Genomic DNA, 72089 nt, shown 5'->3' with positions numbered 1-72089 from the left:
TTATAACGTATATGCAAAAAACCAAACAATATTTTACAACATATTGAATCAAATGTTAAATTTGCAAGTTTATTACAACAACAAACACATACAAAACGTTTAGGTTTTTCTTTATAAAGTCCTCTATATGTTCATATATCTCTATATTTCTCTATCGTCTTATTATGTTTAGATGTCGCTAATGTGTCTGTTCCTGTCTTTCTGAAAAACAAATTGTTTCTTTGGACATAAAGTTCAAGTTGAAGTTGATAGAGAGAAATTCAATATTATATTTTGCATATGGTTATAAAGGACAAAAAAATAACGTAATGCAAATAAATAAATACAAAAAATAAATAATGAAATGCCTAAATAAATGTAAAACAAATTCAATTTGGGTTTGAAAAGTGCTATTCCTGTTGATACGTAATTGATTATTTCTGTATTTATTCATTTATCGATCAATTTATTTCTGTATTTCTACATTTGTGTTGTCAGTTCAAGCGTCAATCTAAAGCAGGACTGAGTGAACCGACCTAATTACCACAAATAACAGCAGAAATGTAGCTACAAATACATAAATAAATAACTGTTTCAATAAATAATCATGACATTAATGCAGAAAAAAACTAACATATGAGAACAGAAATAGCATTTTTCAGCACCTTTAATATATAATTTGTCCTTGATCTAAAATAAAACTGTGTGTTTGCTTGTTTGTGGGTCGATGAACTTATCTAGTCTCATCTTTCTTCTACCTGAAGTTAATTTATGGGAACAGACGTTTTATTTATTCCCTCAAAAACTTTTTCCCAAAGTCCAGCTGAAGTTCTAGTAGAAACTGTCGAGGTCGATTTCAGGACGTCTGCTCCTCTCCTCGGCACGTTAATGGAGACGTTAGTGAGACAAACCTGCTGCCTGCGGCCGTCGCCTCTCATCAGCCTGACTGACAGAGACACGGTGGAGAAATAATGAACTCTGCTGCAGGGTTTGATTATTTATGACACATTCATCTGCTGCTGGAGACAAAACACCGGACCATCAATTAACTAAGTCCTGCAGCCGAGGAGAGCGGCGTCTGCAGGACAACAGCAACACCTCAGGAAAAAAAGAAAAGAAAAAACACATCATGTATATTCATATTCATGTTTCACCCCTATAGAGTGTGTATGTTTACATATGTATAATAGCCCACTGTGTTCATGTTCACCGGTGAGTTTATTAGTGTTACAGGTTCATAAACAGCTCAAAATGTCAAATGTGCAAAAGCTGAATTTACATATAAACAAAATAATGACTATATAGTTGTTGTGGTGAGAATAAGTTTCTCTAAGGAGGAAAACACAGTGACTCCAGACACAATTAAAGGTGATGTGGCGTCAACTACAGGAAAATAAACTTAAACCATAGATGTTCCTTCAAAATAAAGGTAGATGTTTGTATTAAAGCTCCATACAGTATAAAGGTAGATGTTTGTGTTAAAGCTCCATACAGTATAAAGGTAGATGTTTGTGTTAAAGCTCCATACAGTATAAAGGTAGATGTTTGTGTTAAAGCTCCATACAGTATAAAGGTAGATGTTTGTGTTAAAGCTCCATACAGTATAAAGGTAGATGTTTGTGTTAAAGCTCCATACAGTATAAAGGTAGATGTTTGTGTTAAAGCTCCATACAGTATAAAGGTAGATGTTTGTGTTAAAGCTCCATACAGTATAAAGGTAGATGTTTGTGTTAAAGCTCCATACAGTATAAAGGTAGATGTTTGTGTTAAAGCTCCATACAGTATAAAGGTAGATGTTTGTGTTAAAGCTCCATACAGTATAAAGGTAGATGTTTGTGTTAAAGCTCCATACAGTATAAAGGTAGATGTTTGTGTTAAAGCTCCATACAGTATAAAGGTAGATGTTTTTGTTAAAGCTCCATACAGTATAAAGGTAGATGTTTGTATTAAAGCAGAACTATGCAGGATTTGGGCTGTAATTATTGTGGCTCAGAGTCACTGTGATGGTTGAGTGACCTATTATGAGGTGAATGGGGTCTAGGCCAATGCGCTCACTCCCCCCCCCCCCCCCCCCCCCCCCCCCCCCCCCCCCACTGGCTGAAAACCGCACTTGCAAGATCTGTCCTCCGTCTCGGTGTCACAAATCTCATCAATGGATAGAACTATCGCGAGAAACTGCCTTACGGCAGTACGAGATGAGAACGCAGATGACGTCATGCATGTCATGAATCGTGATTGGTTTGAGTTCGGAAAGTCGGAGGAAACCATGGAAACATGTTTGTACTGATGAAGTTCGGCTTGTGGCTAACACGGAGCTAATGCTAACAGACACACACACACCATGGATCGTTTATAAGATAATGTAATACATCATGACACACACACACACGCCTTCGCGTTTTGGAACCTTTATTCACGTGTGTGTGTATGTCTGTGTCTTTGTGTCTTTGTCTGTGTGTGGCCGTATTAGCGTTAGCTCCGTGTTAGCATTAGCTCCCTGTTAGCGTTAGCTCCGTGTTAGCATTAGCTCCCTGTTAGCGTTAGCTCCGTGTTAGCATTAGCTCCCTGCTTAGCAAACACCGCTCTCTACCTTCAGCAGTAAACACAAGCACGTGTAGGGAGGGGGTGGAGGAGGTGGTGGCGGCAAGTTTTTTTTTTTTACGACAGTGACATGTGCCTCCCAGAACTGTGGGGGAGCCCCGGAGAGGGAAAAAAAGAGAAACCAACGAAGGAGCGAGCTATTTCCGGCCAAGTTGCATAGTTCTGCTTTAAAGCTCCATACAGTATAAAGGTAGATGTTTGTGTTAAAGCTCCATACAGTATAAAGGTAGATGTTTGTGTTAAAGCTCCATACAGTATAAAGGTAGATGTTTGTGTTAAAGCTCCATACAGTATAAAGGTAGATGTTTGTGTTAAAGCTCCTTCAAAATAAAGGTAGATGTTTGTATTAAAGCTCCATACGGTATAAAGGTAGATGTCCATAGTGTGATTAGGTTCTATATTAATACTGTGAAAGTATCAAAGCCTCAGTCCACAGAGAAATGCACACAGCCTGTATTCAGAAACTGAGCCTTAAAACCAGCCGTCAGGACTTCCTGTCACTTTGTGATGTCACAACTAAGCCCCGCCCCCTCACCACCTGGACAACACCATCCAACAACTTTGCAGGATTTGGTTTCTCTGAGTGTTTTATTCTGAAATCTGCTCTATTTTTTTTATTGGATCACTTTAGGAAACAGTCAGCCAATCAGAAGAGAGGATCAGAGTCTCCTCCTCCTCTCTTCTGATTGGCTGACACCGACCTGTTGCTACTAGAGCTCCAGAGAGAAGATGGAAAACTACACTGAGATGGTTTTTTTTAGATCTTTTTCCAAATAAAACCAGAGGAATAAGAAAAGAGGGTTGAGTATTTTATTCTGAATTCTGCTTCATTTTTATTGGACTATACTCAGAAAACAGTCAGCCAATCAGAAGAGAGAGGAAAATTCTAATCGTATCTGAGCCCACTTAAAGGTATTTTTTTTAGGTGTTTTGTGTTTAAAAACTTTAAAAACTTTATAAACTCTCGACACCTCGACACCTCTGTGTGGACTCAGACTGAGAGGAGTCGGAGCTGTAGGAAAACACATCAAGGTTTTTCTATCGATCGCTTCTACTGATCGGTTCCTCTGTGAAAGGACTCGGACGATCTCTGTGTTTCTTCTTCACAGTGAGACGTCGAACGGAGAGAGAAACTGGGTCAGAACAGGAGGAGCTGCGGTCTCTGGAGGACGGAGAGGAGAGAGAAAGAGAAAGAGAAAAAAGAGGAAGACACTCGATAACTCGTCTGATGAAATGTCAACAAACAGGACCGACGACTTTTAATGAGAAGGAGAAAAGAGCCAAACGACCTTTAACTTTGACTTTTAACTCCACAGAGATCTGAGCTCCTCCTCCTCTTCCTCCTGCTCCTCCTGCTGCTCCTCCTCCTCCTCCTCTCTCCTCCTGCTCTTCCTCCTGCTCCTCCTCCTCCTCCTCCTCCTCCTCTGATCAAACCTGCAGATTATCGGTCACATGATCAGAATCGACATTGATCTTCATCATCAACGTGACAGAAACTTGAGATGAAGATTAACGAGACTTCACTGAAACATGACGCTCACTTCCTGTCACCTCCCTCCTTCATACCATCCTTCTCCTCTTTCTAGTTCTCCTCCTCCTCCTCCTCCTCCTCTTCTTCCTTTTCCTCCTACAGTATTCCTCTTCTCCTTCCACCCTCTCCTCCTCTTCTTCCTCCTCCTCCTCTTCTTCCTCCTCATCTTCCTTTTCCTTCCTCCTCCTCCTCCCTCTCCCTCCTTGTCTTCTTCCCCTTCTCTTATTCCTCCTTTTCCTCCTCTTCTTCCTCCTCTCCTTTCTCTTCCCCTCCTCCTCCTCCCCTTTCTCTCCTCTCCCTCCTCCTCCTCCTCCTCCTCCTCCTCCTCTTCCTCTTCCTCTTCCTCCTCCTCCTCCTCCTCCTCTCTCCTCCTCCTCCTCTCCCTCCTCCTCTTCCTCTTCCTCTTCCTCCTCCTCCTCCTCTCTCCTCCTCCTCCTCTCCCTCCTCCTCCTCTTCCTCCTCTTCTTTCTCCTCCTCCCTCTCCCTCCTCTTCTCCTTCCTTCCCTCCTCCCCCTCCTCATCTCTCCTCCCCCTCCTCTCCCTCCTCCTCTTCCTCTTCCTCCTCCTCCTCCTCTCTCCTCCTCTTCCTCCTCTTCTTTCTCCTCCTCCCTCCTCCTCCTCCTCTTCCTCCTCCTCCTCCTCTTCCTCTTCCTCTTCCTCCTCCTCTTCCTCCTCCTCCTCCTCTCTCCTCCTCCTCCTCTCCCTCCTCCTCCTCTTCCTCCTCTTCTTTCTCCTCCTCCCTCTCCCTCCTCTTCTCCTTCCTTCCCTCCTCCCCCTCCTCATCTCTCCTCTCCCTCCTCCTCCTCCTCCTCCTCCACTCTAATCATCTCTGTGTCCTGTATAATTTCCCTCTGGGTTTCTTCTTCCTCTCCGCTTGGTCCAAATCCTCTGTTTTGACGTCTGCGATGAGGCGGCAAATTTCTGTTCTCTGCTCATCTGAAGACGTCAGAAACGTTGAACATCCTCAGATGTGTGTACAGGAAGGTTGAGGCTCTAGGTTGGTGTGAACATATACCATCTTCCTCTATAGGAACCGTCCAGATGATGATGATGATGATGATGATGTAGCTTTTTAGTTGGTGTTTTTCCTCTTGAGCAGGTTTGTCCTGTCCAACTATTTCCACAAAGAGCCACAAGGCAAGTTTTTAAGAAGTTGCTGAGAGATTAATAACGTTATTGTAAATTAAATGAGCAACTGCACTAACTATAAGGGAACAAGATATTACAAAGGGATAGTTCAACATTTTGGCAGATTGGCCCATTGCCATAATCCCTATAGTCATAGCAGTAGGTTCGTTACCTTTAATTGTCGGTGCAAGCTGTTTTTAGAACGGCGGAGCAGAGCCGTGAGCTGCTCAGAGCTACGCAACGGAGGCTCATGGGATTCATCAAACATCAAACTCATCAAATACACAATCCAACAACTCCACAACGCTCTGGTGGACAAGTTGTGAGCTGCACATTCACCACGCTATGAGATAATAACACAACGTTACCACACAGAGTTGTTTTAGAGGGAAATTCATGCAAAACCACTGATGCGCGTTGCCTTCAGGGACAGTTTTTCATCATCAGTCTCTGTATTTCCCTCTAAAACAACTCTGTGTGGTAACGTTGTGTTATTATCTCATAGCGTGGTGAATGTGCAGCTCACAACTTGTCCACCAGAGCGTTGTGGAGTTGTTGGATTGTGTATTTGATGAGTTTGATGAGGGAAACCAAGAAATCCCATGAGCCTCCGTAGCGTAGCTCTGAGCAGCTCACGGCTCTGCTCCGCTGTTCTAAAAAATAGTTTGCACCGACAATTAAAGGTAACGAACCTACTGCTATGACTATAGGGATTATGGCAATGGGCCGATTTACCCAAAATGTTGAACTATCCCTTTAAGATCAGTAACTCATTACAAAAAACATTTATTTATGTTATAAATCAAGTCTTTGGTCTAAACATGAAACAACCTCCATGAACATCTAGACTCAGACCTGTCACCATGACGACGACAATGACGTTTCCCTGAACTTTACAGATGAAGTCGAGCTGCAGATGTTGTCAAAGGTGTGAGATGTAGAAACTGAAGTCCAGGGTTGTTGGGGTTTATTTTTTTCTATTTTTTTGTGTCCACAGACGCTGCACCGAGTGTGGCGGGTGGAGCTGTTGGTGTTTCCATCCAGCAGCCGACACCTTGGTTACCCTTTTGGGGGGTCAGGAGGAGCTGCTGCTGATCTCAGCCGACACAGAGGACGAGGGCGGATCAGCTGTCAGTCACCGGGCTGACACACACACACACAGAGGAGTCAAGAGAGTCGACTCGACTCATCCTGCAGCCTCAGACCATGGGAGGTGGAGCAGAGCGACACCGAGGGCAGCTGGTTCTGGATTATCATGTAGAATTTAAACAGAAACACGATCCCAAAGTTACCAGCGGATTAAAGGGATAGTTCACCCAAAATTGAAATTTCACTCATTATCTTCACCCTCATGTCGACTAATGGCTGGGAGTCTCGGCGTAGCAGTGCATGTCCATTATAACAGTAACAAAAAGACACACCAAAAAACATCCAAATACCTCCATGCTGCTCGTATGTAATGTCCGTCTTGTATTGAAGCCCCAAAATGCGAAATTGTCCCGAAAAAAATTAAATAAGTCTATATTTCAAGCTTTGTCCTCTTCCCAGTTCGTCCAAATTTGACGAACCGGGAAGAAGAGCTTCCGCTACAAAACAAGCTTGAAATATAGACTTATTTAATTTTTTTCAGAACAATTTCACATTTCGGGGCTTCAATACAAGACGGACATTACATACGAGCAGCATGGAGGTATTTGAATGTTTTTTGGTGTGTCTTTTTGTTACGAAGACAGTTCGTATCCATTTGCAACCGTTATATGGACATGCACTGCTACAAAATTTCAATTTTGGGTGAACTATCCCTTTAAGAGGCTCCGATATTAAAAGAGGGTAAATTTATGTAAAAGATTAAAACCAAAAATCTGCAAGAGACAATCTCTAAAAACATGTGTTCACTTTGTATGGTTGTTGGACAGATGTGGCTGGCAAACGTTGTTTTGTATCTTATCAAACTCTACTGTTCAGTTTGTTATGGAGTCTGTGTTCTTCAAACCTGGCAAAGTGGGAACATGTAGAGAACAAAAAGTACACATCACATTTTCATATTTGTTCTTGCAAAATTTTTCACTTTTTTCCAGCCACGATGTGGAAGGAGCCTCCACTCTCCCTGTAACAAGCTACAAGTCATTTATCTAACACCACAATAAGTCCGAAGCTGTTTAATGACGGTAAAAATTAAACATAAGGTAAATATCCTGCAGAGTTTCTCTTTTCTGTGCTCCTCTGATCAGAGTGCAGCATTCAACAGAGCCGTGTAATAAGTCATGTTATGTTACATTATGCTGCTATGTAAATGTAGCCTATGTCATGCTATTCTGTCAATTATTTCTCGCCTGTTTCTCCATCAGTGTTTACAGGAGCAGCTGTAACAGGGAGAAACTGAGAACTCTGACACAGTGTTCCCTTTAAAAAATATTATTATTTAAATGGCTCTTCGTGTTTATTGTGTTATTACGTGAACTGCTCCTTTAATGGAGGCTCGGTCTGAGTGTGTGTGTGTGTATGTGTGTGTCTATAGGGAGCTATAGGATCCAAGCTTGTTTAAATTCATCAGCACATCATGTACGGACATGTCGTTCTGACGGAGCGAGCGCACTCTGCAATTCAACTCAACCGTCAGTGAAGTAAACGGACGTGGACGCGGCGGCGGCACGCGGCCTTCAGCCTGTCAGTCAAACACAGCTCTGAGTGACAGCCGCACTGCATCATGGGTAAATGCAGGGACCGAGTCAGCTGTGATCAGACCTGACGACTGATGGCAGAGACACAAAGTGGAGCGGAGAGGAAGACAAGCAACATGGAGGCAGAGGAGGCGGGGCCAGACTGAAGCGTCCAATCAGGAGCCGGATCAGGAGATAAGATACGAGTAATTAATTTAAAGAGCTTCTTCTTCTGTCTTTTATTTTGAAGGGTTGATACATGAAAAGGTTAAAAAAAAGTGTAGTTTTCCATCTCCTCTCTCTTTCAACTTCTCTCTGGAGCTCTAGTAACAACAGGTCGGTGTCAGCCAATCAGAAGAGAGGAGGAAGTTCTGAGCCTCTCTTCTGATTGGCTGACTGTTTCCTAAAATGATCCAAAAAAAAAGAGCAGGTTTCAGAATAAAACACTCAGAGAAACTAAATCCTGCAAAGTTGTTGTTGGATGGTGTTGTCCAGGTGGTGAGGGGGCGGGGCTTAGTTGTGACATCACAAAGTGACAGGAAGTCCTGACGGCTGGTTTTAAGGCTCAGTTTCTGAATACAGGCTGTGTGCATTTCTCTGTGGACTGAGGCTTTGATACTTTCACAGTATTAATATAGAACCTATAGCTGCTTTATAATCACACTACACATGGACATCTACCTTTATACTGTATAGAGCTTTAATACAAACATCTACCTTTATACCATATGGAGCTTTAACACAAACATCTACCTTTATACTGTATGGAGCTTTAACACAAACATCTACCTTTATACTGTATGGAGCTTTAACACAAACATCTACCTTTATACTGTATGGAGCTTTAACACAAACATCTACCTTTATACTGTATGGAGCTTTAATACAAACATCTACCTTTATACTGTATGGAGCTTTAACACAAACATCTACCTTTATACTGTATGGAGCTTTAATACAAACATCTACCTTTATACTGTATGGAGCTTTAACACAAACATCTACCTTTACACTGTATGGAGCTTTAATACAAACATCTACCTTTATACTGTATGGAGCTTTAACATCTACCTTTATACTGTATGGAGCTTTAACACAAACATCTACCTTTATTTTGAAGGAGCTTTAACACAAACATCTACCTTTATACTGTATGGAGCTTTAATACAAACATCTACCTTTATACTGTATGGAGCTTTAATACAAACATCTACCTTTATTTACCCCGTATTGAGCTTTAAACGACAGGTAATGAGTTGGATCATCACCTGTGATCAACCCTGTCATGATTTTCTCCTCTGTACTTCAGGATCATCAATCAATCAGCGGTCGGAGTCGAGGAACGAGCCTCTCGTTCTCTTCCTGTTCAGCTACACGGCCTCATTTGCATTTAGATGACATGATATTCATATGAGGTTTGAACAGTTTGGAGCCGGCGTTGCTCACACGTTCACACTCACACACTCACACAGCTGCTGATGGACATGTTGCCTGCTGCTGCTGCTGCTGCTGCTGGGTAGGCTATTGAACCTGTGACATGTCCATTACAGGAGGACACCCTCTCCAGATCACCGGACCGTCCAGTTCCCAGTAATTTACACCTGATGAGCTCGTCATCATCACCAAACAACAGCAGCAGCAGCAGCAGGTGGGGGTAAAAATGGGCTCCTTCCTCCTTTTATTGTGAAAAACTAAATTACAGAGAAGATGTTTTGTGATTTCACCGCATCAAAACCTGACAACCAGAGACAGAAGGAACCAGAGGAGAACAGCTGTGAGTGAGTGGATGTGTAATTACAAAGCATTTCATAATATAAGAGTCACAGTGGCTTTTATTGACAATTACATCAAGTTTATTAAGTTCTCTATTAGGGATGGGGAGGGGCGAGGGGAGAAGTTTTGGTGCCGCTCTTTTATTCATAGTTGTTGTGAGTGAGTGAGCCACAAATCAACACACACACATGAATGGTGTCAGGATGCTTCACTGTTGCCATGACAACAGGACTGATAGTAGCATGTAGCGCTCACATTTTCTTCCCTGGGTGGCCCAAACAATGGGATCGATGGGAATGATCAATGGATGGATTTACTTTAGGAGATGATCCTGGTACTTGCTGGACTTTGTTCTTCACAACAACTGAACCTCTCTCCTTAAAGGGGATAGCCTATAAGGCTCTTTAAAGTGATCGCCAACATTTTTTTTTCCGTGTCTTGCCTCACTCCTGAGTCCATGACCAGCAGATAGACACCATCCTTTCCACTGTGCGTGCAGTAACAAGGGAGATAGAGCCGTATCGCCTGTAGCTAATTAGCTTAGCTCAAACACTGGAAGTGTATGGGTAGTGTTAGCCTGCCTCCTACCCGAGCCGAATTCAGCAGTCAGAAGCCGATTTCATTTTAGCTCTAAACTCTGTAAATATATCACTTTATCAACATTTCAAACATGTTTAGGCGAGAAAGTAGCCGTTTAGATCAGCAGTGTGTCGTTAATTTGTCTAAATACCAGCTGTTTACAATTTTGTTCGGACGAATTGAGCACTACTCAAGCTAGCTGTTGTGACCAACGCACTTCCGGTTACTTTCACAAAATAAAACACCCGTTGCCCTTTACATACAGAAAACCATGACGATAGAATTTGTGCTTTTACTTTGAAATAGGAAGCTAACCTACCCTCGATGTAGCTAGCTTGAACCAAAATAAACCGTCTTTGCTTGAACCCTCCGTTTTGACCGATCTCGTCCCGTTAGCTGCATTTGACCGCTCAAGATGCCTTACCGGAGAGTTTTGTCAGCTCTGAGACGAAGATCGGCCCGCTGGTTTCCGTTTAGAGTTGCTGAAGAGTTTCTCTGATGACTTTAGGTGGAGGCAGGCTAACACTACCCATACACTTCCAGTGTTTGAGCTAAGCTAATTACAGGCGATACGGCTCTATCTCCCTTGTTACTGCACGCACAGTCGAAAGGATGGTGTCTATCTGCTGGTCATGGACTCGGGAGTGAGGCAAGACACAATTTTTTTTTTTTTTGGCGTATCCCTTTAACATATATTTGGGTGTTTGTCTTGTCTTTTGACCCCCAAAATGTGAGAATTGACAAAAGAAATCTAATTTTCAGGCTCCCGAGGTTGAAATCCATGTAGTTTTACAAGCTGTTCCCTCAGTTGTCTTCCAGTGATGTAACTATGATTCGAATTTGCATAACCCCACCCTTACCTGGTACCTGTAGAAGGGGGCGGGGCAAGTAGTGGTTCATTTCCATTTAAAGGGACAGGCACTGAAACCAGCCGTTCTGAACAGGGCTGTTTAGAGAGGATGAAAAGAGCTGTGATGTTTGATCCTTGTGGTATTTTGACCGAAGCATGTGACAGACATGTCTATTTTAATGTGTGGAAAAGGGGTAGAATATGTGTCCTTTAAAGTCAGTGTAAAATGAAACTATATTTGTTTTCTGAGTCATGCACATCGCAGACTCTTATCTTATCTTAGCTTATCTTATCTCAAGGAAATTGGACTTGGTTATTTGTCTCGGAAGACGTTTCACCTCTCATCATCTCATCAATTTCCTTGAGATAACTATGACCTGGACAAATGAGAATATTCACAGATCTTATCTCATCAACCATCCTGCCAAAATTTAACACTAGAAAAATTTGTTTAGTGAAATTAGGTTTTAACATCATGACAAAATCCAGCAGTTCTCTGAGCTCTGGAAGCTGCTGCTGCACTAGAGTCCCGCCATCTGCTGAGCTTCGTCAAATTTCAACTGTCGATCAAATACCACCAAATGACGTTAGTAATGGAAGCTGCTAACTGGACCCGAGCCTCAGAGTCTGGCGAAGATTGCTTATCGCTCTTACATAGCGGTACTAGAGTCGTGCTGTTAGAGGCGGATTCATAGCTTGCTGAGAGTTTATCTATACGTCACTCTCTCTCCCTCTTTAGTCTTGCCTGAGTTTTACCCTCAAACTCCACAGTTCAGTGCTTTATCAATCTTTTCACATGTTTTCAGCAACAATATTCTAACTATCTTATTTAATATGTTTACAATCAAATCTTGTATTTTAAAGAGATAGTTCAACATTTTGGCAAATTGGCCCATTATATAATCCATATAGTCATAGCAGAAGGTTCGTTTTGTCGGTGCAAGCTATTTTTAGAACGGCGGAGCAGAGCCGTGAGCTGCTCAGAGCTACGCTGCGGAGGCTCGTGGGATTTCTTGGTTTCCTTCATCAAACTCATCAAATACACAATCCAACAACTCCACAACGCTCTGGTGGACAAGTTGTGACCTGCACATTCACAGACAGAGTTGTTTTAGAGGTAAATGCAGAGACTGCTTGATGAAAAACTGTCCCTGAAGGCAACGTGCATCAGCGGTTTTGCATGAATTTACCTCTAAAACAACTCTGTCTGGTAACGTTGTGTTATTATCTCATAGCGTGGTGAATGTGCAGGTCACAACTTGTCCACCAGAGCGTTGTGGAGTTGTTGGATTGTGTATTTGATGAGTTTGATGAGGGAAACCAAGAAATCCCATAATGAGCCTCCGTAGCGTAGCTCTGAGCAGCTCACGGCTCTGCTCCGCTGTTCTGCCACCATAAAAACTGAGGAAGCAGACGGTGTGAATATTAATATTTGTGTCCGTGTTCATCTAAAAACAAAACAGACAAAACCTGTCACACGTTACTTTATTTCACGGGAACTCTGATGTTTCTTCTACACTTTAAAAAAAAAGGCAGAAAAAGAACAAAAAGTGAAACTGTAACTCTGAGTTCATTCATTTATTTCATGCACCTGTCTCTGCAGCAACAATAATAATCATAATGATAATAATTGGGATTATGCAACATCATCTGTTTCTCCCTATGTGAGCGAGTTGTGTTTTTAGTCTTTTTTATTGTGATAGAAACGAGCTTTGGGTTCATTTGATTTTCAAATTGCTGTGTAGGTGTTTTGTCTTGTCAGTTTTATAATTGTTTATAATTGTCAATTATACTTAAAGCAGATATCAGCTTCGCGGCCGTTTCGGCTAATGCTGCGTTTAAGGCAGGCTTTTGAAACCGTAAGTTACAGCTTCAAGTCACAACTACGACTTGGTAGCGTTCCAGGTAACCCGTAGCTCGTGTTTTTACCATCCTGTTGTCTGTGAAAGTTCCCTATAACGGCCACTCGTAACTTCCGACCCGTGAACTCGTACCAGATCGAACTGGTATGACTTCACAGGAAGGAAAAACACAAAGTACGAGTTTCTTTGAACGCACCATGAGTTAGCAGCCCCCGCCCTTGTCAGGCATCAATTGGTCCTCGTGCTACGTCACCACATTCACGCGCATCCCTTGGCTGCACACACAGCCCTTCATGCCGTTCTCTCTCCTCATTGGATAACACTTGTATCCCAGAAGAAATGTTTTCTCCTCGGGTTACAGCAGAGCAGAGTGACGGAGAGACTCGTGTTCCGGTCGAAACACTCTATGTAAGTGATTGCTGACGGAAAATATGACTAATTAGGACTTATATTAACAAAAACATTTCACTGATATCTCCTTTAACGATTAGTATTATGATTTGTTCTTATGCTGTGTGTGTGTGTCTGTGAATGCAAACAGTCCAAAATGAACTTCCTTCGAGTTTATTTCTGCTTCAGATTCTGAGTTTGAATTGGAACAATAATGATAACAACAGGATCGAACACGTGACGTGTTCAGGGACCGTGGGAAACCTCAGCGCTGTCACAGTCCACAGGTTATTTAGACATAAACCTCTGGAGGAAAGTGGGTCTTTTACTCTTTAACCCAGGGTGACATCATGTTTGGATGTATTTAAACTGCAGATGTGAGATCTAAGGAAGACGTTGAGACGTTTGGAGCCGCCATGTCGATGGTGGCGGACGACTTTTAAAAAGAAAAAGAGAAAACGAGTGAGTGAAGTGAAAAGGCAGAAGTGAGAATGAAAGAATTGAAGCGTGAAATCAAAGACGGATCCGAGAGTGAAAACGTTTGATTGTGTAACAACACAATCTCTGCAGGAGGTTTTTTTTTTTACCTCCGGTCGTCAGTCGTCCATCCCATCCTCAGGAACCTGAGCTCTTAAGGTCAAAGGTCAAAGGTCAGAGGGGCAGCACAACACAAAACTTTCCCTTTTCATATTCATTTTGTTGTTTGATTTCCTGGTTTTACCTTCACAGTTTGATTTAATCATCTTTTGGTTTGGTTTAAGTTTCATATTTTCTTATTAAAGGTCCAGTGTGTAATATGTGTCAAGGTTTATTGGCAAAATCTGAATATACTACCAATGAATATATTTGTATAACTGTATAATCACTATATAATAAAATGTGTTTGGTTTTCGTAGCCTTATAATTATTCTTTTATATCTACATATATCAAGGGTCTTGTTAGATTTTCTGTATATTGACATTTTGTCACATTGAATCTGAAGTCTTTTCAGGTGATGTAATGATGATTATTTTAATGACCACACAGCCGGCTGGTGGAATTAGTTTTCACCACATTCAGCAGCTAGTGCTAATGGTAGCGTCACTTTCTCCTTTTCTACGGAGGCCGACGTGAGGACAGGAATTGAATGTGTAAAGGCCAAACTCTGCAGGTGAAGTTTGTTATGTGTTTTCACTGGAAAATCTTTAAAAACTTTATTTTTTTTAAATATGTCATGTCAATTTTAGATTGTTGATTGCAAAAGAAGCAGCTACTGTTAATTATTATGTTTTTACGCATTTTAATGTTGACATAAACCTTCACTTTGACTTAAAGATAAGCTGATTATCTAATAACTATGTTTATATATATTTATATATTTTTTTATTTTGATGGAGCTCTCTTACAAAACAATTACCTCTGATTCTGATTGAGATTAGACTTTAGTTGGTTAAAGATAAAGGTCAAAGGTCACTGTTTCCTCACAAAACATGTTTACTTTTTGGGCCATAGCTCACAAACGTGACAAAATTCAACTCCAGTGTCTATAAGGATGAAATTATAGGATTTTTATATCTCAAAAAGGTCAAAGGTCGACTTCACTGTGACATCATAACATTTGTAAAAATACCCCACCTGCAGACTGAGACAAATATATCTACTTTTGTTTAATTTACACATTAAATAAACTGTTAAATACATGATATCACATGGTATTTACTGACTGAACTCTCACCTGTGTAAAAAAAAAAGAAAAGGTGAAGGGTGAACGGTCGCTGTGACCGGACTAAAAACAGCTCTGTGTTACATCACTGTAGTTTTATTCTTAGAGGTCGTGTTGCCGTAACAACAGCTGTGGTTTAATCTGGTTTTCCACCGGTGCAGCTTTAAGTTCTCTGGCCAGGAAGTGTTGAGTTTCCTGATCCTCTTAAAGTTTCCTCTCCGGTCGCCGGCGTCACCTGGGCCAGGTGAGCTCTGTCTGTCTGTCTGTCTCACTCTGACTCAGCTTTCACTTTGAGTTTCTTTAAAATTCACATTATTATTCAAAACACTGGATATTTCCATGACTTTGAATGTGTCCTGAGGGAATCTTTAAAATAACATACAGTGATATGAAGTCATAAAACTGCACTAAAAGAGAAGAAATGTTGTTTATTGTTGCTTTAAACTCGACTTGAACTCACAATGTCATGATTTATTTTCAAAATGTAAGTTAAATATTTCCCAGATGAAGCATTTCAGTGTATTATATTGTGTTTATTTTACCGTACAGCACTTTGGAAACCTTTATGTTCATTTTAAATTGTGTGTTTATGAATAAAATGGATTTGATTGGATGATAAAAGTTCATCATCATTGAGGCTGTTGGACAAAGGTGAAGTAGATTTATTTGTTTATGACACATCATATGACAGTCATTCAGTGTGTGTAGAAAAAAAAAAAGAAAAGAAAAAGAAAGTATAAAAACAAGAAATATATTTCTTATATAAACTTTATTGATCCCAACGGGGGGAAATGACATCATGTTCCTACTGATCCAGGAAATGAAGACGATGAAGACGAGATAACGACAGAAATAAAGAAAAAATAAAGTTAAACATAAACAAATCTGTTGCCTGCACGGTTCAGTTCACTGACCCAGAGTCAGATCTCCTCCTGGCACCGCTCGCGCTGCCTTCACTGCCCGTGGGAATATTCTGCTGCTGGGGGGCGAAACCTGTTAAAACTTGTGTGTAGGTGTGTGTTGGTGTGTGTCACTGTGTGTGTGTGCACGTCATCACTTGTCCAAAGATGTGAGTAATAAACTCACCACGGTGAAAAAACAAAAACACAGGAGGATTTCTGCCTGGACACGTCGAGGCGAGTTTAGTCATTTTCTAAAGAACATTATATTTAAAAAGTGAAGCTGAAAGTAAGTAACCCCCTCTTTATATCTGAATAGGAGTAATTATACAGGTATGATTTAATGGATTTAATAGGAAGAAAACAGAGAATGCAATGAAGATATAAAAAAAAAATTGCACAGATTAAACTATGACCATAAATCAATCAACATCAAGTTCGAAAATGAACAAAAGCAAAACAAGAAACAGCAGAAAAGTGAGATTAGAAAGTCAAAATGAACACTAACCCTGATTATCAAAATATCATGCAGTGTCATCAGTTTTGATTGGATTATTCGGTATTTTAATGTAAAAGACTGTGAGTCAGGTTTGACCTCTTTACAGTTTTATCTAGTTCTGACTTAAATATCCCATATACATCACAACTATTATAATCCTGGCTCAGGTTCAGTAGATATGATAAGACAGAATGATTTAAATTATCTGTCATCAGAGATTTTCTCTCTCATAAACACAAAAGGTGGAAAAATCTGTGGAAAACGCTATGTTTCTATAAAGTTTTAAAAGTAAAAGCACTTATTTGGCCTTAAACTGCTCCTAGTGACTGTTTCTGTAATAAATCATATTATTAATGTAGGCTACAGTCATCAAGGCTTCAGGTCGACTGGTCCAGATGTTTGGACTGCAGCCCAAGGATCCAAACATAAATCTGAGAGGCTGTGATGTGATTAATGGACCGAAGAAAGAAGAAAAATAGTTTCCTGTTTTTTGGACTTTAGTGAAATATTGTGAGTTTTTTTTCTCTCCAACTGATTTAAATGAGACAAAGTCAGAAGTTTAGAAGGGAAGTTGCAATGTTGCAGAACAATGATGAGACACCTGAACTACACACACACTGCTGGATCGGCTTCATCATCATGAGCTGCAAAAACTCACAACAATTTAGCGTGTGTTTGCTTCAGCTGCAGTGATTTGAGTTGACCCCTCAGGGCCACCGTACTTCTTCTGATTAAGATTTTCACATGCTCATGAGTAGGCTAAAGCAGCAGTTCAAGTGTTTTCTCAGGTTTCAGAGCTGTTTGCAGTTCCCTTCTAAACTTCTGGCATTATTTTATTTTCCCTGTTGCATCAATCACATCACAATCTCTCAGATTTATGTATTGATCCTCAGCCCAACAGCAGCTGGACGACGAAGGCGACGACTGCAGTGACATTCTGCTGACGCACAGATGACTTTATTGATAATGTGAATTATTCTTTCAGTCACAAGAGCCAGTTTTGAGCCAAACAGATGCTTTTACTTGAAATACTTTTAGAAAATGTAGCCAGTAATAGTGACAATAACGTCTTTGCAGGTGTTTTCTTGTTGCTTGCACTCTTCTATGCTTCATTGCTGTGGTGTGTGAGGGACTTCTTTAATCATTTTATATTAAGATAAGATAAGATAATCCTCCATTATTCGTCCCACAGTGGGGAAAGCTACAGCAAAGGTTATAGCACAGATAATAAATAACAAATGCCAATAGCAGTAAAAACAAAGCAGTATTTAGATAGAATCTATCTATCAAAGAAAGCAGTATTTGTAGTGGTTAGACGATGCTGAGAAGCTAAAACATCTTTATCAGTTGAATATATTTGCATTTTCTTCATTTCTTGAAAAGGCTTGGGCAATGAGACGAAGAGCGATATATAGTTGAGTACTGAAAGTGATCTTAAATTGTTTATTTATGTCAGGTAACACCAACAGGAAGGACTGTATAGTCTTTTTTTTCCCTTGTATTTGTCATTAAATGTGTCTTGTAATCCCATATGGGATGGGCCACAGTGGTGGCATGACACGAAAAAAAAAATCATTCATTCATTGTAGTAGAGTATGATTAATGAATAATAATAATAAGAAGAAAGAAATATACATTCCAATCCAATCATGTTTTGAGCTGAGAACAGCTCTTGTTGTGGATATGTTATATTATATTATATTATATTATATTATATTACATTACATTACATTACATTATATTATATGTGCGCTACTGGATACTTTAATTTACTTTGGGATCAATAAAGTAGCTATATGTTTTTAGTTTGGGTGCGTTGGACTCTCTGGGCGACCGTAGAGACAAAGTGAGTAAAAGCGTAGTGGTCTAAAAATATAAATGGATACGTGTGCTAAAAACACGGAAACCACGCACAACAACAACAACAACAACAACAACAGCAACTATTATTACAGTAAAAGCAGTAGTTGCTTGTCGTTGAGCTGTGTGTGTGTCAATGTGTTTCTGTGAGTCTCTAGTTTCCCGACCGTGCGGGCGGGTCCGTGAACGCAGCGCGGCGCTCCGCTGCCATGTTGTTGTTTTATTTAGTTTCCAGCTGCTGAGACCGAAGAGTCCGAGTCGGTCTGTCGGTGTCTGCGGACACACCGTCTCTCTCTCACTCTCTTCCTCTCCCTCTCTCTGTGGATTTACTACCAGACTCTACAACTTTTCGCCAAAGTTTCCCTCGGGTACGTGTTATACTTTTTCTCCCACCTCTCATTTAAAACTTGTCCCTCCCTCCTCTCCTCTCTCCTCTCTCTCCGTGTTACTTTTTCCCATTCATGCTAACAGGACGCTAACTTAGCTTAACTTCACTTTAAACCCCTTATTTCCCCCCTTTTTTTACTTTCATTCAGTCATAAACTATGATATAACACGGACAAATGGTTGTAGTCGAGTTAAGTTAGCTTCGGTTTAAAGTGTGTTAAACTGTGTGTGTGTATGGGAGCTAACTCCAGAGCTACTATGCTAAGCTAACGCTGCTAACTGACTGAGACTTTTCAGCCAAAACTTAAAAAATAACAAACTAAACAGTAAGTGAACTAGTGTGCAGGCTTTCAGTCGTGTTACTGGTGATAACTGTGAACATAAATAGCAGAAGTACAGTCACGTGTCTCGCTTGTGGTTCAGTGTCAAACCTGTAGCAATGAAGTCATTATTATGGTTTATTGATTATACTTTATGTGTCATGGTGACAGATCTAGGACTAGATACAAGAGTGTTTATTCATAAATGCCAGCACAAGAGATATATTACTTAGTATAACAATAGAAAGACGAGTAAAGAGCAACAATAATATAATAATAGTAAGACTAAAAGCTAAACACAGATGGATTAACAGTTGTAAATGGTATTAGAGAGTGTATTGTATGAGCAATATGCATGTAGTAAGAATAAACGGGTGGAAACATAAGGCATATAACTGTTTATTTATTCCACATGTGGGACATTTGGTTGTTACAGCAGCTTTTGTCGCATATAAGGTAAAAAAGTAGAAAAATATGCAAAAATATTAAACAAAAAGAGCACATTTGTTGGTATACACGCCTCTTTTCTTAGTATGATGTATGATTAGTCATAAGGACTTTTCCACATATAGAGTGAGCTTGGCTTAAGCTTGCATGAGCTCCACCCACCTGTAACTCACCGGACAGGTAGCCCATAATAATCACAGTGAGAGCCTCCTGGCTGTGTTGCAACACACAAGTGAAATGTGTGAAACTTTTTCTTTCCGCCGCAGAAAAGAGGAAGAGGTTTCAGCCTTGCTCCTGTCTTAGCGTGAGTCGAGTCTGAAGGTGGGATTTCACGGCTCTTAAATCCTCTTTTCTTTTTGTTTTGTTGCTGTTGCACTTGACTCGGACAACGGTGGTGCGTTCAAGGCCCAAGGGAAGGGGGTCGTTCACATGTTGTTGTGTCTTCCCCCCTGCCTGGTGGGATTAATCCTGTTATCCATTTACATCCAACAACATGCTGCTTAGGTTGAGGAATTTTAAACCCTTAGTTTGCACCCTGTAGAGATCTGATTAGAAACAGCCAGACGAAGCCTCCCGGGCTTTATTACAACACACATACAGTCAGTTTTACATCTGTTATGACTGCAAATATTGATTATTATTTATTGTTGATTGGTCAAATGACTTTTATCTGTCAATAGATGGTTTTGTAAGTCTGGAAAAGGTCAGACAATTGTGGTAAATGACAGTTTTCAGGAGTTTAAGTTCACATTTTTGGATTTGTTTCGCCCAGATATACTACATTTACAGCTACAGTTATTTTCATCATCAATTTATATCATGAATATAATAAAAAAAATCAGAAAAACAAGTGAGGTACTCCTTATAAAACAGTTAAAAAGCCTTTATAGTAATAGCATAGTCTTGTAAGACCATAAAAACCAACAATTTACACCAGCCAGAGAATCTCCTGTTTATTTTCTTGATTCATAGTTTAGCCTATAGTGTAAAATTAAAGATACTTGTCATAAGTCCACAAAGTATAAACCAAAATTTTTTAACAATGTCTTGTTCCACCATAAGTCCAAATCTCTTAAATATTCAATTTATAATAATATGAAGCACAAAAAACAAAGAAATCCAAATATTTGAGAGGCTGAAAGCAGCAAATTTACTCAGTTATCATGATCTTTGCTGATCGTTTTTCATTCAATCAGTCGACTGATCTTTGCTGCTCTACTTTCTGCCAACAATTACGTTCATTGCTGACAAAACTGGTGGTTTTACCCATTGATAGAACTGGTGATTGGGCTGCAAGTAATGTGTATTTACAGGCTAATTATTGATTGGACAGTTATTTTCTCGAGTAATTGCTTGATTGATTTGTTAGTCAGTGTTGAAAAGTGTCGTCATATTTCATTCAACCAGCAGCTGTGAAACTCTCCATTTTTAGTTATCATTAATCAAAATTTCACAATAAGAGACTATTTTTCTGCCAATTAGCTAATTGGTGGTCACCAATAATCACACAATGGTAGAATTAATCCTGGATTAATTCAGTTTATATGTAAAATAATTATGTGACATTGAGTATTTCCCAATTTTATAGTTTAATATCATTATAAATTGAACATTAATGAGTTTTAAACTTGTTATTTGGAGGAAATTGTCAATTTAGATATGCTGACTCACATATAAAAAATGAAAATAATAGTATAGGCTGTGTTTTTCTTTTTCTTTTTTTAAAATTCTTGTAATAAATGGAAGTAGAAAAAACCAAATGCGTCCCTCGGCCTGTGGTGAAGCGAAAGTGTGAAACGCCGGAAGAGTTGTAAGTTTTTTTTTTACGAGCTGGAACTTGACCTTTGTTTTTTACTTTTTATGGAGCCTGCAGATAAATGAGCAGAAATGAGCAGCCGAGGGCAAATATCTGAACCAAACCGACCAGTTACAGCAGAAAAAAGAACATGATACTACTACTATTACTACAGTGGAAACAGGACTCAAACAGCAGATTGTGTTTGTCATTGATTCCTCCACAGGAAGATAAACAGCAGAGGAAGTGGTTGAGATAAGATCGGGTTTGTATCGAGTTATTAGTGTGTTGAAGTGTTGAGGCTCGTTAATGAGATCACTTTCACCATGACAGGTTTTTTTGTAGCGATAAAAGTGTAATGACAGATTTTCTTACACTGGTTGTGTTGATATTTTCATATGTTGTTTTTTTCTGTAGCTGCTGCTGGCATCAAATCTGTGAACTTTATGGTAATGAGACTGGATTTGCCATCTGACTTTATACGGCCGAATATAAAACCTGGATGTTTTTACAACCTTCAGCTGCAGTTTCAATCGGTTTGACCTGTTTGTAAACGCTATAAAATTGAAGAAAGTTGAGATTAACAATTCACAAACGAGCATATGCATCCAATCAAAGTGAATATTGACTGTGTTTAATTGATTTAGACGTGTTCATGATTGATTGGTTGATCCACAACTGGAAACATATAAGTACAATTGATCAGAGCTGCAACAATTAATCGATTAATCGCACAATAATTGATTATTAAAACGAAACGTCAGTATTTTGATAATCGGATAATCGGTTTGGGTGGTTTTTTTTTAAGAAAAAAAGGTCCAAATTCTCTGATCTCAGCTTCTTAAATGTGAATATTTCTCGTTTCTTTGTTCCTTCATGACAATGAAATGAATATCTCTTGGGTTTGTGGACAATACAAGACATTTGAGGACGTCATTGTGTGGTTTGGGAAACACTGATTGGCATTTTTCAAAAAAAAATTTACCATTTGATTGACCAAACAACAAATCGATTAAGCGTTTAAATAATCAACAGATTAATCGATAATGAAAATAATCGTGAGTTGCAGCCCTAAAATTGATAAAATAATCGATAAAGTGAAGGATATAGAATAATATTCAGCAGCTTTTGTTTTGAGAATCAGTTTATCATATACTATATATTGGAAATATCCAATATATGGTCGTTCAAACACCGAAACCAATTCCACGTGCATGTGAAAATCTACTCTGTTGAGATAATTTACTGCTTTTCAGAGGAATATTTGGACATTTAACTCTGAAACAAATGTGTTTTGTCTGTCTGCAACAATTGGTAGCGGTTTTCTTAAGGCTGTGGAACGATACTGAGCCGAGTGTGATGATGACAGCGCGTCGTCGACTCTCGACCTAAAGCTGCTTTCAGCCTGAAACTGGGAGAAGTGTCGGGTCGGTGCAGTGTCATGTGCAGAGCAGCAGCTGGTCTTTTTTGTGGGTAGTTTCACACTGTAGTTCCTCAGGAGGAGTGACAGCAGGCGGCTGGGTGGCGGTGGTATCGTCGTCTTAGTCAGATGTAAATGAAGAAGTAACAGGAAACCTCCGGGTAGTGACTCCTCAGAGGAGAAACTGTCACTTTCTTTCTGTTGCCAGTGTGACTGGTCGTACCAGAAACCACACGCCTGCAGGCCGGCGGTCATTGTCATTTATCAGCTGCTCATGGTCATTGATAAGACGGTCACTGTCATAAATCAGAGGGTCATTGTCACAAACGGCCGGTCACTGTCATAATTTAGACGGTCATTGTGATGTTCATTGTCATTAAGCTGTTGGTTATTGTCATTATTCAGCCAGTCATGTCTATAAACAGCTGGTCACTGTTGTAAATCAGCTTGTCATTGTCATTAATTAGCTGTTCATTGTCATCAATCTGTTGGTTATTGTCATAAACAGCTGGTCACTGTCATAATTTAGGCGGTCATTGTGATAAATCATTGCCATTAATTAGCCAATAAAGCCGCGTTTCCACTACATGGTACCGGCTCGACTCGACTCGACTCGGCTCTGGTACCAGGTACTATTCTAGAGAGCGTTTCCATTACAGGATAGTACCGGCTTTAGAGTGGCCGGTCGTCATAGCGACCGGCGGCGCTTAACAAAATAAAACAAAACTATAAACAGGATTTTCCCCGTGGTTATGCCACATTTTTACCTTAATTAAAAAGCTCTGGAGTAATTTGATAGCTTACTACATGACTTGTGACTTGTTACGAGTGAGAGCGGAGGCTCTCTGCCTTCACCTGGCGTCTCACGGCTGAAAACCAACCTTGCAACATCCGTTACCTGGCCGCAGCCCTCCGGTGTCCCAGCTCTCCTCTCTGCTGCACCGCCACACAAACCAGCTCCGTAACTGTAAGCCTTTGTTTTTGACAGTTAAGACTACACATCGTAACATCCTATTTGTTATATAAAGTTAGCCACCGCTCCGTATTGATTTTTCGCCGGCTTCGTTGTCAACAAACCCACATGGCCAGACGAGGAGGGGAGAGGAGGGAAAAGCGGAAAAGCGACCAGACTTGCATAGTTTGTTCATTTTAAAACATTTATTTATTGAAATGTGGTGATATCTGATGACCCGCGGCCACCGGTGACGACTCTCTGACCAATCAGCAGTCCGCAATGTTTACACGTCACATTTTAGTACTGCTTCAGCCGTTTTGGAACCGCGGCTGAGCAGGTACTAAAAAAATAGTACCGGGTACCAGATTCCAGGTACTTTTACGTAGTGTAAACGCAAAAAGGCCGAGTCGAGTCGAGCCGGTACCATGTAGTGGAAACGCGGCTTAATTGTCATTAATCAGCCGTTCACTGTCATAAATTAACCAGTCATGTCTATAAACAGCCGGTCACTGTTGTAAATCAGCTTGTCATTGTCATTATTCAGCCGATTATTGTCATTAATTAGCCGGTCACTGTCATTAATCAGCTGGTTATTGTCATAATTTTAGACGGTCATTGTGATAAATCAGATGTTCATTGCCATTAATTAGCTGATAATTGTCTTTAATTAGCCGTTCATTATCATTAATCTGTTGGTTATTGTCACAAATCAGCTGTTCATTGTCATTAATTAGCCAGTCATGTCTATTTAACAGCCGGTCAACTGTTGTGAATCAGCTGTTCATTGTCATTAATCAGCCGATTATTGTCATTTATTACCTTTTCATTGTCATTAATCTGCCGGTTACTGTTATCAGGTCATTGTCATAAACAGCTGGTCACTGTCATAATTTAGCTGGTTGTTGTCATTAATTAGCTTTTCATTGCCATTAATCGGCTATTAATTGTTATTTATCGTCATTGTCATTAATCAGCCAGTTGCTGTCATTAATCAGCCGTTCACCACCATTAACTAGCTGTTAATTGATGTTAAAGGTGTTCAGTAATGGCCATTAGTCCCGTTTGTCGCGCCTCCTTCTATGAGTTTCCACGAGTTGCCGCACAAGTTTACCCGAGTAAGAAAAACAAATTTGAATGGTCGTTATCGAGCGGGCGGGATATTCAAAGTTTGGGGCGAGACTCAGCTTGGTGTGTGTGTGTGTGTCTCAGATGTTTGAATGACGGATGACAGATCCAATATCAGTGGCTGATGAATCGTGAGCAACATGACGTATAATCCGTGCGCCTGAATTATCTAATGCAAAAAAAATATACCACACTTTCATCCCAGATTTACTGGAAAATAGAATTTTGCACAAAGTTTGGGCTCCATCGTCTGATAGATGAGTTATTACACTAATGTTATGACCCAGAGTGGGCTCACATTCATTTTTCTTTTCTGTACACCTTTAATCAGCTGGTCATTTTCAGAAATCAGATGTTCATTCATTGTCATTAATCAGCTGCGTCAGCCGTTGTATCGGGGTCAGAGTTTCCTGCTGCAGCTCAGAGTCTCTGTGGTAAAACTAGTTCTGCCAGAGGCGACGAGGGCGAGGCCACGGTGAAGTAACTAAAAGCTTTCACCTGTAATAAACTCCCTCCTCCTCCTCCTCCTCCTCCTCCTCCTCCTCCTCCTCCTCCTCCTCGTTCTGTAAGCACAGGATGTCTGCTGTGTCTTCCTGTCTAATCCAGCATCCAGCCCATAATCCGGCGAGTGTCTGTTGTATAAATGGCTGCAGATTACGAGCATGAGAAGAGCAGGTTGTTTCCTCACAGGTTACAAACAAGCGGATTACAGAGGGGAGCGCTGCATTCGATGCACCGGGGCCGGAGGACTGCTGTTGTTAGGGGTGAAGGAGCTTAACGACGGGGTGGAGGATGCACACACACACACGGCTGCAGCTCATGATTAAAGTTCAGCATTGATTCATATGTCAACAGTTTTCCACATCTGATAGATTCATTTATCGTCCAAACACCTAAAATATTTAACATGAGACGAAGTAAAGTTGCAAATTCCTACATTTCAGAACTATGGTACCTTCAAATGTTTGATGATTTTGCTTTAAAAATGATGATTTCTGCTATTGAAATAGTTGTAATTTAGTTTTTCTGTTGACTGATTAATCATTGCATTGCTCTTTTGCATATTTTCTACATTTTATGGCACCAAACTAATGTTTATTTTGCATTATTAGCTGATGTGGCAATAATTTCATGTCTAAAAGAAGTCAAATAATTGTATTTTTGTTGTCTATAAACAACAAAATGTTCAGTTTACTACTGAAACTGCAAAAATGAAGCTGCAATAAATTAATATTTGGTATTTTTGCATGAGAAAATCAATTATAAAATTGGTTAGGAAGTTGAAAACTGTTCCCCCAGTAGTCAGTAGTTCTTGCCTAATTAATGCAGTTCCTCTACACTCCTTTGTTTTGTTTTGTTTTTAAAGTTAAAGATCATCAAAATTAAAAGCAGTGACCAAGTTGAAAGTGCCCAGGAAGTAAAGTTGGTTTGAAACAGGTAACACAGCAGATGTAAGGAAACAGATGAAAATGAATGTCAGTGTTAGGCAGCAGGAAACCACAGCAACATCAACTTAACTCCGCCCCTTTTTCCTTCACCACACTCTGATAACAGGACTGATCGTCGTTCAGACACAAACATCATCTGGTTTTAGTTCTTCTCTATCAACATCTGCTGCCTACATTACCCACAACCCCCTCTGCTCGGTGCTGCTGCCACAGCTTCTTCCACTGAGCTGGAAACAGACCAATTGTGTCTAAACCAGCTGTGTTGATTGAAGTCAATGTTGGAGATGGAGCTAATTATTAAAGGGATGGTTCAACATTTTGGCAAATCGGCCCATTGCCATAATCCCTATAGTCATAGCAGTAGGTTCGTCACCTTTAATTGTCGGTGCAAGCTATTTTTAGAACGGCGGAGCAGAGCTGTGAGCTGCTCAGAGCTACGCTACGGAGGCTTATTATGGGATTTCTTGGTTTCTCCCTCATCAAACTCATCAAATACACAATCCAACAACTCCACAACGCTCTGGTGGACAAGTTGTGACCTGCACATTCACCACGCTATGAGATAATAACACAACGTTACCAGACAGAGTTGTTTTAGAGGGAAATTCATGCAAAACCAGCTGATGCGCGTTGCCTTCAGGGACAGTTTTTCATCAAGCAGTCTCTGTATTTCCCTCTAAAACAACTCTGTGTGGTAACGTTGTGTTATTATCTCATAGCGTGGTGAATGTGCAGGTCACAACTTGTCCACCAGAGCGTTGTGGAGTTGTTGGATTGTGTATTTGATGAGTTTGACTTCTTGAAGTTTTATATTGAGTTGGTAAAACTTAAGTGTGTTGCAAATGTTACATAACAGATTTGGTTGGAATGCCCTTTAGTGGACGCGGGACGTAATAATAAGCTGCTATAGGTATATATAATGAGCTAAAAAAACAACAAAACATTAAAAATGTGAATATAATTAGAATATTTAACATAAGAAGCGTTAGAAATTGTAAACTGCTTTGGGGGTTAGATTGACAGCCCATAGTTTTCTGTCTCCTAGCAACAGGAAGCCTTCAGTCCACATGTTAACACACCTGTGTTTAGGGTTTGGTTGCATTTTTATCAAATCTATATGAACTCTGGAAAATTCCACATCAGTAATTGAGTCTCGTTGAGGTACATTTTCAGCATTTGCAGCGAACTGGAGAGATCCTTCAGTTTTTAGTGACAGTTTCTAGATGTAATCAAGCCTAATTATTATTAACGTTGGCAACCTGTAGCTCAATACATGTGAATAATGGTTTGATATTGGTTGTTGTGAGTGACAGTGAAGCCTCAGCTGAATTTCTTTGACGACCTGTTGGAGCTCCAGATCCAAAACTCAAAACTTAACGAGCTTCACACGTCGATCTGATGAGTGAAGAGTTGGAGAAATAACGATTAACTGATGTGTGAGAGCGACTTCGGTCAATCCACGGAGAGACACGGGACGGGTTCGTTAGCGATGCAGCTTAACCAATCACCAACATGCGTGATGCGTCCACGCTGCTGTGTTTTCATTTTAAAACTCCTCTGAAACCACAGCGTTACAGAAACTCTGCTGATACTGTTTTATTATTTTGAAAACTCCAGTGGTGTGTTGTCGTCTGTAAATGACTCATGGTGGCTCTCGATTGGCTCATCGGCCTCGACTATACCAGTGGTGAAAACAAAGCGATGATGAATTCAAAGTGTTTCTTCAGTTCAGTATTTCAACTCTGCAGCTCTTTGTTTTTTTCTCCTTTATGGGATTTACAAGCAACTAATTAATTACAGAGAGATAGTCTACTTCCTGTTTACCCTGGCTCGGCGTAGCTTGGGGGTCTCAGGTGTGTTACGCTTCTTTGGAGACAACTAGGAACTCCTACTTGGAAAAGTGCATTTAAACGCCACCTAATGTCGGAGCTCCCACTCGGGGAAACTCAGAGAGGAAAATTTCCCCTGACTTCTTCGGGAAACAGTTGTCTGACCTGTACAGAACCACATCGTCGATGATAAAACATCGATTTAAATGCGCTTTTATTGCTAAAATAAGTTAAAACATTATACGATATACAATCATGATTTTAAAATGCTTCTTTTTTTATTGTTTTTGTGCCCTTTGCCATGTTTTTAATGCCTTTTCCTGAAGCACTTTGTTTGTCCCGGTCAGCCATGTTTTTTTTTTGTTATTCCGACCTGGTGCGTCTGGAATGTTTTGAAGACGGAAATCGGACGGAAGTTCAGAGTTCCGAGTTGTCTCGAACGCAACATCGACAATCGTCTCTGATTCAGAGCTAAAACGTTGGTCTGCAGATTATGCAGATAATAATTTTTTGGGTATAAAATGAATTTGCAGCAGTGTGCAGAAAGTCATCAGTTATCATCATTTTGATTATTTATTAAAAAAAGAAAGAAAAAAGTTGCTTTGAGGAATCGTTTCTTTTTTAGATCAGAAAAATCCTGACTCGGGGATTGCCCTAGTTTTGTCCAATCAGGAAGTGGAACTAACTTACTGCCGGTTTGTGAAGGGGAAAAAAAAAAAAGAAGCTCTTTAGAGTTTCTAGTGACTCTGCAGTTTGATGCCTGTGAGTCGTATTCTGAGTCTACAGACATGAAGTTAAGTAAAGTGTTGGATGGTGGTGATGAGCCTTGTGACTGATAGGCCGGTAGATAACGAGCCTACGCCCTTATAAGGACAGCGGCGGCGTGGACAGGAGGATCCACTTTCAGCATCGACAGACACTTCTCATTTTCATCTGTGGCCACGGTCGCTCGTTCACCATCGGTGGTGCTTATTTAAACGCATCTCTTTTTTTAAAGAAAGTCACAGTTTCACTCTCTGTTTCTCATCACGGCCGAGCGCTTCACACTTCTGCCTCCTTTCTCTGCTGCTGCTTTCACATCACCATCCATCTGTAGAGCACAGCACACGTCCATCACTGTCTATCAGATATCAGCCCAGTTTCTATTTGTTTTTTATCTTAAATGTATAGATTTTCAATTTTAGAAACACAGAAAGTTGGAGCGATTGGTTGACTGATTGATTATCCTATCGTGGATTCATTTCATTGATATTTTGAGCTCTATTTGTTCTGATAATTTCCTAATTGAGGATCAGTTTGTTGTTGTGTTCAATGACAAAGTTTCCCCTTGTCTGTCCAGATTAGATCCATCCAGAGGCGTTCGTCATCATCACAGTCTACTGAGTCTCATTTATTGACCTGATTAGATAAATCCCCTCTTGAAGCTATTTCATCAAAGCTTATCAAGCAGCCACCTCCTTTTTTATTTATTTTCCACTCCTCTCCTCTTCAGGCTTGTTACCCAATTTTAAACATGCAATCTGCAGCATGAGATAAATATCTATGTCGTATCTCTCACTAATGAAAACAAATGTAAATGCTTCACGTCATATCGGCGTTGCAAATTTATCTTCGAGTTCCTGCAACAATCATTTGTGAAATGTGAAATGCTGCAACCGTTTGCTAAGCGTGTGTAAGCACCATCACTTGCATCACTTTTTAAACCTGTGGGGCGAATGTTATTTCCCACAGTGAGTCATGAATAATAAAAAGACCAGATTTCTTCAACTTAAAAAGCCCACCTCCCCCCAAATAATACAGATGTGCAGCAGTGAAGGTTGGGCTGTCTGTAATCTCAGGGTTTTATGTGTATCAGTGGCCTTCCAGGTGTAGCCTATCTGCTGATGGATTTTTGCATTTTATTTCTAGGTTTTTCTGGGGCTTTTTTGCACCTGATGGCCTCGTAATGTTTCATTCTGCAAATCATTATACAAATGCACATGGAAAAGAAGTTGGATGATATTTATGTCGGTGTTAGACATTGGCTGGGTATTCTCAGGTCCAGTTCAGTGCTGTGGTATCAGGTGAGGTTGTGGGTGACAGAGGAGCAGCAGGTTGCAGCGTGGTCAGGGGAATATTAAATATATGCAAATATGGAGCTGGCAGCGGATTTGACACTCGCCCCTTTTCCTCTTGTATGTATGAATATGAGAGCGAGGGCTTGTTTGTTTGTATGTGTGTCGACTCTATGATGGACTATGAGAGCTGTACAGGGGAACAACACCACCCAGGGATCGGCTGCAGCCCCCCACCTCCGTGACCGTGCATGGATAAGTAGTTAATGCATACATGCATGGATGGATGGATGGATGGATGGATGCATACATGAATGGATCTAAGAACAGAGCAGCAACCAAGACGTGACCAGCATAAACAAGCAGCTAAAAAACGACCGCTATGCAAAAGCGCTCACTCAAAGGTCATTCAAGTTGAAATATTTAACTTTTTCCACATTTATAATGTCTAAAAATTAACAGATATTCTTTTTAAATGCATCTTTACATCATCCATAACCTATAAAGTGCAATTAAACATACCCAAGAAGACTATAGGATGTTAATACAGCATTCATTCATTTAAGTATATGAGGTTTGACCACACAAACATAATAAAGAGTAGTTGACTCATTTAATAGTAAGTTAATGTCATTTAATTAACCATAATTTGTCCTTGCAAACTATTTCATTAGAAAGCAGTGACATCGAGTGAAATATGTGACAAACAAAACGTGAATAAAATCATTATTAAAAGGTTATTTCAGTCCAGTTACATCAGTTTTCTTTGGGTAATCCCGCGCTCTTTCATGATGTCGTCAAAATACTACGTCTTTTGCTATTGTTTTGATCAAAAGACCAAATAACAGACTGACTGTTTATAGACTTTTTATTTGTGGTTTTATCACGTCAACATGTTTATTTGCTGCAGGTTTGAATATCAGTGATCAATATCGTTTATCTTCAGTTTCATATTGAAGCTTTAATGTGGTTTTGTTTGTTTTTCTAACCATCTGGCAATTATTTTTCACCATGAATTGATTGAGTGGTTCTTCCAATCAGATTTGAGATAATAACAATAATAGGTCCAGTACAGAGTAATTTTCCTGGAAAAAACTGGAATCAGGGTTTGAAAAAACAACTATATTTACTTTCCAAATTGGATGGTGCTAAATGAGCTGTTTAACGACCCCTCCAGGCTGTTCTTCCTCAAGAGGAGCACTTGTTATATTTGAATAGAAAAGTAATTACTCTTGCAGTAGTTGTTAACACAGAGCGAGTTAATTTGCATTCATGGTCGCAGCCTCTTCAACACTGGATATGTATCCTTGAGGTGTCCGCGTGAAGAATCGACCCAACACAAATTTTAAAATATTTGTTTTTTATTATTTGTTCACCGTTTTAGAATCGCAGGAATGGAAAATAGAAATAGCAGAGCCAAAAAAAAAGAGATGGGTCACAGTTCTGGTGCTGTTTGCAGTGGAAAGGGCTCAAAGGTTGAACTGCTGCTGCTGCACAATGAGGGAAACAGATGGAGGCCCGTTCAGGGAACATTCCTCAGAAACACCATCCTGTCAGTGTCGTTTGAACGCAGCACGGAGACACTTCACATTAATGCGTGCGTGAGTGTGTGTGTGTGTGTGTGTGTTTGAAACCACACACCAGGAAATCTCTGCAGTCGGAAAAGGTTATAGTCTCATAATTTCCTGCTCACTGACACATTTATCAGCCAATTAGCCTACTTTGGTGTGAAAGTGAAAGTCTTGGTTTTATGTGGATGGATTTTTTTTTACTCTCAGCTTTTGAACTTTGAAAAGGAGATGGTGGACTGCAGCCGTGCAACGAAGCTCTGACAGGATTTGGTCTTTCATATTGTCGAGCTGAGCTTTCCCCTTCAAATCTTCACGATGGAATTGCAAGTAAGGGCTGGTGTTAGGCCCTGTCTCATTCTAACCACGAATGCTCGATTTTGGGCCTTGGCACTCGGTTTTGCGTGTTCTCGTGTAAGGGTAGGGTGTCCCAATTCTCTCAAGAGCAAGGGGAAGTGCTTTGCAACCCTTGAAAAAAACAATCCTTAAATCAGAGGGAGGCCAGGTGCAGACGAGATGAAAAGCAGCCAAGGTGTCTTCTGTTTTCTGCATTTCTTCTTTCTTGGTTCATCAAATGGCAAGATCATCAAAGCCCGCGCTGCAGGAAACACAACCGCTGGAGCTGGCATTTTCAAACCTGAATGTAAAACCGCATCGTAGCTACGCGCAACATAGGTGAACGCATTGGCTTCGCTAAGTGGTGTCCCATTTTGTAGGGTAAGATCTCTACCTCTAACTCTTCCCACTTCATCGTCAAGGGGTATCTCGAAACCAAGTGCTAGTGTTAAGGGAGGAGGTATGGGGCTGGGCCTTAGCCTTAGCTTCTGTAGCTTTGCCGGAGTGGCTATCTATTCGCTAGCTGTGGTTTTGCTCATGCTCATTATGAGGTCCTGGTGTTTGCCAAGTTTTACAACAAAGTCTTATACACAAGAAATATTTGTTTGTTGGGATAACTTGGGTAGGTCAGGAGCGCAAGAAATTGCGCCAACATGACACCAGAAGCCCCCAGTTCTTGAACTTTGAAATCCCCCGAGAGTCTGTCGTTCATGTGACGGTCAAAGCTCAGGCTAAACTTCTGGGTTTAACATCAAAGCTGAAACATGCAGTCAAAACCCATCAACAATTCAGATGATTGATCATAATGAGTCGTAATTTGAAGGCCAAGCTGGTCCCAGCTTCTCAGTAATGAAGATGTTGACCTGGGTATCCAAGTGTTAGATAAACAAAACAGGCTGTAAATGTCACTACCTTCTGTTTGCCAAACAGTTAATCAATTAATCAAGCAAACAATGGGCAGATTTATCATCAGTGGAAATAACACACTGCATCTTAAGGTCGTTTATCAGATGAAATAATTCTGTTTTGTGTCTTTTAAAGGTCAATTTGTTCATGAGGTCTGAAGAATGTTGGAGGTGATGTAGTGTCAGTCACATTTCCCTCATTCCTCTGTGATGTAAATTTTGATCATGCAGTGTTTAGCAGTAATGCTTCCTGCTCTCTTTGAAAATAAACAAGTTAGTTTTGTTGTTTAATAGCCAATCAGAATACAGAGAGAGAGAGAGTGGGAGGCATGGGGTGAATTATTGTGAGTTAGTGCACAGCTCTGACGGAGAAATAAACTTTCATCCATTTGATTGTGTCAAATTTTCAGATTGTAATGAATCTATGGCAGAACATTCATAGTGGGCGGTCCTTTTAGAGGACGTCACTAGGGTTGGCGGTCCTTTAGAGGATGTCAGCGGAGTGGGTGGTCCTTAAGACGATGTCAGAGTGGGCAGTCCTTTTAGAGGACGTCAGGAGAGTGGGCGGTCCGTCAAAGGACGTCAGGAGAGTGGGCAGTCCGTCAGTAGAGTGGGTGTTCCTCCAGAAAAGTGGGTGGCCCTTCAGAGGCCGTTGATAGAATGGGTGGTCCTTTTAGACAATGTCTGTAGAGTGGCCGGTCCTTTAGAGGACACTTGTACAGTGGGTAGTTCTTTAGAGGATATCAGTAGAGTGGGCGGTCCTTCAAAGGATGTCTGTAAAGTGGGAAGTCCTTCAAAGGATGTCTGTAAAGTGGGCAGTCCTTTAGAGGATGTCTGTAAAGTGGGCAGTCCTTTAGAGGATGTCAGTAGAGTGGGCGGTTCTTCAAAGGATGTCTGTAAAGTGGGCGGTCCTTCAAAGGATGTCTGTAAAGTGGGCGGTCCTTCAAAGGATGTCTGTAAAGTGGGCGGCCCTTCAAAGGATGTCTGTAAAGTGGGCAGTCCTTTAGAGGATGTCTGTAAAGTGGGCAGTCCTTTAGAGGATGTCTGTAAAGTGGGCAGTCCTTTAGAGGATGTTTGTAAAGTGGGCAGTCCTTTAGAGGATGTCAGTAGAGTGGACGGTCCTTTTGAGAATGCTTAGAAAAGTGTGCGGTACTTCAGAGGATGTCTGTAGAGTGAGCAGCCATTTAGAGGAAGTCAGTAGAGTGGACGGTCCTTTTTAGAGAATGCTTAGAAGAGTGGGCAGTGCTTTTGAGGACATCATTAGAGTGGACGGTCCTTTAGAACAATGGTTCTCAAACTTTTTTTTACATCAAGGACCCCTAAACGACACAAATTAGACCAAAAACTCCTCATTGGACAACATTTTGAAACAAACACCAGAAATATTTGTTCTGAGACTGAATAATGTTTTACTCCCAATGGCATGAATTCTTGGAAAAACGTTAAAAAAAAAAGTAATATTCCTGGGGGGGGAAATGTGGTAAAATTTTGAGAGAAAGTTGGGGACCCCCAGGGACGTATGAGCGGGTTCAAGGGGGTCCCCAACTTTGAGAACCACTGCTTTAGAAGATGTCAGTAGAGTGGGTGGTCCTTTAGACAACATCAGTAATGTGGGTGGTCCTTCAGTGTGGACATGTGGTCCTAACCATCAGATGTCAGATGTGTCCACCGCTCCTGAGCTGATGTGATCACCTGAGACAGATGTTAACACCAGGTGTGAACAGGTTGTCTCTGAGCTGCTGTCTGTCAGTCAGTCTGAACCTTCAGCCGCTGTGTGTGCTCCTGCAGTCTGAGCTGTCTCCACTGTACTGATGTGTGTCTTTAATCAACAGTTTGTGAGGAGGATGGCTTCTCGTCAGACTTCACTCTGCATGTAGGTCAGGTTTGTTGTTGATGTGTATTGATGCATCTCCTCTGGGTTTTTCTATCAGTTCATCTCTCTCTTAACGCTGCCAGTCAGCAGTCAGCAGCGTGGTGTTTGATCTGCCTGCTCATGTCTGTCCTGTGAGCAGGAAGCGCCGGATGAAACTTGCAAGTTGCCGTGTGTTTACACAGAGATGTTGATAGCATGAGACGACGTGCTGTGTCAGCAAGCGACTGATAGATTTCTGCCTTTCTCCTCTTTTTTCCTCTGCTTGTTTGAACGCGTCCTGGATTAATCAGTTTGCTCGATGTCCCGGCTCTTTCACTTCATCTGTTTGAGCCTGTATGGCTGACTGATTAAACCTGCCCGGCTGCTGTCGATCTGAATGAACTCCAGCACAGGCCAAACTAAATCCTGCAGCTACCTCTTATCGTACAAACTCCCTCAATATCTCTCAAGACCGAAGTTATTATAAAGTGTCCAAGAGCGTTCAGCTGCAGAGTCTCACTGTTGGTCTTTATTACCTATCTTCAGGTGAGGGATGTGTTTGTGTGATTTATTAAAATCAGATCCTGTGGCTCGTAACCTTCACACTTCACCTCCGTTTGATTGTTTTTAGATGGTGAAAGTCGCCTGAGGAGGTTATGAACACTTTTCATCATCCTCTGATGACGGTGAGATGATGTTAGTCTGCGTAACACTTTGGAAACGAACAAAGGCATTGAATGCCTCGTGTATTTGCCCTGAACAGAAAACCTGTTGTGTAACGATTAAGAGACAAGAGAATAAAAGAGAATGTGATGTGAAAGAAATGATTAGTTGATGTTATGGTAATAAGCAGTAGTCTCTGGTTTTGGCTGCTTTTTCTCTGTTTTAAATCAATCTCAATTAAATAACTTTGTACAGAACATTCAGAGATGTCAGAAAAGTTAATGATTGAAAGAAAAAATCATGAGCTGTTGCTTTATATTTTATTATACTGGAGTGTTTTGTAGAGCTCAACCAGTGGAGTGAAAAATACAGATAATCATGGGCTGGTTTGATAAATCAGTTTTAAATTGGAATCGGATTAATTAGTTAGGACGATGTGAAAAATGTCTAAATTGCAAAAACGATTTTTCACTTTAACGAGGGTAATTACAGTACAGCCCACGACAAACTTACTTCAACCCCTCCAGCGGACTGGCAGCAGTGTGTTGCAGAGCGGACCACACAAGAGAACGCGAATGCGGCTAAAACACCACCACCAACTCCGAAGCAAGTCATTTTGCTGGTTTCACTTTCATCCCAATAGGGAAATTTTTGGCAAAATGTTCAATAAAAAGTAGCATATTTGAAATCATTTATTTGCCTTTTGTCATTTCACAAAAAAATAATGTAATCGGAAGTCGGGTTTTGAGAGGTGAAAATCTGGATTTTATTTTTGGACAAAATCGAACAACCCTAGATAATCAGCCATCAAATCTGGTTTAATTACTTGTGTCAAATCTGTATTGGAGGTTTAACATCTTACTGTTTAACAATGAATAACTTTAATTCTGGTGCAACCATCTCTTCAATTTTCTGTTTTCCATGGAGTTTTTCCTCAGTCGATGTGAGGGTCTAAGGACAGAGGATGTTGCTACGATGCCATGTAAAGCCCTTTCAGACAAACTGTTTGTAAAAACGGGCTATACAAATAAAATTACCTTGCCTTGCCTTGCCTTGTAAATGATTAATGTCATTGCACAATGCCCCCTAAATAAACTAATAATAATTTTAAAAAATATTGATAATGTCCTTAGTGCAGCTCTGCAGTAAACTCTGAATATACTCAATGCAAGCCAGAAGGTAAAAATCCTCTAATGATTAGGGGTGCACCGATTATTCGGTAACCGAATATATTCGGCCGAAAATTGCAAAAAAAGCAACATTCGGCCTTCGGTGGAATGAGCGCAAAGCAAGGCCGAATAAAAAAAAAAAAAAAAAAAAAAAAGTCTGATAAATACGCGATCGCGCGACGATGGAAACGGCAGCTTAAACTTCATGGAGCTTTATTAGTAGGTGACTCCTACTGCTGGAAAAACAACAGCAACAAGAGCAGTGGGGGGAAGCTGCACAGCGACCGCACGCACCGTTGCACGTCGCTCCAAGAGCCCGGTGCCGGTGCGTCCTGTCTGCAGCGGAGACACGGCCACTGAGAGGACTAAGTGAGGGGACCGCGTTCCTGTAGGAATCATTTAAAAACCAAACAACAACATGCTGAGTAGGCTACGAAAGGGAGAGACGGCTGCAGCAGTTAAAACGAAAGCTCCTCGTCCCAGCATGTCGCCAACTCCGTCCGTGGCCGACGTCTTTTAAAACAGTGTTTCCCAACCTTGGGGTCGGGACCCCACGTGGGGTCGCCTGAAATTCAAATGAGGTCGCCTGAAATGTCTAGCAGCCTAATTGATGAATTAAAAAAAATCTGACCAAGAAAGGTTAGGAACCACTGTTTGAAAAGACACTTGGGTTTTTTTGGAGTGTACTTGCATAGATCTTTCAGCACTCACAATGGGCCGATATAAATGAAAAACTTTATTTAACTTCTTGTGCTTTTTTGATGAGCAACGGCAACTGGAATATTCAAAAACTGTCAGAATAGTCAATAAACATTTACTTTCTTTGAAAATTAAGTTTAAAAAAATATTTTATTTAAAAACTTTATAACCACTTTCAGTATTCGGTATTATTCGGTTATTCGGCCAAGCGTTTTGATTTTATTCGGTATTCGGCTTCGGCCCAAAAAATGCCTTTCGGTGCACCCCTACTAATGATACATTCCTACAGTCCAAACCTATAGAAATGAGATAAAACCACAAACTGGATGAACACAACACCCAGTATTTCTCTCCAGTGGATCCACCAATGACAGGACATTGTTTCTACATGAAACCACCTGCCGAGTTTGCAGCATCAGTTTCTTCTCCGCTAACATTGAGACTGAGATGACGGAGAGAGACCCTTAGCGTTAGCGTCTTAGCATTGTTGTTCATCGGGTGTAGTCATTGTGGTCGTCCTGAGCTACTTTATTTGTAAATGTAAACATCAACATAAGGAAGCGACTAAATATCGGTGGTGTCTCTGTGGCTCAGCGCTGACGTCAGACCAGCAACAACTTTTCCTCTGGAAGTTTCCCCGTGTCTCCTGGAAGTGGAGTTTCTGCCGACGTCAGCGTGCGACCTTAAAAAGGGGAAGGCGGTTAATCACTGCGCCGGTCAGCACTTAAAGACAGCTGAGGTCAGGAGGAGGCAGCGGCCGCTGGAAGAGTCTGTTTAGGTCAGCTGCTGAAGACGAGGCCTTAAGAGCTTTGTGTGGTCGTATAATTAATGACTGTCCTTCTGTGCCACTGTTTGTATGTGATCTTTCTGGAGCAAGTGTTTGTTTTAGGCGCTTTTCTGCCTCTTAATGGGACCATTAAGGTATTGTAGCTGAGGTGGTAATTATTCCCCGTCTTACAGTCTAAACAGCTACACAGGCGGTGCATTAGAGAAGAGGAAAAGCAAAGCCAGTGTTTTGGTGCCTGAGAGGAGCTCAACTGTCACTTCTCATGAGGTTTGGTCTGTTATTACTCTGATTACAACCCTGGACCTGCCCCCACATCACTGTGGCTTCTAATCTGCTCCTACCCCCTCACTGTTTATGTCACCAGAGGCTGCTTGGTGATGAGCTGAGAAAAAATGTTTTTCTCTGTTTCAGACAGGTCTGCAAAGGTCTGTAACGGTTTCTAAGGGTTTGTAGAGGTCCCTAAAGGTTTCTAATGGGTTTCTAGAGATTTGTAAAGGTCTATAAAGGTTTGTAAAGGTCTCTAAGGGTTTGTAAAGGTCTCTAAATGTTTGTAACAGGTTCTAGATGTTTGTAAAGGTCTATAAAGGTTTGTAAAGGTCTGTAACGGTTTCTAGAGGTTTGTAAAGGTTTGTAAAGGTCTTTAAAGGTTTGTAAATGGTTCTAGAGGTTTGTGAAGGTCTGTGAAGGTTTGCAACAGTTTCTTAAGGTTTGTAAAGTTGCTAAAGGTTTGCTAAGGTTTCTAAAGGGCTCCTAATGTATTTTAAGGTTCTAAAGGTCTCTTAAGGTTTTGTTACGGTGTACAAAGGTCTCTAAAGTTTTCTAAAAGTCTGTAAAGGTTTAACGGGTTCTAGAGGTTTGTAAAGGTCTGTAGAGGTTTGTAACGGTTTCTGAAAGTTTGTAAAGTTGCTAAAGGTTTGTTAAGGTTTCTAAAGGTCTCCAAAGGTGTTTTAAGGTTCTAAAGGTCTCTTGAGGTTTTGTTATGGTGTGTAAAGGTCTCTAAAGTTTTCTAAAGGTAGGTCTGTGTAGGTTTGTAAAGTTCTCTAATGGTTTCAAAAGGTTTCTAAAGGTCTGTAAGGTTTGCAACTGTTTCTAAAGGTCTGTAGAGGTCTCTTAAGGTTTGTAAAGGTCGATGAGGGTTTTGTCAGTTGTTGTGTTTGTGGGGAAAACCCTCCGTCATTCTCAGTCCTGAGTCCGGAAAGATCCTTTAGTTATCAGATAGGACATGAACTGTCCCTGTGGCTTCTGGGAAGCAGCTTTCTAACATCAGACTCTCAGCAGGAAAGGAAGGAAATAACATCATAATTATATGTCTCCTCTTTTAGCAGGGAGGTCCTGGTGGAGGAACTGTTGGCCTAGATTAAAAAGTGAAAGTCAAAACAGCAACGACAACTGGTAGTTTCCTCTGTGAAGGACGTCACCGGCTCTGGTGGAGCTGAAGTCAGTCGGTGTGACTCAGTGGTTAATATGCTAATTCTTTTTTATATATAGAACGTCAGGACGTGAAAATTGTCTGTTATTTTAAGCGTTGAACTTTCAGCCCACAGCCCGAACTAGTTCACTTTAATGCTATATATTATATAAACTTATTGATTAATCCTAACAGCTCAAACTGCAGAGGTGGCCTACTTAAAAAAGTCAAAAGAAACTTCCAAATCAAGTTCTCCTGCAGCTTAAAAACCCTCCTACGCCCATCAAATCTATCTTCTTTTTTTTTTAGCATAATTCAATACTCAGAGTATTACCAAACTATTCAATTTAAATGATGTAATCTTAATAATAATCAGTACCAATGATCGTTAAACAAAGATGCAGATTTATTGCAACAACAACATTAGGGGAATAAATAAATAAGAAATAAAAGATACAGATACAGTCCCATTGATTTCTTGAGATATCAAACTTTACTTTCAGGTGACAATTATCTTGTTATTAGGGACGCACCGATCCGATATTAAGATCGGATATTATTCCAGATATTAACTAAATGGCTAGATCGGGTGTTGGCTAATGGGACTGATCCATGACAACACAGAGCAACAATGTTTTACAAAGTTAGGACAGTAATGTGAAAGGGATAGTTCAACATTTTGGCAAATTGGCCCATTGCCATAATCGCTATAGTCATAGCAGTAGGTTTGTTATCTTTAATTGTCGGTGCAAGCTATTTTTAGAACGGCAGAGCGGCAGGCTGCTCAGAGCTATGCTATGGAGGCTAAGGGAATTTCTTGGTTTCCCTCATCAAACTCATCAAATACACAATCCAACAACTCAAAAACACTGTTGTGGACAAGTTGTGAGCTGCACATTCACCACGCTATGAGATAATAACACAACGTTACCAGACAGAGTTGTTTTAGAGGGAAATTCATGCAAAACCGCTGATGCGCGTTGCCTTCAGGGACAGTTTTTCAGCAAGCAGACTCTGTATTTACCCTGTATTTACCTCTAAAACGGCTCAGTTTCGTAACGTTCCATTATTATCTCATAGCGTGGTGAATGTGCAGGTCACAACTTGTCCACCAGAGCGTTTTGGAGTTTGGGATTTTGTATTTGATGAGGGAAACCAAGAAATTCCTTTAGCCTCCGTGGCGTAGCTCTGAGCAGCTCACGGCTCTGCTCCGCCGTTCTAAAAATAGCTTGCACTGACAAATAAAGGTAACGAACCTACTGCTATGACTATAGGGATTATGGCAATGGGCAATGTTGAACTATCCCTTTAGAGCCGAGCCCTGATGCCTTCACTGTCTTCCACATGGCAAGGTGTACAGTTTAGGGTTGAATTCAGCAGTGGTATTGGATCGGTATTGTGTATTGGCCAATACTCCAAGTCCAGCTATCGGCATTGGGACTGACACAAAGCCGGATCGGTGCATCCCTATTCCTAACTTGTTTTAACAGGAGCGTGTTCTCATTGACAGACATAATAACCAGGTTGGTTTTATCCAGTTGGGAGAAAGGTTTGGAAACTGGATTAACCTCACTTATCCAGGTAGTTGAGGTGCAGGTAAAAACACGCCGAGGGTTTAACACGGACGGTACCAGTCCTGTCCTGCTGCCTTCTGCATGTTGAACCGACATGTACGTTTAATTAAAAAGATTTCCCCATATTCTCTGGGGAAACAAAGAGTTAGTTTGCCTGCAGCCAAACGGAGGTGAATAAAGAGTTCAGACTGGACAAATGACAGGAGCTGTTGTTGTGTTTACTTAGTGACCAAAGTGCAACCAACCAACCAGGCTGCACGTTAATGATAAAACATTGTGTTGCTCTTGTGTTGCATGAATGTAATATTTGTTGGTTGGTAATCCTGATTGTTTTCTTCTTTATTTTTTTGGTAATTATACATTTTTTCATACAAAGTTGAGCAGAAGCTTTTTTTTCAGACTTTTTTATTTGTGTGAGTGTTAAAGCACCATAATGTTTGTTTTGATAACCAGCTCACAAAATGAGTTTTTTTTTTTTTTTTTTTTTTTTTTTTAAACGAGCAGGAACGTTCAGCTCAGTTTTCACGCCATCCTCTCTCAACACCAGATTAACCTCCAATCCCTTTATCTGTGTTCATACTCTGCAGTGCCACTGTGTAATCCCGTGTGTGTGTGTGTGTGTGTGTGTGTGTGTGTAGACTGACGGGATGTTGTTGACACGTTGTGATGAGGTGGCGTGTTGAGGTCAGTCGTGAGCTGATAGGAAGGAGGCTTCATCTCTGCTTTACTTCAGTCTCAGCTGTGGTAAAGTCATTAAACACTCAGCCAGGTGGCATGAAGAAAGTTAATCCCCCTCGCTGTGAATTATTCTCCTTTTTTTTATACTGCTTTCACACCAAAGAAGGAACTCTGGGAAAACTTGTTTTTAACCACATGAACAGCAGGACGAAGTCGACCCGTCCATCTGCGGTCCAGACTGTGAAGAATGAGACTCAACATTCATATTTTCTGTGTTTTATTTGAAGTTTTGATCCATGAGAAAATCTAAAAACCATCTCAATTTCTTCTCTCTGGAGCTCTAGTAACAACAGGCCGGTGTCAGCCAATCAGAAAAGAGGAGGGCCTCTCTTCTGATTGGCTGGATGTTTTCTAAAGTGGTCCAATAAAAAAAACAGAGTAAATTTCAGAATAAAACACTCAGAGAAACCAAAAATCCTGCAAAGTAGTTTGATGGTGGGTCCAGGTGGTGAGGGGGCGGGGCTTAGTTGTGACATCACAAAGTGACAGGAAGTCCTGACGGCTGGTTTTTAAAGGCTCAGTTTCTGAATACAGGCTGTGTGCATTTCTCTGTGGACTGAGGCTTTGATACTTTCACAGTATTAATATAGAACCTAGAGCTGCTTTATAATCACACTACACATGGACATCTACCTTTATACTGTATGGAGCTTTAACACAAACATCTACCTTTATACTGTATGGAGCTTTAACACAAACATCTACCTTTATACTGTATGGAGCTTTAACACAAACATCTACCTTTATACTGTATGGAGCTTTAATACAAACATCTACCTTTATACTGTAATAATAATAATAATAATATACTAGGGGTGGGAGAAAAAATCGATTCACATAAATATTGCGATATCTTTTTTGACGATTTAAAAAAATATAGCCTATATATATATATATTTTTTTTTTTAATATTGTGCAATGTGCATTTGTTAGCCGTTTTTACATACAGAGAGTACAGGTTTTGAAAAGGGTTTAAGTTCACTTTATAATGGAGTATGTTAATTTATAGGCTCCTACAGTATTTGTGTGCAGATAAATGTTAAAAATGCAGAATAAAAATCGAGAGAATCGGCAATATCGTAGAATCGCCATCCAAATAAATCGTAGAAGAATCAAATCGGGAGAAAAGCATATCGTCCCAGCCCTACTTTATACTGTATGGAGCTTTAATACAAACATCTACCTATATGGTTCTGGTTCTGGTGTTGGTGGTGTCACCAGGTCGTCTCAGGTCGACTGCATGTTTAATTTTGGTTTAATTACCCTCGACTCTGACTGTGCTCCATCTCCTCTGTCTCTCGTCTGTTCTTGTGAAGTCATTCATGCGGATCAGGTTCTGCTCAGTCTGAACTGGATCCGCGGTGTCGACCTCGCTTTTCAACTTGACCTCTTTCTTTATAAAGTTAGTTTGTTTTTTCTACGTGGTGCCACTTATTTACCTTGTAAAACCAGAGCAGCAGCAGCTTTAGAAACCGACACTGACACTGACACTGACACGGCCTCATCCTCGACAGCATCTGCCCTCACGTTACCCCCCTCGGGGTAAATGGGCGTCCTTGTGTCAGTGGTTTGCTGTTTACTGCCCACAGAAACTCTCTGTCTCTCTTCACTCCCCGTCTTTGTCATCGTGGCTCTCTCTCTCCCTTAAGCTGAGATGACTCATCCTTCCCTCCTTCCCTCCCTCCTTCCCTCCTTCCCTCCTTCCCTCCCTCCCAGGCCTCCCAGTGTGGCCACGCTGGAGGTTTTATTACTGTCGCTCATGTTGAAGATATGAAAATACCCCAATGTCCTCTTTTTTGTTCACAGTTCTCTCACAATGTTTTATAAAACAAAACATTTCTTTTCTTTTCTTTTCAGGTCGCTGATTTTACATGGAAGCCTGTTTCCACCAGTGAAGGAGAATAGATAATCTCAAGGTAAGTCAGGGTTTTGATATAAAAAGTCATAATTTTGAGATCAAGTGTGAAACTGTTGGGGGGAAAAAAGTGACACTATGGCATAAAAAGTCATTAATGAGAGAAAAAAAAAAAACAGTCATAAATAGACACAAAATTCAAAATTGTGAGATACAAAATTGAAATTATGAAATAAGAAGTCATAATTCTGAGATAAAAAGTCAAAATTATGACATAAAAAGTCATAATTATGAGATATAGGGTTAAAATAATGAAATAAATGTCAAAATTATGAGATAAAAAATCATTAATAGTTACAAAATTCATACTTCTGAGAAAAAAAGTAAATTTATGAAATAAAAAGTCATAATTTTGAGATTACAGGTTGGAATTATGAGATAAAAGGTCAACGTTATGACGTAAATAGCCATAATTATGAGATTGAAAATCATATTTGGATACAAAATTCTTAAAATGGTGACATTGGGACAAAGAGTCACAATTATGAGATTAAAAATGTTATGATTCACCTAGAGGATATTTATATTCTTTTATTGGCAGTAACAGGCTTCCATAGATTTAACTTTTACTATTACACTGAATTGAGTTGAAATAGAGTTGAAACAGGTACGTTATATATGATACATACGTTATTAATGCCGTGAGCCGTGTCCTCTCCAAGATTCATCCATAACAACATTTTTCTTTCAAAACTTTTTTCATAAGGAATTCATAATGTGAGGAGTTTGTTGCTCTCTTGACTCTTAATGTTAAATTGAACAGGTCCAGAGTCGAGCTGGGTCGGTACCAGCTGGTTCACCTGCTGCAGCTCGACTTTGCTTTATGTTTCAGTGTTGAAATGTTGATTCATTGTACATGATCAGACTCAAGAGGGCGTTTCAGCTCGGGCAGACCCCACGTGGATTGTTTCACTGATGGTTTCTGGATGTTGGGGAATAAAACAGCAACACAAGAACTTTGGCACGATGTAATATGACCAATTAAAAGAGATAGAAACAATTCAAAGGAGGCATCATAGGAGGAAAGGAATGTCTTAGTTTGCAAATGATACATATTAAAAACTTAATTAGAGAAGATGACAAAGCAAAAATTGTTGGTTAGGATATAAAAGCAGCAACAAATAGATAAAGAGTTGATGTGAATTGATCAGTATATAAGACATGATTTGTAGCAGGGCTGAGATCAGCGGCTGAAATCCAACACTGAGCGATAAATCAAACCCCCACAGCTCAGCTCAGCTCAGGTTGGGTTATTATTAACCCCTGATGTTGACCATAAACTCAGCTTGTTGCTCAACAGTTCATGCACAACCATAAATCCCCACATTTCCTGGCCTGGTCCGAACCGCTCTCCACTGAGAAATATTTACTTCCTGGTAGGTGAATAGTTTAAAACGATTGGCTCTGCCTTTATAAACCCAGTCGATAACGTTTAGTGGTCATGTACAGTACGTCATGCACCGGGATGAGCCGGAAACGCAACAAAGCTGCTGCAGGCTGTAACCAACAATGGCGACCATCCCATCATTGCAATCAGAAGAGCAAAGTGAGTGTGTGCAAGACGTCAGAACAGAACAAACGGCTTCGCAAACATCTTCTCAAGAGAAATCATCAATTTTAACCCTCTGTTAGGCTACACTTTTTGCACATTTTTGTCCAAAGAGGGAAATGTTCACTAATTTTTTGGCCAGAACTTTCACTGTATGACCTCAAACGGCATGATTTTTGGTCAGGAAGCTTAATTTTATGTACATTTTCAAAATTTGACGAACTACAAAATAACTAATAATGCATCAAAATCAGTTTTGTTACTAATCTTTGACATATCCAAGGGTCTGAAAAATCTCCTGTCTCAATCAGCCTCTTTTTTTTTTCTTCAAAATTTCAGCACACGCTTTATTATATTGCCAATGAAAAAATTAAAAACCAAAGAAGAAAATACAATATTTAACTCATTGAGTGCCATTGACGTATATATACGTCAATCAAAATCCAACGCTTGAGTGCCATTGACGTATATATACGTCAAATGCAGTTTTCTGCGGCTGGTAAATGGGGACGCTGTTGCGCACACTGTGAGTAATTTTGGGGCTTCTGGGATGTGTAGAACGAAGAAGACTGTAGATCAGAGCAAGAAGTGAAGAGGAAGGAGAAGACGAGTGCGATCGGTACAGAGATAAAAAAGTTGGGAAGAGTTTCTATTTCTAGAGGAAAACGACGGGCAGAGCCTGGAACAAGTGTAACGTGGAGCTGGAGGAAAGCTTAGCCACGGATGCTATTAGCATAGCTCCAGCATGAAGTGATCGGAGGAGGCAGGAAAGGTAAACTGATCTAGATGATCAGCACCGAAATGCCGAAGCGAAAGCGGATCGCGGAGTCAGTTTCACCAGTTGCTGTAAACCGACGTCGTGACGACGAACCGAGAGATCAGCGCGGTGAGTCGCTGCCGCGGCCGCGTCCAGCAGAGAGGCTGAAGACGCCATGACGTCTCCCTCCCTCCTTCAGAGACGAGGGGAAGCAGCAGGAGGAGAAGTAGGAGAGGGGAGGGGCAGAGAGGGGGTGAGGGGAGGGGGGAGGAGGGGGTTAGGAGAGGGTGAGGGGGCAGCAACTGCAGGAGGAGTAGGAGAGCAGGCATCACTCTGCATAGTAGGACTCCTACTTGTTGTATTTTAGTTTTTTTTTTTTTTGTAGCTACAATGAAAAAACATGTGAAATGAAATTTTCAGATGTCTTACATGTTTCTGAAGCCAAAATTAAAACGGATAAATCACTGTTTGTCTTGAGAGACTCTCTTTCACAAAAATGCATTTTTCTCAGCTTTCTAGAAAAAAAGTGGTCTTTTTGGTGCAACCAGGCTCTATTCAACTTAAGATAAATTAAGAATGGAACAAGGTACAAACAAATGGTTTTTCCCTAGTTAAATAGAGAGTCTCCTCTTTCCTTTGAGCTATTTTGTGTTTTCAGAGTCATAATACAAAATATTCTCTTGGTCTTAAAATATTACTCAAAATGCCCCGAAACGCTGGCACATGGCACTGACCATTTTATAAAAGGGCTGGCACTCAATGAGTTAATAGTTTTGATAAGAACTGAGGTTGATTGAAAGATATGTGCTGAAAAATCTGAAAAAAATATTTATCCGATATATTTTTAGAGCAGTTGTTTTTAGAGGACATTTATGGCCCGAACTTTTTTGGGAGGGAATCAGAGGGTTAAAATCCCTGCCGGGCTCTCATGATTTGAAAATGAACTGACTTCCGGCGTTTTGACACTTTGACAAGCTTTTGGTGTGAACGCACAGTAAGAGATTTCCTAGAATCTACAGAGAAACATTTTGTCCCAGGAATCCGCTGGTTTGGTTTTACCTGCACAAAACGTTGCACCTGAAGTAATGAGAGTCAGAGAGGTGTTTTCTCCTCCTGACTCTGTCTGTGACTTTCTCTTTCTCTTTCTCTTTCTCTTTCTCTTTCTCTTTCTCTTTCTCTTTCACCACCTTTGTTGTGGAGGATTCCCTCGCTTCTCTTTTGTTGGCCGCAGCTTTAATCTGGTTCTGTCCTGGCACCGAACCGAACGCCTGTAAGCTGAGAGAGAAGAGAGAAGAGAGAGGAGAGAGAGCAGGGCATCGCTGCTGATGAATTAATCATCGAACCCAAGGTGTCTGGACCAGAGCTGTTCTACCTGCAGCCGTTCATTTCCTGCCCCTGCAGCAGCTGCTTATCATCGGTACATGATGATGATGATGATGATGGAGTCCGATCAGTGTGTCGGTACCACTTAGAGCTGGATTAAGGGGATAGTTCACCCAAAATTGAAATTTCTCTGAGTTACAGGGGGTCTCGGCGTAGCAGTGCATGTCCATATAACGGTTGCAAATGGATACCAACTGTCTTCGTAACAAAAAGACACACCAAAAAACATCCAAATACCTCAAAAAGTGCTCGTATGTAATGTCCGTCTTGTATTGAAGCCCCGAAATGCGAAATTGTCCCGAAAAAAATAAAATAAGTCTAAATTTCAAGCTTGTTTGTAGCGGAAGCTCCTCTTCCCGGTTCGTCAAATTTGGACAAACTGGGAAGAGGAGCTTCGAGAAGCTTCCGCTACAAAACAAGCTTGAAATATAGACTTATTTTATTTTTTTCGGGGACAGTTTCGCATTTCGGGGCTTCAATACAAGACGGACATTACATACGAGCAGCATGGAGGTATTTGGATGTTTTTTGGTGTGTCTTTTTGTTACAAAGACAGTTGGTATCCATTTGCAACCGTTATATGGACATGCACTGCTACGCCGAGACCCCCTGTAACTCAGAGAAGCCACGGAGCAATTTCAATTTTGGGTGAACTATCCCTTTAAAGCAGCTGGAGTAAAAAGAAGAAGGGGGATTGAGGATAAAAATGCAAATCCGTGTTGTTTTGTTGCAGCAGCTCCTACAGTCTAATCCTCACATTACCAGAGAGTAAAGAACAACACGAGGCAGCTCATTCATGTTAATATTAATTAAAGGGATACGGCGTAGTATTATGATCTGACTCATAAATATTCAAAAATCAAATTAAAGTGAGACGAACAGACGGAGAACTTGATCTTATTATGTCGAACAGATGTTGTAAAATGTTACTGCAATTATCACTTGTTTGCAAAATGTTAAATATCAAACCGTTGGGGGCCTCAGGTGATTTCAGTTAATTGATATATTAATATTAATCAATTCAAAATGCCTCTTTAAATGTTTCATATCACTGAGCATTGGATAGTTTTATTATTTAAAACTGTAAATTGAACAAAATAAGTTAATTTTTCTGCAATTTTCTGCCTTTAAAGGGATAGTTCAACATTTTGGCAAATTGGCCCATTGCCATAATCGCTATAGTCATAGCAGTAGGTTCGTTACCTTTATTTGTCGGTGTAAGCTATTTTTAGAACGGAGGAGCGGAGCGGCAGGCTGTTCAGAGCTACACTATGGAGGCTAATGGAATTTCTTGGTTTCCCTCATCAAACTCATCAAATACAAAATCCCAAAACTCCAAAACGCTTTCGTGGACAAGTTGTGACCTGCACAATCACCACGCTATGAGATAATAATGGAACGTTACGAAACGGAGCCGTTTTCAAGGTAAATACAGAGTCTGCTTGCTGAAAAACTGTCCCTGAACGCAACGCGCATCAGCGGTTTTGCATGAATTTCCCTCTAAAACAACTCTGTCTCGTAACGTTCTATTATTATCTCATAGCGTGGTGATTGTGCAGCTCACAACTTGTCCACGAAAGCGTTTTGGAGTTTTGGGATTTTGTATTTGATGAGTTTGATGAGGGAAACCAAGAAATTCCATTAGCCTCCATAGTGTAGCTCTGAGCAGCCTGCCGCTCCGCTCCTCCGTTCTAAAAATAGCTTACACCGACAAATAAAGGTAACGAACCTACTGCTATGACTATAGGGATTATGGCAATGGGCCAATTTGCCAAAATGTTGAACTATCCCTTTAAAGACTAAACATTAATCAATGATTCACCAAAACAATATAATCTAATAACCACCGACATAATGTGGCAGAACACCAGAGTTATATAGATCCAGTTGTTTAATTGGTGTTTTAATATTTCTCTAATCTGCTCTGCGATGCCTTCAGTGCCTTCAGTAAAACAGAGAACTCGTCTTTAGAGACTCCAGTTTAAATAAAAGTAAAGATAAAATGAAAAACTGCAGCAGGTCGGCTGAACTTGTGACAATGTGCAGCTCGTTTAGAGGCGAGCAACAATTAAACTTTATGAGGTGTTAAAGGTTTTAAATAATAAACAAAACCATGAATAAATAATTTTTAATGAGGAGAGTGTTTCAGGGAGACTCCAGGAAATCAGCAATTATTTTCTGAAGTCAACAAAATTCAGATTAAAGCCTGAGACCTTTTCTCTCTCTGATCACAGCGATTACATTTCCAGGAAACTTTAAAAACACTTCATCTCATCTGGAGTTCAAGTGTGTGATATTATTCTTTTACCTGAACCCGAAACATCTGGGACGTAGCGAATAAAAGACAAGAAATATGTTGCATCAAACTGTTCAAACCAGCAGCGATGCAAATATGCAACAGACCTGTTAAACCTGTATAACACACGACTACTCAGTGATTATCTCTCACGTATTCAACAGCACTTTGTTTACGTTAGCCAGAACCACTGGGTCTGATCAATATCTGATCAATATCAATCGTCATATTTGTTCTGACACAACTTTTTCTTTTTAGTCGACTTATAATGTTTGGAGTTTGTTTACAGTATCGCAAGCTTTCCACTCTTCTTAACATATCGTCAACATATCATCATCACAATATTGAAGACACATCGGACATTTAGCTGATATCGTGCAGGAATAGTTGTGACGTTCCTGCTTTCCATTTAGTCGCCGGGCAAAAGCTCAGAAAAAATCAACCTCAATCCAAAAAATATATATACATTATGTTGCATTTTCACTGCGTAACATTTGCGGTTTGTGTGAAAAATGACCTATGATAAACACCAGAGTTTGAAAAATAATATTGACGCGCAACATTACCAGCCCGAAAAATATGTGAACGGTGTGTAAAAAGGGCCTTAATAAGTCTGAAATGAGACTGAGATGTGGTCTAGTGTTTGCAAGTCTCTATGCAGGAAAACTCTGTGATATCTAATAGGATAAACCCCACATTCTCACTGATCACAGCTCCACTCAGCTCAGGACCGAACCCTGAACATAAATGCAGCCAAGAAAAGATGCCAAGTATCTGGTACGGTGCAAAATGGCAGAAAACCAGGCTAAATGTATGTTGTGTCTTGTTTGTTATCTTTTTAAACCCTTTTCTGACATCACAGTTCAGTTTTCTTGTCTGGCCCGCAGTGCGACATACTTTGTTTTTAAAATTTTGGCCCCTTGCCTGATTGAGTTTGACACCCTTCATCTTGTGTTAGTTTTCTGCCACCGTCTGTTGTTAGGGTCAGTTTTGAATCAGCTGTAAAACACACTAAAAACAAGTATTTATCATCCTATTTGTTTCTCATCTCTTGGTTACATGGTCAGGCTTCCTTATCCATGAAAAGGTTGGTTTCAAGTTCAAAGTTCAAGTTCAAATTCAAAGTCATTCATTGTCATTCCACTTCATGTTAGACATGACAGAACGAAATTGTACTCAGGTCCCAGATAAAAAGTAAACAAATATAAAAGCTAAGAACACGCACAACAGGCACAATCTGAAAACAGACGTTTCTATGGACAGACACTTCATACATTCACAAAAATGGCAAAAGGTCACAACTCAAATGTCATAATTCTAACCAGAGCATTTTAGAATTTTGTGGGGGAAAAAAGTATTTTATTTGTTTAAATAGAGTTCCCTGACAAAGTGAAAAATCTTTGATGCAATAAACACATTAATGTGTTACTTTTATGCATTAAAAACCTAAAAAACACATCTGTGCCGACCCTAACACAAGAGGAAGGTTCTACTGATAGATGTTTGATCTTGTTGTGTTGTTGGTTGATCCAACAGGACGACAGCAGCTGATTCAGTGGTGACACAGTAAACAAAGCTCACGTCGTCGTAGCTTCAGAGCCTCCAGTCTGGAGTAATGTCTCTCACCCTCTCTCTCTCTCTCTCTCTCTGGTGGTCCAGCTCTCTCTCTAACAGTCATGTCACTGCCCACCCCCCTGCCCCCCCCCCCCCCCCCCCCCCCCCCCCCCCCTCGGTGCCTCCTCCCTCTGGGTCATTAATGTGCAGATCACTGGGGAGTTTGGCCCGAGCTGCCTGAGCATCCTGGGTAATTAGCATCAGTTTCAGCTCACTGGCTTTTTCTTTAATAAAAGGAGGAAGAGGAGGAGGAGGGGGGAGGAAGAGGGGAGGGGGGGTCATCTTCATCATCATCATCATCATCATCACACCTCTGCTTTGTTTTCTCTCTGTTCCACTTTGTTTGGTTCTTGATTGTGTTTTGGAGCCGTCGTCCACCCACAGACTAACAACCAAACAACCCAGTTGCTCCTGTTTGTTAAAACCGGCCACAACTTCTTCTGAGGCGCCACGTTCACAGAGCAACATCTGGGAGGCAGGCTGCTGCTGTTGCTGCTGCTGTTGCTGCTGTTTACAGATGTTTACAGATGTTTTCTCTGAGAACAGACAGGAGGAGGTTGTAGTGTCAGGCAGAAAGAAAAACAAACAGACTAGACAAACTAGACAATGAGCTGAAAGTAAAGTCACAGTCAAGCCGACGGCTCATCAGTTTTACACATCCTCACTTCACACATGGTTATAAATATACACACTACACACACTACACACTCTACACACACACTTCACACTATACACACTACACACATTGACTACACACACTACACAGGCTGGTGTAAAGTGACTGAAACCAACACTGGACTCTACTGAAGGATCTAATGTGATTCTCTGTGTTAAATGTGCTTCAGTATTGATCAAAACACTGTAGATATCAAAATATCAGGTGGTTAATAAGAGTTTAAGATGCACACATATTATACAGATGTTATATTTAGTAGGGGTGTGCCAAAAAATCTATTCACATAAGAATCGCAATCCTCATTTAATACGATTCAGAATCGATATAAAATGTCCCAAAGTTGATTTTTAAAAATAAAAAAATGAAACAAATCTGCGGGCTGTCTGCCTCAATTTCCTTAGAATTTAAAAGGCAGCATGTTTCACTGCACTATTTTTTCTAATAAAGAGGCACTTTTAATTTTGTTACTTAAGCAATATGTGATATTGCTTTTATGCAACAGTTTCAACAATTCCATCTAAGCATGGATAAATGTTTAAAACTCAATAAATGTGAAAAAGACACTTTAGTCATTCTGTCTTGTAGAGCAGACTGGAGTAGATCATGAGGATCCTTTAACACCGACAGACTGAAGCAGAAATCCATTTTGAATCGAATCGTTGCCCCAAAAATCAGAATCGAATCAAATCGTGAGATAGTAAAAAATTCCCACCCCTATTATTTAGTCAGAATATCAGTACTATGTCAGAGTGATTTATTTTCTCCTGGACACACACACCTTTTTAGCTTTTTTTTGCACAATGATCTGTTTTCCCAGTGCATCTATACAGATTTATCTGCTGCATTTCCTTCTCTTACTGCAGCGTCACGGCCGGCAGTGTGTTGAATTTGACCGCAGCAACAGTTCTGGCCTCAGTCTTACATATATAACTCCTTTTAAAGTAAAGTTGAAATGCTTTATTGCGGCTTTCTGACAATGAAACAGTAATTAAAGGTTCCCACCACTGCTAAAAGTGTAAATTCAAAGACTTTTCCAGGACTTTCCAGGCACGACGCCTTCAAATTCAAGCACCAAACACAATAAAAATACTGAAATCTGGTCAGATGAGTCCTGACATCGAACACTCACTGTTGCATTCGCCTGTAATGATTCGTTAAACCTGATTTGCTGCAGTCTGACACTTTTTTATTCAGATTTTATTTTGTAGTAACAAAAAGAGAAGTAAAAGACAGAATTCATGATGATTCAGTATCGGTGCAGTAACTGAGTATTTGTACTTGATTACATTTTAAACAGTGGTTATTACAGTGCAGCGATTCAACTGAGTTAAAGTTGAAGCTGTGAGGTCATCACTCTGCTCCGAGGAGGAGGAGGAGGAGGAGCTGCTCTCCTCTTCTGCTCTCTTTCTCCTCTTTATCTCTCGCTCCCTCATCACTTCACTTCTTCCTCTCCTCTTTCTCTTTCCTCCTCTGCTCACTTCTTTTATATCTCTTTTCTCCCTCTTCTGTTCTGTTGTCTTTCTCTTTCTCTCCATTCCACTCTTTCTCTTCTTTTTTCCTCTCTTCCCCCCAAGCCCCTTCTCCCTCTCTTCCTCTCTTCTCTCTCATATTTCTGCCCCTCTCTTCCTTCTATCTTTCTTTTCTCCATATCACTCCCTCTTCTATATCTCTAGCTCCCTATCGCTCTCTTTCACCTCACTTCTTCCTCTTCTCCCCCTCTCTTTTCTTCTGTTTTCTTTTCTTCTCTCCCCTCCTTTTCTTCTCTATTCTCACTTCTTCCTCTTCTCTCTCCTCTCCTCTTTCTTCTCCCTCTTTCCTCTCTTTTATCTCTAGTCTTTTATCTCTCTAATCCCCTTTTATCACTCCTCTCTTTATCTCTCTCTCCATTCCACTCTTTCTCTTCTTTTTCTCTCTCTTCCCCCCCAAGCCTCTGCTTCCTCTCTTCTCTCTCATGTTTCTGCCCCTCTCTTCCTCTATCTTTCTTCTTCTCTCTATCTATAGCTCCCCATCTCTCTCTTTCACCTCACTTCTTCCTCTTCTTTTCTCTTCTCTTCTCTTCTCTTCTCTTCTCTTCTCTCCTTTTCTCTTCTCTCCCCCTCTCTTTGTTTTTCTTCTCTTCTCTTGCCTCCCCTCCTCTTTTCTTCTCTTCTCTCCTCTTCTCTTCTTCTCCTCTTTCCTTCTCTTCTCCTCTCCTCTTTTTGTCTCTTCCCATCGCTCTTCTCAACCATCTCTCCCCCACCCTCTCTCTCTTCCTCTCTTCTCTCTCACTTTTCTGCTCCTCTCTTCCTCCCTCTTTCTTTTCTCCAAATCACTCTCTCTCTTCTCTCCCTCCTCCCCCTCTTTCTCTCCTCCTCCTCTTTCTCTCTCTCTCTGTGTTCAATCACACTGTGATCGTGTCGTTAGTTTTTTTTTTCTCCTTCACATCTGTTTTCACATCTGTCGTTCAGGTCGAGTCACACACGTCTGAGTCTTTACAGACGACGAGCCGTCGACCTTCAGCTGCTAGAAAACGTCACTGTATTAGTCTCTGTTATTTTCATATTAACGTTATCAACTAATAAACTAATTATTCCTCCATTAATCAGTGAAAATATTGTTTAAAATGATCAGAAACTCCACAAATATATTTATTTATATTATATATTATTTATTAAACAATGATGTTAATTAAAAGACCAAGAAAATAACGACTAATAGAAACAACAGTGAAACACTAATACAGCTAAAACCATCTGATACAGTGACTGAATAAGCTCCGATACAGACCATAATAGGGATGTCACGATTACTTGTTTTCACAATTAATCGTGGTATTAAACGCCACAGTTAATTAATCGTAAAGGTTCCTAAATATCGTTACTTTCAGAAAAAGATGATATTGGAACCATATTGGCAGATCTGCGCCAAAATAAAAGTAAATGCACAGATACTGGTCCATTTAACTAACATAACAAGGAATTGGTGGGAATTTAAACGTTAGCGTGTCATTTGTAATTTAAAAAAACAACAAAACAAAACAAAAAATGGTTAAAATAAACATAAACATTTGGGATAGATGACAATTTATGACCTGTATATTTCAAACACTTCCACTGGGGGGTTAATAATTGGTCATCTATTAATAGAAACTTGAGATATTTTGTGTAAACAGCAAGTAATTTAATTATATTTTGACTATATTTGATTTTACACATTCATTGTGTTGAGAAATTAATTAATGCATAATAATCGTGATAATCGCAATACCGTGATTATTTCTCTTACAATAATCGTACCAAGAAAATGTATAATCGTGACGTCCCTAGACCATAATAGAGTCAGATAGAAGGTTTCCTGTTTGTTGACTAATGCTACTGTAGACATGGGTTAAATTGCTCTTCTATATGTTCCCTCCTCTGTGTATAACAGGAAGTGAAGTCTTGTTGTGTCTGGGTGAGAGAGTAAAAACAGACAGGAACCCATCAACCACAACAATAAACTGAGAGGAGGAAGATGATGACGATGTTGAGCGAGGCCAAAGAAAATGTGTTTTTAGATTTAGATTTAAGAACAGAGATGGAGCAGCGAGAACATCCAATATCTGAACGTTAAGTGGTAAAAAAAAAAAAAAAGAAAAACCTCCGTCGCCTTTTAGTCGCCCAGAGTCGTGACCCTGAGACGGACGAGAGGACACGAGGACACGAGGTCTGTGATGGACCATGAAAGTAATCAGAGAGAAACACAGGGAGGGTAAAGTGGTTGGAGAGAGAGAGAGAGAGAGAGAGAGCGTCTTATTTTGAAAAGACTCAATCAAATGCAGCAGGAGGATCCTCTCTGCGATGTAAACAAACAGAGACAAAACATTCATTCATTCATCGTTTTAGTTTTAGCTCGTATTAGGGCTGTCAATCTTCCCCACAAATCAGATTCCAATTTCTAATGCTTCTTACGTTAAAGGGATAGTTATAGGGATTATTGCCATAATCCCTATAGTCATAGCAGTAGGTTCGTTACCTTTAATTGTTGGTGCAAGCTATTTTTAGAACGGCGGAGCAGAGCCGCGAGCTGCTCAGAGCTACACTACGGAGGCTCATGGGATTCATTCATTCAAATTCAGAGACTGCTTGCTGAAAAACTGTCCCTGAAGGCAACGTGCATCAGCAGTTTTGCATGAATTTCCCTCTAAAACAACTCTGTCTGGTAACGTTGTGTTATTATCTCAAAGCGTGGTGAATGTGCAGGTCACAACTTGTCCACCAGAGCGTTGTGGAGTTGTTGGATTGTGTATTTGATGAGTTTGATGAGGGAAACCAAGAAATCCCATGAGCCTCCGTAGCGTAGCTCTGAGCAGCTCACGGCTCTGCTCCGCCGTTCTAAAAATAGCTTGCACCGACAATTAAAGGTAACGAACCTACTGCTATGACTATAGGGATTATGGCAATGGGCCAATTTGCCAAAATGTTGAACTATCCCTTTAAAGCAGATTATACAACCTCGCTTGGTGCAAACAGATTTTATCTGCAAGGTCTTTCTGCAACTGCAAAAGTCATGTAAATCATTAGTAGCAGAGGCACACAGATTATGAAACGATTGTATTTTTATGGTCAAAATAGTGAATGCATGATACATATAGTCAAGCTACTCCTCTGCAAAGGTTATCGTATAAATACATAATGTGAACCTAGTATATAGGAAGAATAAAATGGACATTCACGGTGGAATCTGATTGGATAACTTTAGTGCCGGTGTCAGAGCGTGAGAGAGAGAGAGAAGAGCCACCGTTTAAATCCTGATTCCTGGTGTGACTTGTGTAGACGATGGGAAGGTTTGGACCAAAGATAATTTATCTATTCATCCCGAGGTGGAAGAGGAGGAGGAGGAGATCTGAATCATTATATAAACTATGGAAATGGATTTTACCTCCATCGAGTTTCTCCTCGTTCCTCAGTGACCAGAGGAATCACATGTTCAGATTCGTTCTGTAAAATCACATCATGCTGCGTTCAGGAGATGCATCATGGGAAAAAAAAAAGATGAATAACCCGTTCATATGTGAGGTTTTTCTTCAGTAGAAGAACAAATGAAGACGTTGTTGGAATAAAAAGCCGGAGCAGTTTCATTGATCTCAGCTGCAGGTGGAAAATTAAACTTTTAGAAGCAGCCAATGGGAACATGTTTCATTTAAAGTTTCAAAATAAAAGCAGAAGGTGCTGTGTTGTTATGTAAAGGTGTAATTAGGTTGTTTCTATAACCTGGTTAATTATCAGCGGCCGTGTGGATGATTCATGGAGCTACATTATAAACTCTCTCTCTCTCCTCCTGTGGATTTACAGCTGAATTAAGAAAACATGAAATGAATTAATTAGTTTAACGACGGAGTTTAAGCTGCTGGATGGTTTTTTTTTCATGGACAAATGAGTCACTAATGAGTTGAGAAAGTAATCTGCACATTAGAAATATGAACATGAGTCATTATTATAATAATATTATTATTATTATTAGTTATTAAAATAGGGAAAACTGCAATGGTTTTGATGATGTTGATTAGAGACATTTTAAAGAAAGAAAAGAAAAGAGGTTTTTCATGATGGAGAAACATCCACTTCCTTTCTAAGTTTCTTTAACCCCCGAGGGTCCGTGATCACACCGTTCTCCAGTTATTCCTGCCAGCTTTATATCTGTGGGGGCGAGGCAGAGCTAGACTTCTCAAGGGGCCTGAAAATTAAATGCCGACCCTAAAATGCCAAATGCGGCCCAACTAAATACGTAGGATTAATTCTTGGCCCAACGCTTGGCCTGATGCATCAGAGCCAATTCTGTGCATGTCACAATAAACAAGACACAGTACAGAAGATGTTTTGTATTTAAAAAAAAAAAGGAACCCCGAGGCCTGAGCCAGCACATCCGGTCGAGTTGGTCAGGCCGGTCCAGTAATTCCTCTTCACACAGTGTGGAATTTCTTTCTGTTCTTGGCTCTTTTCCGCTCTGGGGCCATCATGAATTTGATATGAATGAATATTTATCAAGGGCGTTCCCCTGACCTTTTATAGGTGCCATATCGGCGGGGCAAAGCGCTGTCTCTGCCTCACGTGCGCCAATTTAAAGGGATAGAGTTCAACATTTTGGCAAATTGGCCCATTGCCATAATCCCTATAGTCATAGCAGTAGGTTCATTACCTTTAATTGTCGATGCAAGCTATTTTTAGAGCTACAAAGTTGTTTTCGAGGTAATTGCAGAGACTGCTTGATGAAAAACTGCCCCCGACGGAAACGCGTATCATGGTTTTGCATGAATTTACCTCTAAAACAACTCTGTCTGGTAACGTCCTGTTATTATCTCATAGTTGCCAAAATATTGAACTATCCCTTTAAGAGTTTGACTGTGATTTATAAATACAGAGCTCCAGACTGCCCCTAAATGGAGGCTAATGCCCCTAAAATTTGAGGGTGCAAGTACGTTTTTCATCTGCTTGCGCATGTGCAACCAGTAAATTAGCTGTTTGTTTTGTAAAACGTGGAAGCGGTGACTCAGAGAATCTGGTATCTGTCATTACAGGTGAAAAGTAAATGTGAATATTTGCTTTGCAAGTCGATTTATGTTATGCGCCCATAAATTATCTGATTTCGCTCCAAAAGTTTTAAGTTAGGGGGCTACTGTGGTCTTATTTTTTTTTTTTACTGAAAAACAAAAGTTCACATGACATTTTCAAAGCACCATAATAAAAAAAAAAAAAAAAAGGTCACCAGGAGCTCTGCTGTCAACTTCACTGGAAAGTGCAGATGTGAAACTCTCGTTTTTGTTTGACTTTGACAATGTAGAACAGAGAAATGATGAGTTTTAATTTGATAGTACAGAAATATTTTGGGATGGGCAGATGTTGCATTTCTTTCCATATAGTGTATTTGTCATTTTACAAAACAAGAAAAAAGTGGTGGAATCAGCAGATAAGTGTGTATTTTTGGGCCCAAAATGTTAATAAAGTTGGTTAAAGCAGAAGTAAGCGATCCGGTGGTTTTGGCTAACTTCCTGTCAGCCGATGGAGTTAGCAGTCCCCGCCCTCGTCATGGATCTATTGGTCCTCGTCCCTACGTCACCACATTCACGCGCATCCCTTGGCTGCACACACAGAGAGGACCGCCCCTTTATGCCGTTCTCTCTCCTCATTGGATAAAGGTTGTAGGATACAAAGAAAGTTTTCTCCTCGGCTCAGAGCAGAGCAGAGTGACTGACAGACCCGTGTTTCAGACCAAACACTCTATAGAAGTGATTGCTGTCGGAAGATATAACTATTTAAAACTTATCTTAAAGGCCCCATGGCATGAAAAATGTGATTTTGGTTATTTTTTGGTGCTTGGGGAGGTCTCTGGGCCACGTATATACTGCCCCATGCATCAAACTGGTCATAAACGGAGAAACACACACCGCCCATTTGTAGGAACTGTCTCTTTAAGACGAGCAGATAGCACTTCCTCCTTTCTGTGATGTCACACACAAGGTAACTCCGCCCACCGTGACCAGTTGTTTTTTTGTTTTTTTTCAATTTTTATGAATGCAGCTTAGGTTTCAGTTACTTGCCTGTTATTGGCCACTCAAAAACAGTCAGCCAATCAGAGGAGAGGTTCTCATTCTCTCTTCTGATTGGTCAAATGACCTGTGCCTGCTAGAGCTCCAGAAAGAGGCAACAGAAAGGGGCAGTAGAAACGATATTAAGCAGATCACAGGTACTCAAAACCAATGATACATCTTGTTAGGGAAATAAACCCAGAGAAAAGTGCACAGCATGGGGCCTTTAATACAAATATTCTGCTTACTTCTGCTTTAAAGTGAAAAAATAATAGTCAAATCTTTCGGATGAAGTTGTGCTGAACAAAAAGATACCAAACATGGGTATGGTAAACATTTTTTAATGTGGTGTATAAAGGGGAAAATAAAAAAAAGGCTCAGACCTCTAAGGGTTAAAAAGGGGGCGGGGCTTCAGGGTCTGAGAGCCAATGGTTGAAGAGCTTCAGATTGAACCTCTGTCTCTCCGTGTGTTTCCCTGCAGGCGAGGTGAAGATGGTGGACCGGCTAGCGAACAGCGAGGCCAACTCGAAGCGCATCGCGGTGGTGGAGAGCTGCTTCGGCGCGGCGGGGCAGCCGCTCGCCATCCCCGGCCGCGTGCTGATCGGCGAGGGCGTCCTCACCAAGCTGTGCCGCAAGAAGCCGAAGGCGCGGCAGTTCTTCCTGTTCAACGACATCCTGGTCTACGGCAACATCGTCATCCAGAAGAAGAAGTACAACAAGCAGCACATCATCCCGCTGGAGAGCGTCACCATCGACACGGTGCCGGACGAGGGCGACCTGCGCAACGGCTGGCTCATCAAGACGCCCACCAAGTCCTTCGCCGTGTACGCCGCCACCGCCACCGAGAAGTCCGAGTGGATGAACCACATAGGGAAGTGCGTGGGCGACCTGCTGCAGAAGAGCGGCAAGGCCCCGACGGGCGAGCACGCGGCCGTGTGGGTGCCCGACTCGGAGGCGGCGGTGTGCATGCGCTGCCAGAAGGTGAAGTTCACGCCCGTCAGCCGGCGCCACCACTGCAGGAAGTGCGGCTACGTGGTGTGCGGGCCGTGCTCGGAGAAGAAGTTCCTGCTGCCCAGCCAGTCGTCCAAGCCCGTGCGCGTGTGCGAGTTCTGCTTCGTGCAGCTGACGGCCGGCAGCCTCGCGCCGCGCTCGGACAGCATCAGCAGCCGGCCGGGCGCCAAGTTCAACAACCTGTCGGACGACGACGACGAAGACGACAGCAGCGACTGAGGAGGAGGAATCGAGCCGGCGATCCATCGGCCGCTTCCTCATCTTCCTCTACTTCCTTCGTCCTCAAACCAAATAATGAAAACGTGGCGGTGACTAACGAGCAGCGGCGGCGGCGAGCAGCTCTGGACTTTAATTAGGCAGCAATTAGTCACTACAGAACACAATGGTGCTAATGAGAAGCCCCTCCCCCTTCCCCCTCCTCCTCTTAAAGGGATAGTTCAACATTTTGTGCAAATTGGCCCATTGCCATAATCCCTATAGTCATAGCAGTAGGTTCGTTACCTTTAATTGTCGGTGCAAGCTATTTTTAGAACGGCGGAGCAGAGCCGTGAGCTGCTCAGAACTACGCTACGGAGGCTCATTATGGGATTTCTTGGTTTCCCTCATCATCAAACTCATCAAATACACAATCCAACAACTCCACAACGCTCTGGTGGACAAGTTGTGACCTGCACATTCACCACGCTATGAGATAATAACATAACGTTACCCAGACAGAGTTGTTTTAGAGGGAAATGCAGAGACTGATGATGAAAAACTGTCCCTGAAGGCAACGCACATCAACGGTTTGCATGAATTTACCTCTAAAACAACTCTGTCTGGTAACGTTGTGTTATTATCTCATAGCGTGGTGAATGTGCAGGTCACAACTTGTCCACCAGAGCGTTGTGGAGTTGTTGGATTGTGTATTTGATGAGTTTGTAGAGGGAAACCAACAGCTCACGGCTCTGCTCCGCTGTTCTAAAAACAACTTGCACCGACGATTAAAGGTAACAAACCTACTGCTATGGCTATAGGGATTATGGCCAAAATTTGCCAAAATGTTGAACTATCCCTTTAACTAATGATTTTTTTTTTTTTTTTTTTGGTTTGTTTCTTCGTTTTTTATTAATCCTGTCCATGAACGCCTCACAGCGACCGACGGCTTCTGATTTCTGCAGGGAAACAAATGTCCGAATGTTTGTTCCGTTTTGTTCTGTTTTGTCCGTTTGTTGCTCCTCCTCTCGTCCTTCAGGGGTTTTTCTACCAAACCAGGATTTATTTTTTGTTTTTTTTTGTTTTTTTTCTTGTTTTTTTTCTAACACAACGTTGATATTTTTCTGCTCGAAAATGTCAAAAGCTCAAGCACAAAAAAAAAGCAAAAAATCCCTTTTTATAAATGAGAAAAATGTAGATTTTTACGCTTTTTTCTAGTCGATGTAGTGTCGTTTGCTTCTGACAAATCAGCTACACACACACACACACACACACAGACACACACTGCACTAACTCTACCTTCTGCCTCTATGGTCACGTCGTGCCTTATTGAAAAATGTTGAGGTCAAAGGAGGAGGTTGTTTTTGTTAATGAATCCAGGCTGCAGCTTCATGATAGGTCGACTCTGAGGCGCATTAATGTGTGTGTGTCTGAGTAAGTGTGTGTGTGTGTGTGTGTGTGTGTGTCTTAGTGTGTGTGTGTGTGTTTTAGAAGAAGAAGAGCAGGGACAGGAAGAGGTCAAAGTTCATAGTTCTTGTTCTTCTACCAGAAACTACAGGAACCAGAAGCGACACTTGAACCAACGCTGCTGCTGCTGCTGCTGGTTCTCACAGGTTTTCTTTATTTTTCCCGATCGATCGAGCTGCTAAAAGGAGTTTGATTTATTATTATTATTATTCATTTTATTTTTGTTATTTTCTTTATTTTTTTCTAACGACAGGAACTTAACGACCTTTGTAGTCTGGAGCCGACGCAACATGAACTTCTTATTAGCTTCTGTTTCCACTGGGGGAAAAATCAAAGCACAGTTTTCACGCAGTGGTTTTTTTTTTGTCGCTGTGGCTCTGATGTAGAAAATCAAAGAAGAAAGAAACTACGGTGGCCCTGAGCGCTCAGTGTCAATATGACAACATGTGTTTTTCCTGGAGACACAGAAAAGAGGCTGTTTGTTTGGTTTATTATGACGTTAATATCACACGATTCTCATATTGTTGCAAATATGAATCACACTAAGACTGTGACGCGTTGTGCTAATGCTAATGCTAAGCTAACAGACCATGGGATCAATAACATGTGAATCGTGTGATGTTGACGTTGTAATAAACCAAACAAACCCCACTAACAGGAAGCTGTCTGCACAACTTCTAAAGTCAAGAAGAAGAACAACTAATATAAAGGCCCCAGATTGGTCCCTCACTTAAAGGGACAGTTCAACATTTTTGTCAGATTCTCACCATAATCGCTATGTATTATATATATATATATATTAGGGGTGCACCGAAAGGCATTTTTTGGGCCGAAGCCGAATACCGAATAAAATCAAAACGCTTGGCCGAATAACCGAATAATACCGAATACTGAAAGTGGTTATAAAGTTTTTAAATAAAATATTTTTTTAAACTTAATTTTCAAAGAAAGTAAATGTTTATTGACTATTCTGACAGTTTTTGAATATTCCAGTTGCCGTTGCTCATCAAAAAAGCACAAGAAGTTAAATAAAGTTTTTCATTTATATCGGCCCATTGTGAGTGCTGAAAGATCTATGCAAGTACACTCCAAAAAAACCCAAGTGTCTTTTCAAACAGTGGTTCCTAACCTTTCTTGGTCAGATTTTTTTTAATTCATCAATTAGGCTGCTAGACATTTCAGGCGACCTCATTTGAATTTCAGGCGACCCCACGTGGGGTCCCGACCCCAAGGTTGGGAAACACTGTTTTAAAAGACGTCGGCCACGGACGGAGTTGGCGACATGCTGGGACGAGGAGCTTTCGTTTTAACTGCTGCAGCCGTCTCTCCCTTTCGTAGCCTACTCAGCATGTTGTTGTTTGGTTTTTAAATGATTCCTACAGGAACGCGGTCCCCTCACTTAGTCCTCTCAGTGGCCGTGTCTCCGCTGCAGACAGGACGCACCGGCACCGGGCTCTTGGAGCGACGTGCAACGGTGCGTGCGGTCGCTGTGCAGCTTCCCCCCACTGCTCTTGTTGCTGTTGTTTTTCCAGCAGTAGGAGTCACCTACTAATAAAGCTCCATGAAGTTTAAGCTGCCGTTTCCATCGTCGCGCGATCGCGTATTTATCAGACTTTTTTTTTTTTTTTTTTTTTTTTTTTTTGGCCTTGCTTTGCGCTCATTCCACCGAAGGCCGAATGTTGCTTTTTTTGCAATTTTCGGCCGAATATATTCGGTTACCGAATAATCGGTGCACCCCTAATATATATGTATATATAGGTTCATTAATATTTTAATACTTAATACTTTTAATTATTGGTGCATGTTGTTTTGAGACGTGAGCTGCTCCATTTCCACATTTCCCTCATCAAACTCATCAAATACACAATCCAACAACTCCAAAACGCTCTGGTGGACAAGTTGTGACCTGCACATTCACCACGCTATGAGATATTCATCTAACATTACGACACATGCAGCAAATACTCTGAACTACTTTCTCTTTTGAAATTCCTCCGCCCATGGCAGCCGTTTCTGGAATGTAGTTCCGGCTGCATTTCCCTCTAAAACAACTCTGTGTGGTAACGTTGTGTTATTATCTCATAGCGTGGTGAATGTGCAGGTCACAACTTGTCCACCAGAGCGTTGTGGAGTTGTTGGTTTGTGTATTTGATGAGTTTGATGAAGGAAACCAAGAAATCCCTTAATGAGCCTCCGTAGCGTAGCTCTGAGCAGCTCACGGCTCTGCTCCGCCGTTCTAAAAATAGCTTGCACCGACAATTAAAGGTAAAGAACCTACTGCTGTGACTATAGGAGTTATGGTGAGAGGAGAGTCTGGATAAAATGTTGAACTATCCCTTTAAACGTGTTGTTTTCTGACTTTGTTGCACTTTTGTATTTTATTGGCTCGTGTTTTGAACTCTCAGAGCCACCGTAGGAAGCCACTGTCAACGTAGACGCAAACACCAACACTACAACAACAACACCACTAGGAGGAAGTCAGTTTGACGTTCAGTTGAGACTCAGAAACCAGTGGAGACAGAACCAGAATGTTTACGTTTCCATGGTTTCGGTAGTCGCGGTAAATGCATGGAATTCTTTTTTTTTTCTTCTTTTTTTTCAATGAAAATCTGTAAAACACATGGATCATTACATCAGCTTTTAACAGTGGATATCACACAAATTGACATCCCGTGTTAAAGCAGAAGTAAGCGATCCGGTCGTTTTGGCTAATGCTGCGTTCCAGGCAGGCTTTTGAAACCGTAAATTACAGCTTCAAGTCACGACTTACGACTTTGTAGCGTTCCAGGCAACCCACTCGTGTTTTTCCGACCTGTTTTACCTGTGAAAGTCACTATAACGGCCACTCGTAACTTCTGACCCGTGAACTCGTACCAGATCGAACTGGTACGACTTCACAGGTCGGAAAAACACGAGTTACGAGTTGCCTTGAACGCACCATAACCATAACTTCTTGTCAGCCGATGGAGTTAGCAGCCCCCGCCCTCGTCATGGATCTATTGGTCCTCGTCCCTACGTCACCACATTCACGTGCATCCCTTGGCTGCACACACAGAGAGGACTGCCCCTTTATGCCGTTCTCTCTCCTCATTGGATAAGATAGAACTATTTAAGACTTATATTAACACAAAAATATTGCTTACTTCTGCTTTAAAAGCCAGCGTTAATAGATCCATGCGTTTAGTACCGCAACTATGACAACAGCTGAAAACCATGGAAACGTAAACGTACAATTCCACCGAACCGGCAAAACCAGAAGCCGGTTTTGATCAGAAACTTGTGGATAGATCTATAAATAGGCGACTGTGTGACACTTGAAGTGAGTGGATGAGTGGATGAGTGAGGTTTGGTGAAGTGATGAGTCATGTGATGAGAAGCTGCAGTGGTTTTTTTTTTTTTTTTTTTTTTTTTACTGGAACCAACCAGGAAGTGAGAGGAGCGTCAATGTCTTCCTGTCGCTGACTCCGCCCCCCCTATGTGCTGCTGCTGCTGCTCAGAGAGTCGAGAGGTCGGTCAGCGAAACAAACGCACCTCTACTCCTCCTCCATGTGACCTCACTGACCCTTCCTTCCTTCCTTCCTTCCTTCCTTCCTTGTGTCCTCTCCTCCTACTACTACTACAACTTTCCTCCACTCATACTGATTACTCATGTGTGTGTGTGTGTGTGTGTGTGTGTGTGTGTGTAACCTGGTCATGTGATTGGCCGCTGAACCAGGAAGTGAGAGCGGCCGCTACCTGCAGATGTTTTGGTTGGTGTCGTCGGGTTCACTTCAGTTTCTCTTCTTGGAGAGTTCGCTTCCTTTTTTTTTTTACTTTTAATGTTAAAAAGAACCAGAGGCACAAGTGATTCATCACACACACACACACACACACACACACACACACACACACATGCATGCACACCCCTCCAAAATAAAATACCACCACCACCAGCACCTCCTGACCTACATTAGTGGAGTCTCAGTCTGGGAAGTCGGTGCAGCAAAAACACTTTAAATAGAAATTAAATAGAAAAAAAAGTTAGATTTTTGTTTTTTTGAGCTGCAACTGAACTGAACTGAGACCAGAACCAGAATCTGGACCAGAATCTGGACCGGGACCAGGACCAGGACTGTGGATTTGATGTATTGCAGTGGAAGCAGAGGGCATTACGGTGGCTGAGTGGTTCCAGCTCTAAAGGGAAACACACCTGGACTCAGAGGAAACAGCGGCAGCGGCAGCGGCGGCGGTCGGATCGACACATCTGGAAAACATCTGTGATCACATGACACCGGGGGGACGACATCATCGATGATGAACTGAAGCTTTTTTTTAAACCACTTCCTGTTCGCATAGTTTCCCCTTTGGTTTTTTTTTAACAATGCCAGCGTCTGGAGGAACCTGAACCTGAACCTGAAGCACATCTGGACTGGCACATTATGTAATAACACCACAATTTTGTAATAATGTAATACATTTTCACCTCATGATGTAAAAATGTGCCGCATTTTGTGATAAAATTCTTAAAATATGTCATAAACTTTGCTGTATTTTGTAATAATTTGTGACATAATGCACCAAATTATTACATTTTCTCTATTAAAAAAAAAGGGCAACACTCGCATTTTCTAACAACTACTGCATTATGTAACAACTTATTGCAAAATGCAGCAAAGTTTTTTACATATTTTAAGAATTTTATCACAAAATGCGGCAGATTTTATCACAAAATGCAGCGTTATTCCATCACGAGGTGAAAATGTATTACATTATTACGTAATGCACCTTTAATTATAATGTGTCGCTACGGGATCGAACTCACCTGTTGGACCTATGATGATGTCAGGTGTTTTGTCTTTTTGTTTTGTTTTCTGTTTTTTGTTTTTCGGGGGGGAAACTCTTCAGAATAAAGTTGTAGTGGAAACAGGAAGTTAAAGAGACTTTCACAATAAAACGGTTTCGGGGGCATTTCCACTGCACACAGTCGGTAATTAGCTAATAATTATTATTATTGTTTAATTATTATTTTTATGTGTTTGTAACGAGGCGGTAGAGATGATTAACGCCTCGGGAGCAGAAAGGGATCTCACTTTTATTTTATTTTATTTTATTTTGTCTTTTTCCTTTAGTTTCTGTCGCTGCAGTTTAAAAAACAAACAAATTAATCAATCAACGAGTGATTTTTTGGATAAATTAATGAATTAACAGTAATTAATCACTAACGCTGTCCTTTATACCCGCCGAGGCCCCGCGCCGTACGGCCGGCCGCAGGTTCGATTGCCGTGGATTGTTGCACTTACAGAGTCTGACAGGGACCTGGTGACTTCTTCACTTCAGTGTATTTTGTCGTCGTTGTCGTCGTCTCCAAGGCAACGGTGGCGACTTCTTCTTTTTTTTCTTGTTTTTAAATGAATCTTTAATCTTGTTGATTTGTTTTTGTTTTGTACATTTGTACAGATTTAGTCTCTGGGTTGATTTGATTTGATGAGTTTTTCTTGATTTGTAAAGTTTGATCAGTTCTACAATGACGCTGCACAAGCTCCTCCTCTTCCTCCTCTTCCTCTTCCTCCTCTTTTCTCCTCTTCCTTTTCTTCCCCCTCCTCTTTTCTCCTCTTCCTCTTCTTCCTCCTTTTTCTCTTTTCCTCCTCTTCTTCCTCCTCCTCTTCCTCTTCCTCCTCCTCCTCTTCCTCTTCTCCTTCCTCCTCCACCTCCTCTTTCTCCTCCTCTTCCTCTTCTTCCTCCTCTTTTCTCCTCTTCCTCCTCCTCCTTCTCTTTTCTCTTCTTCCTCTTCCTCTTCCTGCTTCACCTCTTCCTCTTCTTCCTCCTCTTTTCTCCTCTTCTTTCTCCTCCTCCTCTTCTCATTGACCAGTTTCTGTCAAACACTAAAGTTCAGAAGCAGAAAACAGTTCAAGTTCTGCTGCTCATCAGGCTTTTATTCTGAAATTCTCACGCTTTGTGGAGGAGTTAATGGAGTTAATCAAACCTGCAGCTGTTGGTCGGTTTCTGTCCGTTTCTTCATCATCATCTTCATCACCCACAGCGAGGAGGAGGAGCGATGCTGCAGCTGAGAGGTCGTTGTGTCGTGTCGTCGTGTTGCTGCTGAGCTGCTTCACTTCCTGTCTCTCTCGGGTCTCAGTGACGTCCACGTCCTGATTTGTTTTTTTGTTTTTTCTTTTCTTTTTATTTCTTCTTAGTTTGTTTTGTTTTTATTTTTGTTCTGACGTTTTAATTCTTTTAAACGCTTCTAAACAAACAGAAAAAAAAAAAAAAAAAAGGGCTTCAATCAAGAATGTAACCCAGCATATCAATGTCCAATACTAATTCCCTCAGAAATCTTTAAGTGTATATTATATATAAATAATGTATGGCTTAAAGTCGGACGCTCGTCTGGTGTCGTCTTTGTTCCTCACACACAAAACCTGTCACAACTGTTTGATACATGACAATTAAATAATAATAATTATAATAGATAGAAATGTTAAAACTCATCATTTCAGGTTGTTTTTATTCATAAATTTCTCAATGTGAGTTTGTATGGGTGTAGAAAGAAGCTTTACAGTTTTTCTCAATCGTTTCATCTAATTTATTTTTAAAACAGTCCCTAAAAAGAAAGGGATAGTTTCTCAATTTTGGCAAATTGGCCCATTGCCATAATCCCTATAGTCATAGCAGTAGGTTCGTTACCTTTAATTGTCGGTGCAAGCTATTTTTAGAACGGCGGAGCAGAGCCGTGAGCTGCTCAGAGCTACGCTACGGAGGCTAATGGGATTTCTTGGTTTTCCCTCATCAAACTCATCAAATACACAATCCAACAACTCCACAACGCTCTGGAGGACAAGTTGTGACCTGCACATTCACCACTCTATGAGATAATAACAGAACATTACCAGACAGAGTTGTTTTAGAGGGAAATACAGAGACTGCTTGATGAAAAACTGTCCCTGAAGACAACGCGCAACAGCGGTTTTGCATGAATTTCCCTCTAAAACAACTCTGTCTGGTAACGTTGTGTTATTATCTCATAGCGTGGTGAATGTGCAGCTCACAACTTGTCCACCAGAGCGTTGTGGAGTTGTTGGATTGTGTATTTGATGAGTTTGATGAGGGAAACCAAGAAATCCCATAATGAGCCTCCGTAGCGTAGCTCTGAGCAGCTCACGGCTCTGCTCCGCCGTTCTAAAAACAGCTTGCACCGACAATTAAAGGTAACGAACCTACTGCTATGACTATAGGGGTTATGGCAATGGACCAATTTGCCAAAATGTTGAACTATCCCTTTAACAACAAACTGATTGTTCAAAGATTTGAGCTCAATATTTTTGCAAAAGTGTAAAACACTGATTCTTGAGAGTCGGGACAAAACACGTTCTGAAAAACTTTTTTTGAAAATTTACACAATATTGATTAGAGTTATATATTCATGTAGATAAAGATCTGTTCTATTTAACCATGTAAAGGTGCAGGCTGGAGGTTGAAAAACATTTTTAACAAATTCACATGTTTACCTTAAGGACTTGATTTGTGTCAACTCCGTCAGACACACTAAAAGTATATAATTATATAATTATAATAGCCTAACAAGAATCTTAAGTTCTGATGTATGTTTTAATAGTGTTTAGTTACTCTGATATGCAATAAAAAGTAAGATATAAACTTAAGGTTTAATTTCACACTGTTATGAATACACAGATTTCTAAAAATTAGCATTTTCAAACTTTATCTTTTATTTTGCCACTATAGAAAAAAAATCCTAAAGTGAATAAGACACAAGAGGATGTAGATCTGATGATCCTTCATTACTTAAACAACAAAAACTGAAAAAAGAATTATTTGTTTTCCCAAAAAATTACAAAAACATACATCTGACGGTGCTGATGAAGATCTGACGGAGCTGACGGAGTTGACAAAATTGTATTTGCATTTCTGATCAATGAGCAAAAGCTTTTTTAAACAGATGGAAGTGACACTAAATTAAAAAATAGCAATCCCTTGTCTTACTGAACATATTTTAAATTCAACTATAATAAACAAAACTGTAAATACACCATTTCAAACTATAACAAATTGCACTTCTTCATTTTGTACTCCGAGGCCCTTCTATAATGTCACAGTATCTAGCATTTGATTGGAAGATGTGTCTGTTTTGGACAAATCTGCCACAGATGACACTGTACTGCATATATTACACTAATGGTGGTGGAAAGGCAGGGTTTTGCACACTGTCCGAGTCAGAGAGACTGGATGCTGTGGCATTCTGGACACAGATCCTATGGATCATGTCTTAAAATATATCAAGACAAAATTACCACAGGTGCACTTTTGGTATGATGGTCCAAGTAAACTGATTTGAAAAAGCAACATTGAACTTCTTCCCTGCTCTATAAGAAGTGTGTCTATTTTCAATAGTGAAATCTACACACTGCACCTTTAAAATTGTACATCAATCAATGAATCAAACATGTAGACAAGTGCTATATATAACACATGTGCTGGAAAGTCATCAAATAATAAGCAGATAGAAAAGAGAAGAAAATTATTCAATAAGCAGACCACAGTCTGGCCATGCTCTACAAATCATAAGTATATTGTAAAATAATGTAATTGCATGCTATATACCTACATTAATGTGCAGATAAAACCCTAAAATAACATTCTATTCCTTTTCTATATTTGAAAAAAGTATAATATTAGCACATTTAAGCAGTTATTGGTGGATTTGTCAACTCCGTCAGCTTACATGTCAACTCCGTCAGACATAAAACCTGACGGAGTTGACTCTGACGGAGTTGACGAAATGGCATGTTTTTTTCCTTCTGCAGAAAAAAGCCCTGCAGCTAGCTAGCTAGTTTTTTGGCTATTGCTAGCTGTCTCCATAATCTCAATAAAATACTTTCATTGAGTCCACTATGGTTTAAAAAAAGTATCATAAGGGAGAGATGGTGTTGACATGCTCCGGCTGTGACCATAGGAAAATTGACATTGTTCATCTAAAATATCAAAAAATGTCAACTTTACCAGACCATGTGTGGTATTGATGCATTCACCACAGCCAGAAGAATGAAAAGGGATCCTAAGGGGATAGCTGGCCATGCTATTGCCTGATTTAATGAGGTTTATGAAAAAATCTGACGGAGTTGACGGAAACAGAGGACACAACTTTGATGGGCAGATTTCTGTGGAAAATGTTTTTAGATGTTCATGGCATGCATTGTTTTATACATTTATAACCCTTATCTTTGATTTGATATAAATGTTTTCACAATTGTAGAGGTTTTTAAAGTTTTTTGGGGCTGGTGAATGTTGTGACCTATTGCTGAGGACAAGAGAAATAACATGGGCCGTCTGACCACTGGTCATATAATTAAACAAATATCCCCCAAAAAAGGAATTATCTATGCTAAAACATAACATCAGTATTCACAATTCATTTAGATCTAACTTTGTGAGTATGTCAATCATTATTTATTTCTTTATTTTTGATATAAATAAGACTTTTCTATGTGGGACATGTTTTGTCCCGACTCTCAAGAATCAGTGAAAAACATGGAGCTTTTCTTTTAACATTGGTGAACAGAAGGTTGAACAGTGACGCTGGTTCTGAAGCAACAGATGTTTGATTGTTCAGTTTTAATCTGAACGTCTCAGAAGACGTGAATATGAAGCAGCGGATCAATATTCACAAGAAGAAACAACGTGTGTTTGATCAGAAGAGAAAGAGGAAGAGGAGTGGGTCACATGATGAAGGATCAGAGCAGATTGTTTCCGTCCCAGAGCTGTTGAATATTAATTAGATGTTAATTAGTCGTCGTGGTGGTGGGTCCATCTGGGAGACGCTTTAATTTACAACAACTGAATATTAAATTAACAGCGATGATAAGAAAAGAGAAGAGAAGAGAAGTGAATGTTCTTCC

At 40.7% G+C, this 72089-nt stretch overlaps 1 protein-coding gene across 1 annotated transcript; it reads left to right on the top strand.

Annotated features, from left to right (window-relative positions):
* Positions 1-18552: 18552 nt before the first annotated feature.
* Positions 18553-61076, top strand: plekhf2 (pleckstrin homology domain containing, family F (with FYVE domain) member 2). Its single transcript, XM_083989365.1, has 3 exons — positions 18553-18682; positions 43651-43709; positions 60008-61076. Exon 3 carries the CDS (start codon positions 60019-60021, stop codon positions 60754-60756), a length of 738 nt encoding a protein of 245 aa, XP_083845491.1. The 5' UTR covers positions 18553-18682; positions 43651-43709; positions 60008-60018; the 3' UTR covers positions 60757-61076.
* Positions 61077-72089: the final 11013 nt, after the last annotated feature.

Source organism: Trachurus trachurus (genome assembly GCF_905171665.1).
Source record: "Trachurus trachurus genome assembly, chromosome: 16".
Taxonomy (NCBI): domain Eukaryota; kingdom Metazoa; phylum Chordata; class Actinopteri; order Carangiformes; family Carangidae; genus Trachurus; species Trachurus trachurus.
The sequence above is the reverse complement of the archived record's forward strand: the minus strand, read 5'-3'. Positions and strand labels throughout refer to the sequence as shown.

Excerpts from the sequence above, each read along its gene's own strand:
- plekhf2 (XM_083989365.1), top strand. The coding sequence starts at position 60,019 with ATGGTGGACCGGCTAGCGAACAGCGAGGCCAACTCGAAGCGCATCGCG.